The sequence below is a fragment of the Molossus molossus genome, unplaced genomic scaffold, assembly GCF_014108415.1.
Source record: "Molossus molossus isolate mMolMol1 unplaced genomic scaffold, mMolMol1.p scaffold_m16_p_12, whole genome shotgun sequence".
In the NCBI taxonomy this organism is placed as follows: Eukaryota; Metazoa; Chordata; class Mammalia; order Chiroptera; family Molossidae; genus Molossus; species Molossus molossus.
The window spans coordinates 64,599,499-64,671,587 of record NW_023425347.1 but is presented as its reverse complement, the minus strand read 5'-3'; the positions used below and the strand labels follow the sequence as shown (position 1 = coordinate 64,671,587).

At 45.3% G+C, this 72,089-nt stretch overlaps 1 protein-coding gene and 1 pseudogene across 1 annotated transcript; one reads left to right on the top strand and one right to left on the bottom strand.

Moving 5' to 3' along the window:
* Positions 1-44,818: 44,818 nt before the first annotated feature.
* LOC118626771 lies at positions 44,819-45,794 on the bottom strand (annotated as a pseudogene).
* Positions 45,795-60,069: 14,275 nt separating this feature from the next.
* Positions 60,070-68,380, top strand: DMRTB1 (DMRT like family B with proline rich C-terminal 1). The gene is made up of 4 exons (XM_036257216.1): positions 60,070-60,583; positions 62,509-62,711; positions 65,978-66,179; positions 67,525-68,380. The coding sequence occupies exons 1-4, from the start codon at positions 60,073-60,075 to the stop codon at positions 67,587-67,589; spliced, it is 981 nt and encodes a 326-aa protein (XP_036113109.1). The 5' UTR covers positions 60,070-60,072; the 3' UTR covers positions 67,590-68,380.
* Positions 68,381-72,089: the final 3,709 nt, after the last annotated feature.

The following is a 72,089-nucleotide window of genomic DNA, read 5'->3' as shown; positions in this document are numbered from 1 at the left end:
GTGCATAACTTGGAGACTAGTACTCAGTAGGTGCCTCATAAGTGGTGGGCAAATAAACTGAATGAACATTCCCAGTTTTCAAGGACAAGTCATCCACTCATGACCAACATTCACGAGGCCTACTGTGCGCCAGGCATTGGGCTCGCTGTTCTAAACCCCTCCCGCCAGAGGTCGGGGTGCTGTTGCAGGCTGCCAGATGTAGGATAGAAAGCATGAATGCTGAGGCTGCTGTTACACGTGCCATTATTGTTTTAACCAGTCTTTTCCATGGTTATTTGTTCTTCACAGACAACTGACTGCATTATCTGATGGTGACCAGGCCTCATTCCACTTTGGGCACTGCAGAAGGAGAAGAAGGTCTCATTTGCTCCAAATATGGCTCACTGACAGCCTGGCACACACCCTGATAAAATATTTAGGGCCTCAGGTGTCCTGTCTGCAATATTAATGTGGAGGCCAAAGGCCTTGGCTGCAGCCATGCTGAGGGCTGGGACTTCAATAATGAACGAGGGTCTCACCTGGAGAAACGTGAGCTGCTCTGGCCCATGAGTAGGACACAGACACCACAGGAAAGCACCTGAGATGAGCCCCGATGTGCAACGCACACACTCAGAACCAGTCCACGCAGACGTTAGCGTGGCATTTGGTAACAGGCATCTAGAGACTTTTTAAAGTCTGTGCAACTTTACCCCTGGGTTTTCCTTGAAGTCTAGATGAAGGGAATAATAAAACATGTGGGAAAAGCTTTATGCTTAAGAATATTCATTTATTATTTATAATAATAATAATTTAGAAATATCTGAAATACTAAACAATAGGAATTAGTTAGGAAAGTAATAGTATAACCTCTGGGGAGAATATTCTGTAGCCATTTAAAATTATGTTTACAAGTAGTTTTAATGACGAGGACATGATCATGATATAGTTAAGTGAACAGGGAAGTATAAAAAAATGCTATATCCAGTTAACACACGTATTAAGATGATTGATTAAACTTGGGCAAATTTCTTCATCCCTGTGGACCTCTGTTTCCTCACATGAAAAACAGGTATAATACTTACCACATGGCTTGTTGTGAAAAAGAATAAGATGATATTTGAAAATGGCCTAGGACAGCATCTGTAGTGGAAAAACAATTCATGGTTCTTGCTATAAACATTTTAACAAAAGGGATTAGAAGACACTCTCCCAAAGCATTAATGATGAATTGTGTTTAAGTGGTAAAACCATGAGCAATTTAAATTTTCATCTTTTCTTTCTTCCATATTTTTTTATAACACAGTAGACTGCATATACAGTGAGAACATTTCTAATAACCTAAAATTCACTCAACAAATATTTATTTGAGTGCCTACAATGTGCCAAGCACTGTTCTAGGCTTTGAGATGCATGGTGAATAAGACAGACAAGCATCTCTGCCTCTACCTTGCCTAAGCAGGGGAATAAGGAGCACTAGCCACAGTCAATAAGGAATTATGTAGCTGCGAGAAGGTCCTAAGGGTGGTTGGGGGAAAAGGAGAGGAAGTGAAGGAGACTGAGTCTGCTTCATTAAGGGAGGCAGGTTGCAGGACTGAAGAGGGTGGTGGGATTCCAGGCAGAGGGAGTAGCCAGGGCAAAGACCCTGAGGTGGGAATGTGCCTGGAGGGCACCAGGAACAGACAGGAGGCCAATGGGGGGAGAACAAAGTGAGTGAGGGCACAGAGAAAGGACAAGACCTGGTCAGGTGGGGCCTGAGGGCCCCAGGGAAGACTGGTGAGCTGGGGGCCATGCAGGGTTCTGAGCCCAGCAGGGCTGTAATCTGACTGGATTTGATCAGGCTCATTATCAACACTGAGCTGAGAAGAGACTCCAGGGGCATAGGAAGAAGCAGGGAGACCAATGGGCAGCCACTGTGAGTATCCAGGCCTAGGTGGGGTGCTCAGGCCAGGGTGGGAGTGTGGAAGATACTGGAACCTGAAGCAGGAGCCCCCAGATCTGACGGACTGCATGTGGGTGGGAGAGGCGGAGGGTCTCCCAGGATGATCCCAAGGTTTCTGGCCTGGGCAACTGGAAGGAAAAGCTGTCCCTGCAGATGGAATAGGAGATGAAGAAGAAATGAGCCTATTCAAGAATAAAACAGAGCAGAGAGAGGGAGGTGATGGTGTGCACGGCGCCTGGGGTGCAAGGAGTGGGGCGAGCGGCCCTGAGTGCGTGTGGAATGGGGGAGTACCCAGGGCCTGGTGAATAATGGAGGAGGCTGAGCCTCCAATGAGAAGCTGCTGGCAGCTGGGGTGGAAACAGTTTTGTGCGGGGCCACTCCAGGACTCCCAGGGGACCTTCCCCCATAGTGGGCTTTCTCTGTTCCAGTAGGAGTAACATTGTTACTATTCTAGGAGCCCCGAGCCTCTCTGATCCACTTCCACCCAGACACGACTTTCCACTACAGCCTTTCTGCGGGACCATTTTCAGGTGTAGGCAAGGAAGTCAGTCTCCTCTACTGTTCTTGTCCCAACACTTATTCCTCCCTGGGGGCCCACCCAGCTTCCTGGAGACTGCACCCAAGCAAAGGCCTCTCCTGCCCCCCACTGGGAGCCCCCCCCCGGGGGGGCAGATTGGAGAAGTCCAGGAGAACACTGAGCTGGAGGGGTGAAGCCTGACTCACTTGTGCCTTAACCTGCACCCTCCCAATTCCTCCCCTTCACCGTCCACCATCTTTCCATTCCTCCTCACATCTGTCTATCCACACAGCCAAGACCCATCCAATTGCCCTCTCTTCTCCCATCCACCCACTCCCACCCCCCACCTCAGACAGAGCAGATCTGAATACTTGGCCTGGCCACCTGCTGGCTTTGTGACTGGGACATACTCCCTGCCCTCTCTGGTCTGTTTCCCCCTGTAAAATGGGGGTATTAATACCTACCTACCCAGCAATAGTTGTTGGGAGCATCACATAACAGGCTGTGAAACACCCAGCACACATCTGGGAACAGCCAGCACACAAGGGTGACATTTCCCTTCCATCCTCTCCAGGGAAGATGCTTCCTCTGTGGCATCCCAGACCCCCTGCCCTGGCCCAGCCACTGCCCACACAGGGAGGCCCCCAGCATGTTCCTGCTCCTCCCTAAACCTGCCCACTCCAAGATGGAAGGAGGCCAGCAGGGATAGAGGAGGCTGCTCGAACTGGGGGACAGGCCGCTGCTGCGTCTGCTCCCGAACATTTTGCTCTGGGAAGGCACAGTGGGGGGAGCCATAAAGTCTTAGGACAAAGGAACTTCAGGCAGCAGTTCACAGGTGAGGGGAGATGTTTACTGAATCATATTCCCGGCGAGGAAAGGGCCTTTGCTAACTGAGGAATGCTGCCAGCGTTGTTATGATTGTAATCACTTCTGTTTGTTTGATCCTCAGAATAATACAGTGAGGTGGGAGCAGCCATGGCACTCATTTTAAAGCAGAGGAAGCCAAAGCTCGGAACTAGCAGCGGGCAGCTGGCACGGGTCCCTTCCGGGTGCCTCGCCCACCTCCACCTGTGTCTGCCCCCGTGGAGCCCCACTGGCTGAAGCACTTGGCCCTCTGCTGCTGTGGCCTCCCCATGCCAGGCAGCCTCAGTCCTGCCTGCACAAAATGAAGACTGCACCTTATGAATGTCACTTGTCATGAGGCAGTGGCTCCCCCTGGACTGCCTCCTGACTGAGTTCATAAAAAGCAATTTACGATGTGTCAAGCAATGGCAGGAGATACGAGGAGGCACCATCCTGCACCGCCTTGGGCATCTGGCTGAGATGGTAAGCTTCCAAGCAGGGACTCTGCGCTTTTGATTAAAGCTGGGAAGGAATGGTGCCCACGGGCCCAGCTGAGCGGAGAGTCGGAGGCCTTGAAGAGCGCTGCAGACTTTGAAAGCGCCCACCCCAGTCACATCTGCCAGCAGGGCATCCTCCCCAAGATGTCTGAGCTCTAACTGCTGAGCCCAGAACAGGACCCAGCACCTCCCAGAGCCATCCTTGCCCGGCAAGGAGCCTCCCGCTCAGGGTGTGAGCAGACAGACCTGATCGTAGTGGTCTAAGTTAAATGCTAAGGATTTTGGATGTAATGAGGCAAAAGGTGAAGGTGCAATCATGTAGTCCTACTGAGGATCTGGATAGGTTTGGGGAGAGTTCAGGGAAATTCTCTAATAATGGACCAGTGATGGGTTTACTGAGGGAAGCAGAAAAAGTCACTTTTGAGATTGACATCAAGGAGGCCAAACTTGGGCCCTCTTAAACCCGTTTTAATGTTCTCTGTGCCAGAAATAGAACCTATTCAGACATCCTTTCATCATCCATCCATCCATCCATCCATCCATCCATCCATCCATCCATCCAATACAGAAAGACTCTTGGCATATTGTAGCATGATGGGGTTCTTTAAGCAGCTGGATTTAGTGTTTCCCGGGTTGGAGACGGGCAGCCAGGCACATTGAAAATTACAGTGAGGAGTGTAAATGACCCAGGAACAGCTGCTTAGGTTTCTGCACTTTGTATATAATTCTTGCTCTGTTCCGGTATGATCAGAAATGAAATACGCCCAAGCTTCCTGTTATGTGTGGGCCTGGCGTCTTCCAGCTTATTCTTCCTAATCCACTTGGCAGTTGACGGGCCCACCAAAAAGCCTCCCTGCCACTTCACCTGCTAGAGTTTTTCAGCTGAGGGTCATTTCTCCTCCCTGCCTGCCCCGGGAGTTTGAGCCTTCTGTGGACAATTCCCTCTGTGACTAAGAAGAGCAAGGAGTCAGATTAACTTGTTAAATGACCTTCAGCACCTCTGAGCCTGTCTCCATTTCCCTATCTGGGATTGGACGTGATCATACACCTGCCAGTCCAGTTGCCTGGTTGGCTCCCTGGAATGGAGAGTGGACATGGACTCAAAGGTGCCTGGTTCTTGGAGAAGGGTGCCTATTGGATCAGCAGTGTCTGACATGGCCACAGGCTGGGAGGAGTGTGCTGCACACGCCGTGTACACTCATCCCTAACAGGTGCCTCTGTGAGCCTTCCAGGTCCGACACCAGGCCTCTGTCATGCTTCTCTGTATAGTGTAGGTAACCGTATTTCTCTTTTTGTAAACTTGAAGGTCAGACCAGGAAAATCAGTTTTCCTCTGTGTTCCTGTCATATTTTGTATATACCACTGTTAGCTGATGCGTGCCACACGTTAGACTAGGGGTACTTTGAGGGCTGCCTTCTGATTTATTTCTGGGTCCTTGGCATCTAGCACAGAGCTTGGTACAAAGCGGGCACCAGTAAATGTTTAATAAGTGAACGGATAGATGAGTGAATATATGGAAAACTGAATGAGTAACTTCCAACCTCACAGGGTGTTAGTGGAGATTAATGCCACATTGCTGAGGGTCATGGGAACGGGGAAGGGCAATGGAATGTGAAAGATAAGATGTGCAGAGTATTCAGAGCGGTAAGGGGGAGGGACAAGGACATGAGACCAGGATGCAGAGGGAGTGTGCGTGGGCCCGTGCCCTGTCTGGGAGATAAGCAGTCCTAGACTCCAGTGGAGGGCCAGCTAGCAGGTGGGGGCTGCCTGCATCACAGGGCACTGGGACAGGACACAGGCGCTGGTGATTTGGGTTTTGTTTAGCAAAATATGATTGCCCTTGTTGCTTTCTCTGATAATCTACGTAATAGGTTCTCCTGGTAAACCATTTATTCAGAACAGAGAAAGTACACAGAAAAAAAAAACAAAACACCCAAATCGCTCCGAATCCCACTACAGTGAGGTAGCCACTGGTATGATTTAGGTGAAGCTTTTGCAGACATCTCTTCATGCACCTAAATGCATAAGCACATGCATAGATATTAACTATGAATACAAAGCTGCAAAAATGAGACACTACTCTACATACTGTGCTGTAACCTGATTTTGTCACTCAGCACGTTAAACCTATTCATCTGTGTCATCATTTTAAAGGTGAAGAAATTTCAGCTCAGAGATGTGAGGCCATTTGACTTGCCCACCCCTTGGGTTCCCTCCCTCCCTCCCTCCCTCCCTCCCTCCCTCCCTCCCTCCCTCCCTCCCTCCCTCCTTCCTTCCTTCCTTCCTTCCTTCCTTCCTTCCTTCCTTCCTTCCTTCCTTCCTTCCTTCCTTCCTTTCTTCCTTCCTTCATTTTCTCCACAACCCCCCTTCTTTTCTTCTTACAAGAGTGGATTCCTGACAGCATGTATAAAAGTCTTGTCATAGAGTATGTTAATGGATGGTTTTTAAGTGCTGTATTTCACTCCATACCCAAAAGCTGTCTGAGGGGATGTGCCCTGCGGCTGTGCTCACATACACAGGTCTCTCTTTTCTCTCCTTCTGAAGAGTCCAAAGCCTTAAATGAAATAGCAGCACTGGCCCAGCTGGTGTGGCTCCGTGGTTGAGCGTTGACCCATGCACCAAGCAGGTCGCTGGTTCGATTCCCGGTCAGGGCACATGCCCAGATTGTGGGCCAAATCCCCAGTGGGGGGCATGCAGGAGGAGGCCAATTGATGCTCTCTCTCATTGAGGTTTCTATCTCTCTCTAAAAAATAAAGAATAATAATAAAAAAGAGATAGCACTGCATCCTCATGACTTGGGAGCTGGCAGATGTGATGCAAGCAGGAGCTGGAAACGCGCTTTGGAGTGGGGCCCACAGCCCCTGCCGTGGACAGGAAGAGAGCGTGTCCGGCTGGCCTGCTGGCCCGGGATGAGGAGATATATGTGGCTCAGCCACTCCAGCCAACCCACGAACTGTGAGTGAGAAGTAAGTGCTTATTGTTTTGCTCCGCTGAGATTTTGAGGTTGCTTGTTCTGCAGCAGTGGTTGACCAATACATAAGGGATGCGCTGCTGAGTTCCTTAAGCTCTCTGAGTCTCCATTCCTTCATCTGGAAAATAGAGTAAGGACCTCCCTGAGCGGTTGTGGCATGAGTACAATGGGCTCCTACCTGCATGGTTGATAGTGAGAGCTTAGGCAATATTAGCTATTATTAATGACGTTAATAGCATGACGTTAGAGTGAAATATTTCAGATCACACAACCCACTCATGGGCCATGGAATCAACTTAGTGTGTCACCACTGGCATTTTCTTTTGATAGACTGAAATAGAAAGCTATCGTAATATTTTGCAATTCAAAAGGATAAGTATTGTTTTGTGGGACTGTTGTTGCCAAGTGTGTGTATAAAACAAATTTCTCTCTGTGGTCACAGTGAAAAAGATTTAAGAGGCTCCGCCTGCGCACGGCCAGGCTGTTTGCTTCCCTTGTGGCTGGCTCTCGGTGATGAGGCAGGAGTGGAGGAAGGGCACACTGAGGGCACTGATGCACTCCCCGTGCCTCCTCCCGGCTGGCCCTCTTGTCACTGAGCAGCAGGCAGAGGAAGCCCTGGACATGGATGGCCAGCCTCTTATCCTCTTTTTCGGCACCCTGGAGGGGTTCCCTGGGCAGATTAACCAGGACATACCCTCCTCCAGATTCCCTAGCTGCCCTCTCCCTGCCGCCCTCCCCCAGCACTTAGGTCAAATCCTGAAGGGCAGTATTTGAGTCAGATTTGGGCACAGAGCCTGGCTCTACCCATTGCTAACAGAGGAAACTTGGTTCGTTCTCCCCTCGATAGAATGAAGCCATGTGGTTCTTACCTCAGAGGGGTGTGGGGAGATTGGCTGAAACACACATTACTGCCTTCATTTTTCAACAAATGTTTCTTGAGCTTCTCTCAAATGGTGGTAGTGGGCTCACGTCTGGCACACAGCAAGCCCGTAAGAAGTGGCAGCCATCATTATCATCATCATTATTGTGTTGTTTCTAGTGTTTTTCTAGTTCTCACTTCACTCATTCATTGATTCATTCGCCTATTCAACATTTATTGAGTGCATAGTGCTGGTTACATAAAGATGACCCAGGCGTGGCCTCTGCCTCTATCCAAAGGTAGTTTCTTTGTTGACTGACCTACGTCATAGTGAGGGGTTATGAGCTTGGAGTCTGGAACCCGATGACCTGAGTCTGAACCCCAACTCCTCTACTTTCCAGCTGTATAACCTTGGCCCAGTTACTTATCCAGTCATGCCTCCTCCATAGAACGGGGCAATGAATTAGCAACAGGTCGTCGAATGGATTCAATAAGTATTCCCGTGGGCTGAGCACTCAGACCGCTTCTGACGCACGGAAAGCACATAGCAAGGGTCTGTGGGTTGTTACTAAGACTCACAAAGTTCAAGTGCATGACCTGGAAGGGATCTAGGAGACTTTCTAGCCCAGGAGTGGCAACATGCTTCAGGTCCAGTGCCAGTCACCTAAAGTGCTGTGTTGAGAAGGATTCTGAGACTGAACCTGGGCTCAGCAAAGAAAGCCTTGGGTCATTAGAGATGTCAGCTAGGGAGGGGAGAGTGGGGGTGCAAGTTTCACATACTTGCCATCCCTGATCCAGCCTGACTTCTGATCTTACAGAAAGGAAACTAAGCCCCAGAGAGGTGAAGGGACATGCCCCAGGTTCAAGCTGGTATTTGGGCCTGGACTTTTTACTCAGTCCAGGACTCCTGCTGACTGTCCTGCCCTCGGGGGAACCAAAGAAGTCAGGGATTTTCCAGGGTGCCATGGCAGCATCCCCCTCCATGCCTGTTTTTATGGGGTTCAGTAGCTTGCACCAGGCATAATTGGGCTTGAGAACATTTGAGGTGAAATACAGGCCCGTGGAGAGCATTCGCTTAAATGGCACTTTCTGTGATGATAAATGTGCTTGTTTGGGTTTGAATGGGATGGAATCAGCAGATGTGGTATTGCGCTGGAAACCATAGGGGTGGAGAACTCTCCTTTTTTCTCTTGAAAAAGCATGATTTTTCATATTGCAATTAAACAGCCCTTTGGACTGATTTTGCTTCTCTGTTGCTAACATTGAAAAATGCCAAACACAGATAGCAGTTCTGCTCTCCTTGAGATGTGACTCCAGGGATGGGGAGGCTGCCGCCGCCGCCTCTCAGGAAACCAGGGTGAGCGATGCTGACACCATCCTGGGAGAACGTGGCTTCCGGCCTGTATGGAAACAGCCCCTGGGCATCTGGGGGGCCCAGCCCAGCTGTCCCCAGGAAGGACCATCAGTCCATGCCACAAGTTACCGATCCTATCCTGGAATCCAGGACCGAACCTATTTGCTAAGGATCCCAAAATCTGTATACCTAGATTCCTATCTGTGGGTTTTGAGGGCTAGACATGGCAGACAGCTCTCATTGGAGTCATGTCAGGCCCGTAGGGACCACTGACATGTGAGGGTTACCCAGCATCTAGATCCCCTTCCACATGTGGGGAAATCTCAGGATGGTTGAGATGCAGGGCCATAACTCCCACTTTGGAAATGAGGCAGAAAAGATGGTCTCCTCACCCTGAAAGCTGAGGTGTGAGCTTCGCTCAGAACTATGCTAGGGCCTTGGATCCTGAAGGATGGACAGGAAGCAGAAAGGATCATCAGAGATGGTAGCACCATGGTGCTTAAGAATGTGGGTTCCAGAACAAGCCAGCCAGATGGAATCCTGGCTCTTCCATTTACTGGCTATTAATCTTGGGCAACTTGCTTCACCTTTCTGTGCCTCAGTTTCCTCATCTATAAAATGAGTTTGTGCAGGTAAAGCATTTGGCATGTGCCCGGACCTGGGAGGGCTCAGAGTCCTGCTGATGGGGGTGTAGGTCTTCCGTGGGACTCCCGATGGTAGTGCAGGGACACCAGGTGGCATGGTTGTAGCTAGGTCCTCAGTGGCCTGACCACCGTTGGCTCAAATCAATATCTTTTCAACAAGCCCTTTTCTGCTCAAGTTGCTTAAGTCCATTTTTGTTGTCCTTAACCAAGGGCCCTGACGAGTACACACCATAATTAATCCACAGAATGGTTTAGAGGGAGCTTTCAGAATCAATTTGTGTGGTCAGGGCTGCCTTGGATTAAGAGTGTAATATCCGTTATCTGCCTGATCCTCCACTCGCCCCCTGGGAGAGACAGAGTGCCTTCTGTTTTCCACTTGCTCAATAAGTACTTATAGATTCACAAATTAGATAAGGGACATGAGGGCTCTTGACAATGGAAGGATGTCACCACCGGTAGGTCATGTTTCAGCATAGTATGACAGGATCCTTAGCAGATCTCACTTCAAATCATATTTCCTTCACTTTCTTTAGACAAATCACCCCTCAGACTTGGTTTCCTCATCAGTCAAGTTGGAATAATAATACCCAGAGAATTCCAAAGGAGAATACTGGAACACCCCACACTGGGAGCGCTGGGTGGCAGATAGTGATGGACTTCACTAAAGAATTTTCTGTTCTTTCATAGCTCGGGCAGGAAAAGGACACTTGGACTTGAGGACAGAGTATAGGCATGGGGCAGGAGAGACCTGCACTGGGCAGAGAGCCTACCCTGCTCCTTCCAGTACAGAAGCACGGCTGCTGTGTGGCATGGCTGCCCTGTGGCTCTTTGTTTTAGGTGTGTTTGGGCCACTTCGTGATCAGTTCCCAGGAAACAGTATTCTTTGGGGCTCAGCACTTCTCAGACTCTCCTATCCGCCCAAGCTCCTCTGTGCTTTTTATGGAGAGAAGGGTGGATGGGAATTAGGGGGAGGGGGCTTCTATTAGCTAAACAAATTATAGTGGTTAAAAGAAATGTTTTTGGAGTTAGAGTGTCCAAGTTAGAATCCCAGTAACACCACCAAACTCACTGTGTGACCTTGAGCAAGTTAATTCACCTCTCTGAGCTAATTTCCCAGTCTGTCCCTCACAGGGTTTTCATGAGGACTAAGCACTTAGCACTGAGTCTTAATAAATGGTAGTAATTAGTATTACGTTACTGCTGAGTTTATCTTGTTAATCCCTTTGCAACATGCTCTGTTTTATCTCTTCTCCGGTCTCTGCCAGCACCAGAGAAAAGGAAGCTTGGTTAGAGCGGGAGTTCAGCTAACAACAGAACTTGGCCTGCTTTGGGGTCCCAGGAGAGGCCTTCTTGGGGTTCACCAGTATCTGGAGCAAACCATAGACTGGGTCTGGTGCCCAAGAGGGTGCCTGGTACACACACAGCAAAGGCTCCCCAAGTGGGAGCTATAGTTATTATTTTGGCACATGGCTTCATTCAGAAAGTGGATGAATTTAATTACAGAAAAATTGTGAGTAATGTGATTCTTTCATTCCTGTGACTGTAACTTCCAGGCACCTGCTCCATTCAGAAAAAAAAAAAAAAAAAAAAAGGTTTAAATTGAAAAGCGCTTCTTCTGCAGCCCTTAATCACCACCTCATTGAAGTCTGCGGGCAAAACATCTTCCTCTGAGGAAGCGCATCAGTGATGGGTACAGTCTGAGCGGGGAAGCAGAGCTCCTAACGTGGGAGGGGCCGTACCCCTTTTCCGTGGCTGGGATAGGGGTTGTCCAGACTGAAGGGCAAGGGCAACACCCTTGACTGGATATTTTGAATCCCTCACAATGACATCTGTGGGAAGTTTACAGTCCCGTTAAAACACTTATGTTAAAATGTTGAGTGAGAAAAACAGATGATCCCAATTACCTCAACACTGACTAAATTTCTCACATTAAAAAAAGCAAAAACTAGAACTTCACTTCCATCTAAGATGGAGTAACAGGGATCAGATTCACCCACCCTCCCACTTGAAACAACTAAAACAATAGACAAATATATGAAACCATGGATTTCAGACATTGTACAACAGGCAGCACAGAACAGTGACCCCCGAGAGAGGAGACACCCCCGAGGAAGGAGCCTTTTATTGCCCCTGTTCCTTCTGGGAGAGTTTTTCAGGCTGCTGCACAGGGAGGGGCCCCTGGTGGAGCCTGTCTCCTGAGATGAGGAGACGGAGTGCAAGTCCATGGAGCCAGGAGTTTGCAGGCAGAGTACCAGAGAAGAGGGAGCTGCCCAGAGGGAAAGCTGTGGAGATGGATCTGCCTCCCTCTGCTTCAGTTGAGAACTGATCAGGCCATGTGGTGAGGAGATGAGAGACTGGGGGAAAGGGCCATCCCAAAGGAGCAGGAACAATCCCAAAGGAGCAGGGACACAATGTCCAGAGCTCTCACAAGACAGGAAGTCATTTGTGTTCCCCATTAGATGTACCTATAAAATTAATACAATTTTCCCAAACAGAATTCAACAATATAAAAATGATAAAATATCATGACTAAGTAGAGCTTATCCTAGGAATGTAAGGTTATTTTAATATTAAAAAAACAATCAATGTAATTCACCATATTAACAGAGTAAAGAAATAATATATAATTATCTTAATAAAAGAAAAAAGTTTTGACAAAATGTAGTCTCCATTCATGACAAAAATTGCTCTCAAAAAACGAAGGATAGAAGGGAATTTTCTCAACCTGATAAAAGGAATCTACAAAAAATTCCCTTTAGCTACATTACTTAATGGTTAAAGACTAAATGCCTTCTTTTTTTTCTTTCTTATAAAAAAGGACATTCTCAATCAAGAGGCAAGAAAACCATTAATAAATCCCTTCCAAAACATTCTTCCCTTTATCTCTAAATGCCTTCTAAGATCAAGTACAAGGGAAAGATATTTGCTCTATCATTTCTATTCAACATATGCTGGAGGCTGTAGCCAGTGCAATAAGGTAAGAAAAAAAAATAAAATGCTTACAGATTGGAAAGAGGGGAAAAAAAAATTTCTTTATTCAAAGATGACAGGATCATTTATGTAGAAAATCTTACACCTCCTGCAACAGAGCTACTAGAAATAATAAGGGAGTTAAACAAGACTTCAGAATGCATGGTCAATATACAAGAGTCAATTATATTTCTATATACTATAAATAGTTGGAAATTGACATTTAAAACATAATATCACATACCATAGCATCAAAAATATGAAATACTTAAGGATAAATTTGTCAAAATATGTTCAAGATTCAAACATTGAAAATTATAAAACAGCCCTGGCCGGTTTGGCTCAGCGGTTGGAGCGTCGGCCTGTGGTACAGAGAGATCAGGGTTCGGTTCCCGCTAAGGGCACGTACCTTGGTTGCAGTTTGTCCCCGGCCCTGGTTGGTCGTGTGGGTGGCAGCCACTTGATGTGTCCCTTCGCATCGATGTTTCTCTCTCTCTCTCTCCCTCCCTCCCGCTCTATCTGAACAAAAAATGGAAAAATGTCCTCGGGTGAGGATAAAAAAAAATAATAATAATAAAAAAAAGAAAATTATAAAACATTGTTGAGAGAAATTAAGACCAAAATAAAAGGAGAAATAGACCATGTTCATGAATCATGAGACTCTATATCATTAAGATGTCAGTTCCTCCCAAACTGATCTATAGATTCAGTGCAATCCCAATAAAAACTCAGCAGGTTTTTTTTTTTACAAGTATGTGGGGATTGACAAATTGAGTCCAAAGTTTGCATGTAAATGCAAAGGACTTGTCATAGCCAAAACAAATTTGAAAGAGAACAAACTTTTGAGAATGTATACTGCCTGGCTTCAAGACAAAATGTAAGGATACAGTAATCAAAACAGCATGGTATTGATATAAAAATAGACAAATCAATTAAACAGAATAGAGTCCACAAAAAGACCAATACACATATGGTCAATTGATTTTAAACAAAGGTGAAAGGATGTTCTTTCCCATTAATGGTGCTGGAACAATTATATGACCAAAATGACAAAAAAAAAGAGAAAGAAAGAATGTTGGTTTTTACTTCACATCATATACAAAAATTAACCTGAACAAGATCGTGAATATAAAAATAAGAGCTAAAGCTATAAATCATCTAGAAGAAAATACAGAAGAAAAATCTTTATGATTATGGGGTTTGTTCACAAAGATTTCTTAAATATAACACAAAACTACAAATTAAAAAATATATTGGACTTTATCAAAATGATAAAGGTTTGCTCTTCAAAAGAATATGTTAATAAAATGAAAAAACAAACCAGACCCTGGGAGAAAATATTTGCAAATGTATATCCAACATAATGATCAACACACAACTTTGTGAATAGACTAAAAGCCACTGAACTATACTTTTTTTTTTTTATCCTCACCCGAGGATATTTTTCCATTTTTTGTACAGATAGAGAGGGAGGGAGAGAGAGAAAGGGAGAGAGAGAGAGAAACATCGACGTGAAGGGACACATCGAGTGGCTGCCACCCGCACGACCAACCAGGGCTGGGGACAAACTGCAACCGAAGTACGTGCCCTTAGCGGGAACCGAACCCGGGTCTCTCCGGACCGCAGGCCGACGCTCTAACCGCTGAGCCAAACCGGCCAGGGCTGAACTATACATTTTAAATTGGTGGACTTTATGGTATGTGAATTATATCTCAATAAAGCTACAATCAGTCACAATACATATCCAATAAAGGGCTTGTATCTAGAATACACAAAGAGCTCTTGTAACTTAAGATGTAAAAAACTCAATTTAAAAAATTGAGCAAAAGATTTGAACAGACACTTCACCCAAGAAGACATATGAAGGGCAAATGAGTGCATGCTAAGGTGCTTAAGATCATCAGTCACTAGGGACACACAAATTAAAACCACAAGGAAATACCATACTCGCTAGGATGGTCTCAGTTTGAGTTTCCTTATGTCGGCTCCCAGGGAGTACGGTCAATTTGGCTCAACAGCTCCTGGCCGTTTGAAAGAGCCTGTCTGCCCCTCTTCTCCACCTATGGCTTCCATCCTGGCACCGCAAATACCCATTTGCCATTTACAGGAGTTCACTTAACTTGTTTGAACAGGAGTGTCTGGAACCCAGGCAGAGGTGGCAAATGAGATGAATTAACAAAGGTGACTTTGGTGAATGACAGTAGCAGACACTGCTGTCCAGGGAGTCCAGGAACTAGGGTGGGATTGGGAGTGAGGCTCCTTCCCACCTCCCACCTGCAGTGTCATCGGGGGAGCTTGGGGACCAGAAGAGGAAGGGTAAAGAGTGAGCACGAACCAGCCAGATTCAAGGGCCTGTACCCAGACAGGGACTGAGGAAGATTGAAGTGGACAGATCTGAGAACTTAAAAGGTATCATCAAAGGGACTGGGTGAGAAATTGAATTTAGGGTGTAAAGTGGGGCAGAAAGGGGAATGAAAATGAGCCAGGGGGCCAGGGTCATGCCAGGAAGAATACAAGGAGGAGCAGGTATGTGGAAAGACACTTTGCAGCTGTGTGGTTTGGGTACCCATGGGCATTGGGGCACTTGTCCTTTGGACTGCTAGCCATGTGGGTCTGAGCGGGCACCACAGTGGTCAGCAGAGGAGAGCATCTGGTAGCCTTGAGAATGGAGACATTGCCTGGGGAGAGGGAGAGAAGCTCAGAGGAGCTGGGGCCCGGCGTTGAGGGGCACCTATGTTAAGGGAGAACCAAGATTTTGGGGAAAAAAATAAAAACAAGTGGCCTGTTTCCCTGCCAACTCCTTCCTGGCTGTGACTTGAGATGGCATAAGGGAGGGAGGGGAGTGAGGAGGACTCTGGCCCTGCGGTTGGAGGAGACAGTCCTTCTCAGAGGTGTCAGACAAAATTGCCCACCCCAAGGAACAAACCAACCTGGTGTCCTAATGTCCCAATCTTATTTTTTTTATAAGGAGTTGGACCAAATTCATATGTGTAGTCCACCGGCCCTGCTGCTTTTTCCTTTTTCATCCACTCATTCATCCAGCAAACAGTTATGAGCTCCCATCATATGCAGGGTGTAGGCTGGTGCTGAGGGAATGACTCAGACACAGTCCCTGCCCTTAGATGGGCTGGGGCAGCCAGGTCAGTGTGGGGACTGGCAATGGCTCTGGTGGGGCTCTCTGGAGCTGTCACCTCCAAATTCTCTTCTTCCTTTTCCAAACTCTCATCCTCCCTTAATGTAGGTGCCCTTTGGCACTTGGCCCTGGCTCCTCTGTCCTCCTCTCCTCTCTGGAGAAGAATTCTCCAGAACTCCCCAGCTCTCAGACCCACACAGCCAGCAGCCCAGCAGACAAGTGCCTGGATGCCCACAGGTGCTCAAACCACACACCTGCAAAGTGGAAGCTGGTGGTGGTGGCATGTACCTCTCTGTTTTGTACTCTCTGCCTTAGTGAATAGCAGGACCCTATCCCCTGGCTCATCCTCACTTCTCTCTCTCCATCTCTCAACAAATCCAGTCACTCAAAGAGTCTCATTGATGCCTGCTAAGTTCTTCTTTGCTCTGTCAATTTCTCTTTCTCCCTACTACCTGTTCCTGTTCAGGCCCTCATATCTGACTGGTTCCCTCTCACTCCCCATCTATTTTTATTTGGCCTTAATCTTCCCTAATATGCAGCAGACAGGAGATTTTTAGTTGCAAGTGACATAAACCAAACTCAAATTGGTTTAAGCAAAAAAAATTGAATGTATTGGCTCACATAACTAAAAAGTTCAGATGTGGCTTCAGGAATAGCTGAATCCAGGAGACTAACAATGTCAATAGGACCTGGTCTCTCTACTTTGTGTTTTCTCCTTAATCAGTGTAACTTGAACTGGCCTCACCTTCCCCACATCAAGGCCAACAGAGAGAAATTTCTTTCTTCCCTACAGATCTAACCAGAGTCCTAGAGCTGAGTTTCATTAATGGTGACTAGGTTGTATGCCTATCCCTAGCTAGTCACTGGGGCACAGGTGTGTACAGTGTTCCAATTAGGCATGTCTGAGATTGGTCATGGGGCCAGCACCATGTAAACCATTTGGAAGATTCTTCCAAGAAAATTGATGTCTCTCTCAGAGTGGGTAGGATGGACATGAAACTGGTGTCAGGAGAAACCATCCACCCTGCCTTAGGAGAGCCCTAGCAGAGGACAGGAAGCTGTAAAAAGGTTGACTGAGCAAAGCAGTGTTAATTATAGTCATTCACACAACGAATTTTCTATTTCTGCCCAACTACTATACTGCACAAACACCATCACATGTGTCTTTAAGTAGGTGTGGGATTAACTTTGTTGCATGTAGTATTTAATTACAGTGTTAAACTCTGCTCATAGGACGCTCCTCTGCACAGCTCTTTGCACAGTCTTGAGCAAGGCTGTGGGCTCTCACCCTAATTTAACTAGGGAAGACCTCCCTCCCCTCTGCCACCCCACGGCAGTTCTGGAACTATCATGGGTGTAGGGCCCCAAGATTCTGACATCCCTCCAGGCAGGCAGACTCCAGAGAGTGAGGGGCTTAATGAAGGGACAGGCTGAATAAGCGCCAAGATCTGACTCTGGCGAATACTAACAGGGCCTCCTGGGAACCTCTTTCAATCAGCATTTCCCCAGCCTCTCCCTAAGATGATCTGCTCCCCTTCCTTGGTAAGTGGGACTGAATAATTACGTTGAAAAAAGCTGCTGGTGAGGGCTTTTCAAGGACCTCTTGCTTCAAAGGGCTGGGCCTGGTCAAGGGTATTAGGTGCAGAAGGCCTAAACATGACTTATTGAAGATATCTGACCATTTGGGCTTGGGGAAGACAAGGAAGAGCAAGGACACTGTTTTAAGTGTATGAAGGACAGGATTCCTGGGTGATCCTTGCAGCAGAGCCCAAAGAAGTCGTCTATCCTGTGGCGCCCCCTGCTGGCCACAGGTAAAATGGCGTCCTACCAAGCTCAGGCCTCTGCGCCTAGACAAAGGATCAGAGCGTGGGTGCTGACATGCTCTGCTCTTCAGTCCTGGGGCGTTCCAGGCAGGCTGGGCAGCCCTCATGGGCATGTGCAGGCGGCACCCCGGAGACGAAGGCACCCAACTATGGAACACAGAAGTGTGTGAATGACGTTTTCTCCTCTGCCTCTTTAGTAGGCAGGTTGGAGAGGGACAGGCCAGGCTCCGGCCTTGACCCACCACAAAATGACTGGGACTCTGGGCGAATCTTTCTATTGTCTGCCCAGCAGCAAGACCAGGCTCAAACATCGCCAACTTCACAGGGTTGTCTGAGGTAGGTCATCCTAGTTTCACATAATTCACCAAGTGCTTCTGTGTTTGCTCCTTGAGGCACTGCCCACCAGGTGCCCCGTGAGACCTGTGCACACCCAGATGTGCTGGCTGTGGCTTACCTGAACGCTCAGCCATGGTGTTTTCTACAAGGAAAATCTGGTGCTGCTGCTCTCCAAGCGCCTCACTTGGGACAGTCCAGAGTCCAAGAGGCTCCCAATCCTTCAAGACCAAAGAGGGCCCCGACTCTCGCCTTGTATGTCATTCTCCAGTAAGAACCCCACACTCTCCCCTGCCAACCTCTCTCCCTAAGAGCCAAACTGCCTCCTGCCTGCCCTTGTTTATGATGTTTCCCTGGCCTCTTATTGGCTGATGCCTCCTCACCCCTGTCCCAGCTTAGCCTAAATGTCACCTCTGCCAGGAAGGCTCTGACCCCTATCAGAGTCCATTCCTCCTCAGGGTTCCACTGTCGGTGAATTCCCTCTGTCCCACCTGCATAATTGTCTGCAGCCTCCAGGAAAGGGCCCTGTCCGCAGCACCTGCACAGGGCCTGGCTGGGGGTGAAGGAAGCAGGCAGTCCTCGGGAACCCAGCCAGGACAGTGTCTGCCAGCAGTCTGCTGGGCGGGGGCCAGGGAGCCATTGTCCACTTTATCTGTGGGAGCTGTGGTTGGAAGAGCCCCTCCTGGTGGAGCTGTCTGCATTAATTCATTCACATATAAGTGTGAGTAGATGCCCTTCCTTCCTTCCTTCCTTCCTTCCTTCCTTCCTTCCTTCCTTCCTTCCTTCCTTCCTTCCGTGCTCTTCAACCAGCTCTATTGAAGTACAATTCACAAAAATAAAATTTACCTATTTAACACAGTTTGAGGTTTTTTGTTTTTTGTTTTTTTATCCTCACCCGAGGACATTTTTGTATTTATCTTCAGATAGAACGGGAGGGAGAGAGGGAAGGAGAGAGAGAGAAACATCGAGTGGTTGCCACCCACACGACCCCGGTTCCCAACTGGGGCCGGGGACAAACTGCAACTGAGTGGTACGTGCCCTTAGCGGGAACTGAACCCGGGTCTCTCTGGTCCACAGGCCGATGCTCTAACCGCTGAGCCAAACAGGCCAGGGCCAGTTTGAGTATTTGACAAAGCATAACCACCACCCCTACAAAACATAGAGGATATCCATCATCCCCCAAAGTTCCCTGGGGACCCTTTGCAGTTAATGCCCATTCCAATCCCAGCCCTGGCCACACTGGTCCCTCTAACTCTATCACCATAGTTTTTGCATTTTCCAGAATATCATAGAAGTGGAATCATACGGTATGTATCCTTCTGAGACTGGCTTCTTTTACTTAGTAGACTGATTTTGAGATTCGTTGGTGGTGTTGTGTCAGTAGTTCACTCTTTTTTATTGCTGAGTAGTATTCCACAGTAAGGATGTACCACAGCTAGTTTAATCCAGTCCCCAGCTGAGGGACCACCCCCACTTCCTAAGGAGGAAAAAAAGAATCAAAGATTTTAAAGGACCGTAGGGAATAGTTTGGTTATGAGAAAAAAGGGGTGGAAGGGACCCTTCCAGGAGGACAATCAGGACAGGCCCCTCCCAAGGCTTCTCTAACTGGGGCATTGTCTCCATTCCCAGCGGGGCTGTGGAAATGATTTTTTTCTGGCTGTATTCCCAGATCTGATCAAGAGCTTTCCCAACCGAAGTCTTTTGAGCAGCACATTCATTTAATTTTATCTGTGTGGATGTTCTTTTTTTCAATGGGCAGGTATGGAAGGTTATTTAAAAGCCACATCCACTTTCCTGGGTTATGCCTGTCCCTCTGAGCCAGGCAGAGAAAGCAGAGCATCAGCCAGCACCTGAGGACTCCTGCTTGTCCAAATAGGAGGTGCCTTCGAGGCTCTGTCTTTATCTAGGGGGGCAGCTGTGGTGACAAGCCCTTCATCCACAGTCATGATGCTGGCCCTGTGGGAGTCGGGTCCATGTGGATGCAACAAAGGAAAAGGACCGGAGAAACCGAGAGACATGGAGCTCTGGCTCTGTCTCTAGTTCTGGCCATCTGTATGCTCAACAAGAGTCTTCACCTCTTGGGAGCTTCAGTTCTTGGGGCCTGAGTAGGAGGGGATTCTCACAGTTCTTAGTTGTGGGCAAAGCTAGCACACGGGAGACCTGAGTTCAAGTCCCAGCTTGTCCTCGCTGTGGGGACCTGGCCAAATAGTTTAGCTCCTCTTGACTCATTTTCTTTATCTATAAAGTGTGAAATCACTCAGATGTTCTGTGAGCAGAAAAACTGGGGAGTCACTTCATGCCCCCTATTTGGTCTGGGAGTCGTGGGCCCCGCCCCTTACTTCTCTTTTCTGAACATCATTACAATGGCCATGATGTGCACCTCACATACACACACTGGCTGAGTGTTCCCAGGCCTGTATTCTTCTAGAGATTAGGGAGTCCCTCCCCTTAAAATCAAAATTTTAGATTAATGGTCCATTAACAACAATACCTCTCTATTGATCCTCTTGACAGCGTCTCAACTCTCTTCCCCCTCTCAACCAGGTATGTATGACTTCACACAAGCTACTTAACCCCTAATGCCTCAGTTTTTTCATCTGTATAATAGGGATCATATTATAAGCCTCATAAATAGTACTAACCCTCATAGGGCTGTTGTGAGGATTAAACAAGATATACATGAGAGATGAAAAGTATTTCAAACGTCACCTAGCACAAGGTAAGTACTCAGTAGAAGCTTGCTGCTATGATGATGATGGTGGTAGTGATGATGGGTTTGTCTTTCAGCAGTCTGACCAGACCTGGGTTACCAGGAGAGACTGCAGGACTTGCCACCAGCCATCATGCAACTATACCTATGCCTGTTGGAAGCCCACCCACCGTCACCCACTACCTGGTGCAGCCCCTCAGAGCACCTTCTCACACCACATTGCCAATCTCTGCATCTCTGCTCCACTGGGAAGGGGAGGTACTGGTTAGGAAATCAGACCCTCCAAAATCAAGAGAACTTGGGTATGTATTCTAAACATTAAAAACTCAACAAAACATGTCCTTAAAGTTGTATTCCCTCAATGTCATGCTCTCCCTTGTTCTGGGTCACTACTATGACTTCCTCTCTTTAAATGAATATCTGAATTTCCTTTCCAATATATATTTATTGTACTTTGTTTATTGTTCGTCCCTGCCTTCAAAATGTATATTCAAAATGCTTTTCAAACAGTTAAAGTTTTCTTGTGAGAAAAAGCCTCCCTCCCCTGGGAGGTCCCAAAACAGTTTCTGGGAAGGGGATGAGGATGGATCTTGGGCTGGACTCATGGATAAGAGACCTGAACAGTCAATGTGCTGAGCTCTGAGGAGGGCCAGTCCTCGCACCCAGCGCATGGCTCGTTTTTCCCGGCACACGAGACCTGAGAACAGCACACTTGCAGGAACCATTTCTTTTCCTCTCAGGATCCGGCTGCTAAGTAATACCTGGCATGCAGAAGGTTCTCGGAAAAGGTGTGAGGAGTCATCCTTTCCTCATTGTTACTATCAGTGGGGCTCTGCTTTGCCGCGAACACCTCACACTTACTACCTCTCGCCCTCACAACAGCAGCTGTGGGTGTTACTATCCTCATTTCACAGTCATTATCCTCATTTTTCAGAAAACAGGCTCAAAGTCCAAACACAAGCCACCAGTTGCAACCGCAGACAGACAGGGTGAGAACGCGGTGGGATTTTGGATTCCAGAATCCGCCGTCATTGAATGAGTCTGTGTGGGAGTGAGTGATGGGCCATCACCGATCTCCCCAGCTGCCACGTGCCTTTCCATTTTATGTCTTGACCCCTTGTACCAAGTCTTGTACACTCGACTGCATTAATAGATTTCTTAGATGTGGAATCTTTTGTGATCTTTTTGTGTGTACTTTGATGTTTAGCATATGCATACCCTCTGTGAAACCATCCCCACCATCAAGAGAGAACATATCTATCATCCCCAGAAGTTTCCTCCTGCTCCTTTGAAATCAATTCCTCCTGGCCCTTCCCAGCATCCCCTCCCCCCCTCCAGGCAACCACCAGTGTGCTTTCTGTCACTATTGATTAGTTTGCACTTTCTAGAGTTTTATATGTATTCTTGTTTCATATGGCTTCTTTAACTCAGATTTATCTGTGGTTCATTTCTTGGAATCTTTCTTGTTGTCTGTGATAAACCCTAGTTGGCCATTGCCTATGAGTCTTTTAATACTCTGTTAGATTAGGTTTGCTAAATGATTACCTAGGACTTAAGCATCTATCTTCCTTAGTGAGGGCAATGAACCAAGATTTGGACCCAGAACAGACCAACCAGATTGCAAAGAGCAGCCTAGAAAAGACCTGGCGGAGGCTTTAGGCACTGGAAATGGAACTTTAGGAAATGGTGCAACTGTGTTCCCTGTACAGACCTCACATGTGGCCCGTGGCAGGCTTCTGTTAGCCAGGGACCAAAAATCGTCTCCTCCACTGGGCATGGAGTGGACTCAAGCTACATTGACTAACCCATTTCGGTTTGGGGCTTCCTTAGGAGGAGGAAAAACCACACTTTTTTTTTTTTTTTTTTAAACACTATTAAATCCAGAGAGAATTTAGAAGGGTAAAAAAAACACCCAAATTATTATTATGAAATGCTTGAAAAAGCAGACCAAATCCATGACAAGCTGGGAAAGAAAGCTGCTGTGTGGCCACTGGAGGAAAGCAGGGACTCACGATTTTTCTAGTTCTTCCCGGTCGTCACATGTGAGAAAAAATGGTGTCCTCTGGGCAGCTGCCTAGGCAAGAAAGACAAGGCAGGAAGGGGGCTGGGGGGAGGGGAGTGGGGAAAGAAGGGAGTAAGAGGCAGAGCAGAGAGACAAAAACAAGAGAGGTCCAGGGAGAAAGGGGAGTAAAGAAGAGAAAAGACAGAGGGGGAGAAAGGGAACAGGAAACAGAAAGATGTTAGTCATTTAAAAAAGCATTGAGCAAGGAAAGCCAGTTAGCACCCTTTCTGAACCTTTAAGCAAAATAATGATACCTGAACAGCTCAGAGGGCAAGGGGGTACGGAGAAGGGGTCTGTTGGGGGTTGAAGTGTGTCTCCCAAAAAAGATATGTTCAAGTCCTAAATCCCATGACCTGTGAATGTGACTTTATTTGGACATAGGATCTTTGCAGATGTAATCAAGTTAAGTGAGGCCATATTGAATGACGGTGGGTCTTATAAGAGGGAGTTTATGCACAGAGACACACGGAGGCACACAGAGAGGAGAATGCCATGTGGAGATGGAGGCTGGAACGATGCATCTATAGGCCAAGGAATGCCAAGCACTGCCAGAAAACACTGGCAGCTGGGAGAGGCAAAGAAGGAACCTCCCAAGAGCCTTTGGATAGATAGTATGGCTCTGCCAACCCCTTGGTTTTGGACTTTTAGCCTCCAGAACAGTGGACCAAATCTATTTTGGTTATTTATTATTTTTTTTTAATCTTCACCCGAGGATATTTTTACATTTATCTTCAGAGTGGAAGGGAGAGAGAGAAACATCGATGTGAGAGAAACACATTGACTGACTGCCACTCGCACAACCCCAGCTGGGGCTGGGGATGAACCGCAACGGAGATACGTGCTCTTGGCTGGAATCGAATCCGGGACTCTTTGGTCTGCGGGCTGAAGCTCTAACTGCTGAGTAAAATGGCCAGGGCCCAAATTTGTTTTGACTTTTTGAAGCTACCCAGCCTCTGGTCATTTGTTATGGCAGCCCTAGGACACAAATACAGGGTACCCATCAAAATAAAGCATCAGCAGGTCCCTGTTATAGACTCAATTGCGCCTCCCCAAAATTCATATGTTGAAGTGCTAATCCCTAGGACCTCAGAATACAACTGTATTTGGAGATAGGGCCTTTAAAGAAATGTTCCAATTAAAATGAGGTCATTAGGTTGAGCCCTAATCCACCTTTTAAGGGGAGGATATTTGGACACAGACAGACAGATGGAAGACCATGTGAAAACAAAAGGCAGCCATCTGCAAGCCAAGGAAAGAGGCCACAGAAGAAACCGGACCTGCTGACTAACACCTTGATCTTGGACTTCTAGCCTCCATAGCTGTGAGAAAATAAATTTCTGTTGTTTAAGCCACCCAGTTTGCGGTACCTTGTTATGGCAGCCCTAGAAAATTAATATACCCTCCACCCGTCAACATTCTCCAGCCCTGCTGGGTAAAAGGGCAGCTGGAGCCTTGTCTGCTTCTCAGGATGAGCCTAAATGGCTCCCACCAGCTTACTCAAGTTGGGGGGGGCGGAGTCAGTGTGCCGGGCTGTGGACTCCACCTGGCACCTGCCCAGCCCTTTCAGGAGCATAGAGTCCTTATCCAGAGCCCAGGAAATCAGTCCACAGCACTGCTTCCCCAGGCCACTCCCTGTGTGGGCCTGGGCCCTTCCTCCTGTGACCTGGAGCTTCCCACACATGGCTTGGGACAGCCCTTGGCCACCAACATGATGTGAAGGCCAGAGCTGGTGAACCACAAGGGCAGAGTAATAACGGTGACAAAATGGGGCTTCTACGCCTGGGTAAATGGTTTTCATGTTTCAGTTCTGTCCTTAACCCTTCATTTTCTGCCAGGTCTGGGCAGTCATCTTTCAGAGGGTCTGGCTGTTGAGTGAAGCCATATTCCTGAGAAGAATGTCAGCGCAGAAAGATTCAGCCTTCTTATATTTGTGTTTTGTAAACATGTGAGGCCATTAAGGCCCAGAGGAGGGAAGTGACTTGCTCCAGTTCACACAGTTATTTGGGGTCTAATCGAGTACAGAACACCAGGCTCCTGCAGCCAGACAAGCCCTCAGATGCTTAAGATAAGTACCTCATGAGTTCTCAGACAATCCAATTAGGTCACTGTTTTTTTCTGCCTAACAATATTAATATTTGGGATGGACTGCAAAGTTTTTTGCCCCCAATTTTAAAAGCACTTCAACATCTTATTTATTACAGGAAAATATCCAGTTCATGCCACTGTTAATAAAACTGTGATTTAACAAAGAGACTTTATTACAAAAATAAATTTCAATAATAACTGCTCAACCAGACACTTTGCAATTAAAAATAAAACTGCGCAGTAAAGAGAATGCAGTTCACAATAAACAAAGTTATTCCCTCTCTCGCCCTTCACCGCCTGGGTTCACAATATTGCTTCTCAATTTCAAACCATTTGTCAGCATTAGACTGTTTAGTACCACTCTGTTCTCCAAATAATTGGAAGATTTCATATTTTTAGCTCGGAACTGATTCCCTAATGCAGTCACATGTCCTTTCTGTCCAGAACAGCCAGCTCTACCAAGAAAATAGGGAGACGATGACGCCAGGCCTCAGCAGCTGGTCCAAGACAGTGTTCCCACTGCCAAACGGCCACTTCAATGTGTGTCTTTGCTTAATGTAACCCCAAATTCTGATGTCATCACTGTCTAAGATGAAAGCTCAGGGTGTGAGAACCCCACTGTGTTCGTCTGCGCAGGCTGCCATAGCAAAATACCATAGACTGGGGCCTTAAGCAGCAGACACAGCTCGGGGGGCGGGCAGTCTGAGAGCAGGTGGCCAGCATGGTCATGTCTGGTAAGCGCTCTCTTCCTCGCATGCAGACGGCTGCCTTCTCACTGCGTCCTCACAGCAGAGGAGTGGAAGCAAGTTCTCTGGTCTCTTCTTACAAGGATACTAATTCCATCACAAAGACTCCACCCTCATGATCTCATATAAATCTAACTACTTTCCAAAGGACCCATCTCCAAAAACCATCATGTTGAGGGGTAGGGCTTTAACATGTGAATTTGGGAAGGAACACAATCCGGTCCACACCATCCATCTACTAAAATTCTGACTGGTTATTGGATCGTTTTTCCTCTTGCCTGTCTCCCACGCAAAACTCTTTTTCCTCCAAGCTATTTTCCCGGGGGTTTGCTGGTGAGGACACTTGAAAAGGAATGAACGCTATTTGAATCCCATTAGTTAAAAGCAGACAGAAGACTTAATTGCCATTTGCAGCTCTGGAACTGCTCTTTTAGCTACAGAGACTCTGAACTACTCCCAGTAGGAGACTCCAAGGACCTCTGATAATTTCCCCCTGGTTATTGCTGTATTAATCTCCCACTCCTCTAACCTTGCCATAGTTTATGGGTGAAATAGCTCTTAAAGAAGTGAAGAATTAGGCAAATGCTTTTGATCATAAGTGCAGATAATACACATCCCACAGACTTTCTTTTGTGAATTTTTTTAATACATATTGACACAGCTAATCTTTGCTTCTGCAGCACGTACATAAATGTTATCCAAGATGACTGGCATATGGTACTGCTATGTGTCTTTTAAGAAAATCCCCAACCAAATCCAATATTTCCCATGTGGCACCTGAAACACTGTGGGCGTGGGATATTTATAGAACAGTAATAATGATATTTGAAAACACTATATTTTCTAAGGGCTCTGTTTCCCTGAAAATTTCATGTAGAAGGCTGCGTTTTGCAGACATAAGTTTCTATCAGCCATTCACAGGGATTGCTGAAATGCTGAGCATTGTCAGGATTCACAAAACGGTCATTTTGAGCATTGTTGCCTCTGAATCCTTCGGAAGAAAAGTCACCTTCTCACATGGGTGAAATATTTGCAAATAAGGACTTGCAGCCTGCCATGGCCTTCCAATACTGGTCTTTTGACCTTTAATAAAATTAAGTTTTGGATGCAAACCAAACACCCTAGTAGAGCCTCAGGCTACATATAGTAGTTCATAAAATTGCTGAGTCAAAGACTCTTAGGATCTGGTGATCTGTGAGCTGGGAATTTAGTGAAACCAAACCTTCCCCTCCTAAACCAATGAGGACATTGGTTTTGTTTCAATCCGGGTGTGCATTCCACTACCCCCTCTGTCCCTGCAGCTAATGTAGCAGTGTACCTTATCACACTCAGTCCTGTCCTGGTTCATGTAATGCATGTTTACTAAAAAGCCCACTGGAATAATAGCTCCTACTTTGAAGTGTCTGCTATGGGCAGACCCACCAGGTCCTTATTTGAATCATCTCATTTAATTTTTATTAGAACTGTATGAGGGCCCTGGCCAGTTTGGCTCAGCGGTTAGAGCGTCGGCCTGTGGTCTGGAGAGACCCGGGTTCGGTTCCCGCTAAGGGCACGTACTTCGGTTGCAGTTTGTCCCCGGCCCTGGTTGGTCGTGTGGGTGGCAGCCACTCAATGTGTCCCTTCACGTCGATGTTTCTGTCTGTCTCTCCCTTCCTCTCTCTCCCTCTCTCACTCTATCTGTACAAAAAATGGAAAAATATCCTCGGGTGAGAATAAAAAAAATAAAAATAAAAATAAAATAGAACTGTATGAGGGAGGCATTATCATCTCCATTTCACATGCAGGAAAACTAAGGCTCAGAGAGGTTAGTGTCGTGTCCAAAGTACCCAAATCTATTAAGTCATCAAGTCAGTCTTTGAAGCTGAAACTGTCTGACCCTGGAGCCCTGCTCTGGCATCAGATTTGAAGAGGAATAGATGAATTTGGGGTAAGGTCCTTCCACATGAGCAGAAAACGTTATTCTTTCTGGCCAGCCCAGAGGTCTGGGCATTGGATATTCCCATTCCAGCCTGAGCTCCATCACAAGTTAGCTACTGAATGCCCACCATGTGCCCCTGCCTTGGACGAACATCCCAGCTATGTGGGAGACAGATGTGTAAACAGATGACAATAGCACCTTGTGATCCAGGCTGGACAGAGAGACAATCAAGGGCTGTAACCTTACCCCTAGAGGTCGTGATGGCTCTGGGAGGTGGAAATGCAGGAGCTGGGTCTGGAAGGATGGCAAGGAGTCAGCCAGTTGAGGAGGGGCCTGGGAAGGGAGGGAGGCCTGCCAGGCAGGCAAAATGCATGGAGATGGCTCCAGGTGGTGAGGGGTAGAGGGGGAGGACAAGAGTGATTGGCAGTGATCAGATCACAGCAGGCTGAAGTCAGGCGTAAAGTCCACCCAGGAGGACAGGGGCACCCTGAGGATCATGGATGGGGAAGGACATCTGACTTGGACAAATAACCCATTCAGAGTAGGGGGGAGGATGGGCGAGGGAATCAGGCTGGGGGCAGGGTGCCCATGGAGGCTATTGGAGGAACCAGGACCAAAAAACAAGGGTGATACTGACCATGGGAACCAAGAGAAGGTAGCCTGTCAAGACCTGTTTAAAAAAGAGAATGCACAGAGGTTGGATTTCCCAGGCAGAGCCGGAACCTGGGGACAGGCGAGTGGGCAGGGTTCAGGAGAGGAGTGAGGGGTTGAGCTAGACTTTGGGTGGAACAGGGAATGTCAGTTCTGAACAGCCCACTAGTGCTGAGAAGCTAGCAGTGCTCAGAAGCCTGGTAGCATGGAGGAGGGGAGATGGTTGGACTGGCCTTGTGTGGGGTTTGCCAGGTGGGTGAGGGGAAGGACTGGGCACAGGTGTCTGGGCCTGGTGAAGAGAGGAGCAGGGCCAGGATGTGCTCATAGGCTATAAATTTTGCAGGATCTGAAGAAAGCCAGAGATGATGCTCATGCCATGTAAATGTCCAGACAGTAACTGTGGTGCCAGGACAACTTGTGTTCAACCTTCTAGAGGGCTCCCCAGTCAACAGAAGCCAGACCCTCCAAAACAGCTGCTTTAAGCTCAGTGTTTGCTGCCCACTTTTCTTCCCGCACAGAGCTGGCAGTGTTGCTGGGGCAGCGAGGGCAGCACATCTGAACATTGTTCCCTGGGACAACCACACCTCAGGACACACATGACCAGGGCAGCGTGGAGAACAGGAGCACTGGACCAGGAGTCCAGGGATATCACACAGAGCTCTGCCATGGCCCTCATTACCCCATCTGGGGCCCAGATGATCTGTATGCTTCCTTCTGGTGTTTTGACGCTGTTATTGCCAACTATGAAAGGTGCATGCACAAAAGGAGAAGGGTTTTAAGAGAAGTCATTGGGTAGATTGCAAGAAGCTAAGTACACCCACAGGGGAGTTTATACCCACGTGCTAGGACCTGGTTGGGAGTTTCTCCCTGCGCACTAGGGAGTCAGGGGGGCCTCTCTCCCTGATGGCCATCTGTTTCTGATTTTAGTACAGTGTCTTAAATACCACACAGGTAACCTTCCTAAAGAACTTGACAGTAGAGTCCAGTACATAGGATACCCAGAGTGTGCCAGGTGCCATGCTAGGTGCTATCTGTGTGCATGCACATCTGAGCCTCACAACCACCTTTGGAGGAAAAGAGTATTATCTCCATTTTTCCTAGGAGGGAACCAAGGCTCAGAGAATTTAGGGAACTTGTCTGGGTGGCTGTGCTGGAATCTGAACCCACTGCTGTCTGACCCCAGATCTGTTTGTCCCACAGGGAAGCCCAGGGACCTCAGGAGACTCTCATCAACCGGTCCAGGCAGAAGAAAGACCACAGCTGCTGTTGTGCCACAGAGGTTCCAGTGGATGTGCCAAATGCTGACCTCACCCCAACGGGCCAGCCAGCTACCCTCAGGGAACTTGCAGTGTGAGAAGCAACCTTAGAGACATTTTAGGGAAACTGCTTTTATGGGGTTTACACCCCTGGGAGAGCTGAGCTCTCTAAACACCCAGCATCAGGGCCAGCCTCACAGCTGCCGATAGACTGTCACCCTCTGCAGAAACTCGCCCCAGCAGCCACCCCACTGTGGCAGCAACTCAGCCATCTGTCCACATACACATCTGCCTGCTCGCTCAGCCGCCACAGTGGGTATGACAGTGTCTAGGGGACTTTGGCCTGGGGTTGGGGTGGGGGACTCCTCCTGTCCTCCCACAGCCCCAAGCGCTGGAGTACTGGACTCCCACCAGTGCAGCATCCCTCGTTCCTAACGCAGCCTGGCAGGCGCTCTGGCTGAGGGGAAGGAGGATTAGGGTCTGGAAGTGGCCCTGACTCATTTTTGTGGCAGGAGATTGATGAGATGTTTGAGGGTGACTGGATGCACCACCTTCAGGAAAGGATCAAGCTGGTGGAAGCTAATTAAATCATTCTGATTCAGGAAAAGGTGTTTTGAGGCCTTTCCCTTCCTTTTTGCATCACTCCTGGAGTCTTAAATCCTAAATTGTTATTCAAAACAAATTAGTTTCTGAAGTGTTGGCCCAATGTCATTTTAGAAACATTACTCAGAGTTGAGTTTAAGGAGCTCAGGTGCCTTCTAAACACACGTGGGGCTGCAGACGACACAGTGCACTGCTCCAGTTTGTTCTTAGAAGGATGGGTTTAATGTTCAGACTATCTGACTGTCGTACCCAATTATGGATAATTATTATGTCTTGCTGAGAAGTCACAGTGGGGTATGGGCTTTGCAGAAGAAGACAGACAGACACACATGTTCTCGCCTGGTACTTCAGAATGTAAATAGTCGTGTTTAGATTTCAGTAATGGTGTGGAACAGGAAGAAGGCTCATGCTGTGTGTGTGTGTGTGGGGGGGTGTCACTAAAATTACTTCTAAAGTTAAAAAGCCCATTCCCAACAGTGCTAGTGGAGGTAACCAGTAATTTAAAAGGAGGTAAGAAATGAGGAAATTAATAAAGGGCTGAAAAATTAGGACATTTTAAAGCTGAAATGGGGTTTTGTTTGTAACATGCTTACAAAAAAGCATGTCAGACTTTCAAGAAAGGCTGCAATTACCAGAATGACAAGGCCTCTGGTTCTCATTCCTTAATGCAACAAATATTGATCAAGTGCCACGTACCAGATTTCAAGCATGCCTATTCTTTTAATAGAAATTTCTTAATGTCAAATTCTATTGCTACCATGTTACTATCACTGATTGATAAGACACATTTTTAAATTAGGTACATTAGATTTACAAAGGTTAATATGCTTTTTTACTTAGTGATTCAGATCCTGGAACAGATTCTCCTAAGGACAGTTTTTTAAATACAATGGAGGAATTTATCACGTAGAATCAATCCTGGCATTTGGCATTGTGGTGCATTTCTGATTTGGACCATACACTCTTGTAAACCAGAGTTAATTAAGAGAGGGGCCTTGCACAGACAGAGGGGGTGAGAAGGTCGGGGCAAGAGCCTGGATGGATTTGGTGGGCCTGGAAGCAAAGCAAAACAGGACGCATAGGAAGAAGAGGAGGTTAGAGGTGAGAACTGGACTGAGCCAGCTAATATGAGAGAGGTGGAGTTTACATGTAGCTTTCAGACCCTTTATGCACAATGTCTGACCTCTGTCCAAACCCCCACAGTGAAGCTTGACTCACAGTTCTGTAGCTTTCTAGCTGTGTGACCATGAACATCTTACTCAGTTTCTTGTGCCTCAGTTCTCATCTGTAAAATGAAGCCCTTTCTTATAGGCCTGTTGTAAGGACTCAGTGAATTCATTCATTTAAAGTGCTTAGCACTGTGCTCAGTAAATGTTAGCTATTATTATTCAGAGGGGCAAAGTGGATATTTTTCCATTTTTGACCACCCAACATCCAAATCTCTTCCTCTTGCATGGCTCCTGGTGGGAGGCAAGGTTTATCTTGTACAAAGGAAGAGGAGGGTGGGCTGGGGGGCAGCCAAATACATGCCACCTCCTGGGATTTTACTCCTGAGGGAGTGAGGCAAAGGGGTCGGGCCATGCTAAGAGATGATTTGCAGAACTGGTGGCTGTGAGGAAGGGGTGACTGGGCTGCTGTGATGAGGTAGCCAGACTCCCTGTGGTAACCTGGTTAACCCCAGCTGCCTAATCTCCCTGGCTCTTACTCTCTGCTTTGGCACTTAATTTTTTTTCTGCTGAGTTAGCTAGAGGCAGTCCTGTGGGTTGCAACCAAGAACTTGAAGAGAAGCTGTGTTCAATGGTGGTGTTGAATGCCACTGCCCCCTAGAGAGCAGGAGGAAGGGAGCACAGCCCTTTGGAATCCCCTCCAACTAGGAAGAGAAGACAGCCCTTAAATTCACCACTGAATCCAAAACCACCTCAGAGCCTCCCAGCAAGACCCCAGCACAGAAATCCTGCACAGGATCTTGGCCGACTGCCCAGAATGCCAGAAGCAACGTGACCTTGGCCATGGAGGACAAGACTGGGGGAAACCGCACACTATACCTCTGAACTTGGAGACGGCAGGTGGCTGGGAGGCCATGGAGTAGGGGAGATGGGCAAACATTTACCCAGGACCTACCCCGCAGTGTTTTGGTCTCTAATCCTCTAGTACTATTTTCTGTCAGCAGCTTCCTTGCAAGGAGCCTGAGCTTTCTCTGCAAACGGGCAAGGGTGTGTTTATCAGCTTGTTGCAAATTACATGGTAAATACTGGATCCCCCTGTTTGAGGCAGTTACTGAGTCTCGTTGTTAGATTAATAAAATTACAACAATCTGGGCAGACATTCAAGTGTTTATTTTCAAAACTAGTAACATAGTACCAGGCCTGACTGGATTTGGGGGGTTTGGATAGAGGGCATTTCTGTTCTAAGCGTGTATTTATTCACATATGGGGGGGGGTCAGTACCCTACAGTTCATTTTGTGATCAATGGTTAATTTTTAATACCTGCAGGTCCCACAGACCCTAAAGGGCTTTGAAAGGGATCACCGTTACAGGGGAGCATTACCTGTACTTTAAAGCTTGTTGGCAGACTGTCCTTCAATTTGTAACTACTACGTGCATTTCAGCAAAATGTGCTCAAAGCGAAATTCTGTAACATAAGCACTAGTTTCCTCTTATTACATTATGGATATTGCAGCTCCTTGGCAAAAACACACGGTCTCCACTCAGTGCTGCCAGGGAGGGTTCAGGGGACAGGCACAGCCACGGTGCAGGCTGGCGGCTCTCCTTGCTGCACTCTAGAACTTCCCATCAGGATCTGCTCTCCAGACTCACTGTGTAGCCATGTGCCCTGCATGCTGCAAGGATTTGGGGGAATAAGAGAGGACTGGAAACCTTCTCTACCTTCAAGGAACTTTCAGCCCAGCTGGGGCCACAGAACACATCACACCTCCCACGCACGTGGCACTGAGAACCTTCACCCCAAGGCCCAGTCTGTCAATTCAACCTGTTGTCCCGCTGCAATCTCTCCAGGTCTGCCCCTCCTCACCCCCACTACCCTTCCCTCTAGCCCACAGCCTCAGACGCTCAGGTCCTTGTTCCAACACTTCCATTCACCCACACACTAAGCAGCCTCACGCCCCCTGGTCCATGTTAACCCAGGTCCCTCAACCCACCATCTATGTTCCCACCTGGTCACATCCTTCCAGAATCAAGCACAGGACTCTTCTTCCCAAACTCATCTCTAAGCTCACAGCCTTTCCTTATTCCACAGCACCCAAAGTGGTTCTAGGGTTCCCCACGTGACTTTGGACTTGACTGCCTTCCTGTTCAATTCTCCCTTAGACCTGTGCTCTTTGGGGGCATTTCAAATTCATCTTTATATCCTCCATGCTGAGGTTAGGGTTAAGTGTTAAATGAGTAAATAGATGAATGAATATTACTAGAGATACAAATAATAATTAGCTTTATCTAAAGGGCTTTTTGATGTACAAGAATTACATACTCCTCAGTAATATAATTTTCATGGTAAGTTAGAAAGGTAGTTACTATGCCTGAATTTCACGAAGAGGTTAAACTATAACAATAATAATAGCTTTAATGTCTGAGGACTGGCTGTGTGTCAGGCACTTAATACACCTGCTCTGTTAATCCCAGAACAACTGTGCGAGGTAGGTAGTCATCTTCTATAGTTGGGGAAACTGAGTCTCAGAAACTTGTCTAAAGCCAGAGTTAGGATTAGAACCCACATCTTGGGACTCCAAAACCTTTCTTTAGTCCCTGACACCATGTTGACAGACAGGAGGATGGAACCAATTCTAGCCAGACAAAGGGTACCCTAGCTAAGGTGCAAAGGACTGAGTGAAGGTCAGTGAGGGCTGGACAGCCTGGTCAGTGGGACTGACATGGGCAAAGGACAGGGGATGGAAGCAAGTAGGCCAGGCTTGTGGCCTGGTACCTGAGGGACAGTGTGAGGTGTGGGCAGTGGAGCAAGAAATGATCAATGCCAGTGGCCAGGAGGGATTGAGTCAAAGAGTCCTCAGATACTATGGGGTAAGATGCTTGGGCCTTATTTTGTCCACAGTGGTTCTGATGTCAGTGGGGGATGAATTCTGCAGGGGACTTCGAAGTATCCTTCTATGTTAGTTGGGGAAGAGGCTAGAGCCAACAAGACCAGTTACAGGCTATGGCAGTAATTTAAGAAACCATGAGGAGATCTACCCTGGATAGTGGAATAGCAATACAAAAGGGGAAACAGATAAATGAGATGTTGAGACTATTTCCCATACTTGTTCCCTTCTCTATTCTCAGGCCAAAAAATTTCCCCATTGAAAAACATCCCCCTCCTTTGCTGGTTCAGGTCTCTATGCTTCTGTACTTATGTGCTTCATGTGTCTTGCCTCCCCTACACCCCCACATAGCTGGAGAACACCCATGCATCTTTCAGAACCTTGCTTAGATGTAATTCCTCCGAAAAGTCTTTCCTCACTACAAGTATGATAGAGTTAATGATCCTACCTTTGTACCACCTTTATACCTGTGCACACTTCTGTCAGGATGTCAGTGTCAGTGTAGCTTGTTTACACATCTGCCTCCCCTGGTAGAGAGGTAACTCCTCAATGGTTGAGACTATTTTCACCTTTGTGTTGTTGTGCCAAGGGCAATGCCTGACACATACTAAGCAGGATGTTGAGTGAATGAATGCATGAAAGAGGTGATGATTGAAGACATCAGTCTCTTCACTCTTTTTTAGCTATTTGTAATAGCCAATAGAAGTAAGTGTCACTTGTCATTCTCTCTCGGATGAGGTACTTTGTTTTGAAAAATACCTAAAAATACCTTCAATTTAAGCTTTGTTTCTGTAAAATCAATGAGTATCTCATTTGGCAAGTTTGAAACACCCAAAGCAAGCAAAAAATGCTTGGGCAGAAGGGACAGGAAAGAAGAGGGAGGGAAAGAAGAGGAGAGAGGGGAAGCATGACGGGGCCACTGGCTGACAGGTTCTATTTTTTCCTGAGCATGATCAGGAAAAATGAAACACCCAGGGCTGGGATCCTCTCTTATAAGTGACCTCAGACAAAGTTTTCACTTCACCTCCTTCCATTAACTCACAAAAGAAGCCAATAGGAAAATATTTTGAAAATGTAAGGAACACCATGAAAGGGACATATTATTAATTCTTCCCCGATGGTAAAGTATGGTCTTGTGAATTAAATGTTAGCTTCCCATGCTCACCCAAAGAAAAGGATGATTTTAATATCAAACATATTCCTTTACTTACTAAGACATACTGTAATTAGGGAGACAACATTTTAAAAAATATAAACTTCAATCACAAATCACAAATAATAATCACAAATCTTCACAGAAAAGTAGGAAGTATATGGAGGCTAGCAGCCCAACCTTAGCCGGGAAGCCATCTGTGATTCAAACAGGCATTTTTACTAACTGGAGGTGGCACACTGTTGTGAAATGTGAAATTAAATAGCACTAAACATTATTATGGTTTCAAAAGTAGTTATAAGCTTCAATAAGCACACTTTTATCATAAGAACACACAGTCTAAAGCCAAAATAGTACAGTTTAATGTGCCAAAAATATGCTCACCCCATACATTGTTAGGGAAAAAAATCTAAAATTTGCTGCAAATTCATTTGATGGCAGCCAACATCTCCTATCTTCCTTGGCAAGAGGGCCATTTTTTTATGCTGTATTTTGCACACAGAAATCTGCATAGAGTGATTTGCATACCAAAAACACATTTGTAAAAGAAACTGTTTGCATAGAAGCCAGGGAGAGAAGGGGTTGCCACTGTTGGCTTCTATACACACAACACCCCCAGGCTCCTCGCTTTTCATTCCCCACAAAGGATTATGTACTTTATAATGCATTAACAATTAAAGCAGATGTATCTTGTATATATCCAAGGACAACCAGAATAACAATATCAACGCAGACTAAATCGTTTTATGTTAACAGCCTTCAACTTTTTACTAAGGGGCTGGCAATGTGTTACAACATATTGAGCTTTCATTTTATGTGTTAATTATTGCTAATTCTCATAATCAGTCTTCAAAGTGGGTGCTATGGTTTCCCATTTTACACATGAGGAAACTGAGGCTTGGGGAGGTAAGGTAACTTGCCAAAGCCATGCAAGCCAGCAGTGGTAAAGGCCGGTTTGGAAGCCAGGTCTGATTGCTCAGCCCTTTTTTGCACCTGTCCCACTACCCCTTCTCCACCTCTGCCTCTCCTTTCCCCGTTTTTCCAAATACCATTGTTTCATATCCAAGGGCCAAGTCTACCAGTCTGAGGGTGGTGGGGAGTCATGCTGGGAGAGGTGTACCACTTGGTTTCCTGGCATTTTTTTCCTAACCAGAGCTTGGAAGCAGCCAGTCTCAAGGCTCAGTGAAGGAGCCCAATAAACTAGCTCAGTGACAGACATGGGGTGAATGGGCAATGGCCTGTGATTCAGAGGGTGTCAGCTGGGAGAGATAGATTGGTCACTGCACAAAGAAGGTACATGGTAGTTGAGATGCAACGGAACCCTCCCACTTGGTGCCCATGCGCTATCACCAATTCAGTGCCAGCCCAGCTGTATTCTTGGAAACACAGAATGGTTTTGTGTGTGCTTAATTATAATGCTACTTACAGAGAATTTATCAGCAGCAAATCAGATGCTTGATGCATTTCTTCAGAGAAAAAATCAGTAGTGGCTCTTTGAAATTTGTTCATCTGATGAATCCTTTGGATTATTCCAGTATATTGCATTTGAAAGAAATCAGCCATTTCTGGAAAGGCAATGGGGAGAAAAGTACACAATGAAAAAACTGAGGAAGACTGCAAAACAGGGATTAGAAACATTTGCTTTCTTTTAAGATGTTTGTGTTTTGTTTTGTTTTCTGTTTTTTCTCACCTAGTTTCTCTTTTTTCAGGGCATGACAGCAAAATTTGTATCTAATCATATCTCATTATCCATATATCATCATTGTCCAGAGATTCCTGGCTTTGATACTTTATTCTGTATTAGTCTCTGTTAGCAATTTTTCCGACACTTTTAGTAATAAATCCTTTTTGATATGATCTATAGCAGCTCTGCCTCATAGGAAATTCCAGGCTAACACAAGTAATGTGACAGCTAACTGCTTTGGAGGCAGGCAGGTCTCGTATGAATTCTGGTTTTGTCACTACAGTTTTATTTTACTTAATCTCTCTACCCTCAGTTTCCTCATCTGTAAAATAAGAATATAAGAGCAGACCCTGATTGCCTACCCACAGCCATTTTCCTTTTCTTCCTTGCTAACAGCAAAAACAACAAATCCTGATTTTGTTCAGGTCCAGATGTGCTTAATCCCAGCAAATGCACTACATTGATTTAAATCCTCCATACCTGTTGTCAGTGATTGGTTTACAGGGTCTACAGGAAAGTATGTGACCTAATTCTGGCCAATGAGGTTGAAGGGGAAATCTCCCAGAAGCTTCTGAGAAAGATTTTCCTCTCTGATAAGACAGAGAAAGTCCATCTGCTTTGCCCCCATGCTCCCTGATCTGGACGCTGTTGTTAAGACATCATGTTTGGTGTGATGGCACCCATCTCTTGAACACAAGAGGAATCAACTCACAAAAGATGGCAGAGTAGAAGGACTGAAAGAGCCAGGTTCTTGGGCATAACGCTGATCTATTAATAACTTGGTCCACCTATTTCCAGATTTCTTGCTAACAATAAATGTTTTTGTGGTTTAACCTGTTGTGTATTGAGTTTTGTGTTGTTTGCAGCCAAAAAAAAAAAAAAATCCTAACTTATACAAATACAACCTTACAAGATGGTTGTAAATATATGATACATTTTATGTAAAATACTCAATACAATAAATGGCACAGTAGATGGTTTTTAGAACTACTAGTAACATTTATCAGACATAGGTAATGATTTAAAAGATTAAAAAGTTTCAAAATACAACAGATAAATAAGATGAATGGTATTGATGCAACATGACAAAAAAGCTTTATATTCTTGGTAAGGATTGGGGGGGACACTGAGGTAGAAGACAAATCCTCATATCTGGGAGTAAGAGTTACTACAGCCAGAATACAAACGCTACTGGGAGATGAAAGGACTGTGGTTCTTTGCCAGGTTTCCATCCACCCTCTTACAAACAGACAATCACCCTGTCAGCAGTTTCAATTCATGTCTGAAGACTAACAATTATGTGTATGTGAATTACCAGCTTTGCAAAGGGGCAGAGTTCTTTCAACCTACAGAATATCTTTCTACTAGCGTTTTCTAAAAACATGGGTTATTTCTTTATGGCAGAAAAGATAGATATACTGATATATAGTAAAAATATACTAATTTAGAAATATCATTTTCTTAGATAAAGCCTACCATTTTGGAGCACTGTGGTAAACTCACAGGACTACATATAGTTGACAGATGAAATCACCAAATTTTTTAAACAACCTACTATGACACAAAGTAGGAATACAATGAGGTAACATGAGAAAGTACCCAGCATAACAGAGGTAATGTCATACAGTAGATACTTAATAAATAATCTTAAAGTAAACCAGGTTTTGCCCAGCTGGTGTGGGTTAGTGGTTGAGCGTCAACCCATGCACCAAGAGGTTGCCGGTTTGATTCCCAGTCGGGCACATGCCCAGGTTGTGGGCCAAGGGCCCGATGGGGGGCATGCAGGAGGCAGTCAATTGATGTTCTCTCTCATTGATGTTTCTATCTCTCACTCCCTCTCCTTTCCTCTCTCTCTCTAAAATCAATAAAGAAAAAATAAGTAAACTAGATTTTTTTTTTTTTTGGTTTATGTTTTAGCAAAGATGCAAATGACAAGATTTCTAACTAATACTAAAGATTAAACACATACATACTCACATCCATATCCACTAGGGTCAATGTACACCCATCCAAAAGCCCTGTACCTTCTATGGCTATGGTACTATACAACAAGCATTGGTTTTCATAACTGCTAGCCATGTGGCTTTATAAATCCCCAAATTATTAATCATATTATAACAGACAAGTAATCAGACAAAAATTAATCAAGATTGAAAAAAAAAAGGGGGGGGGGATTTCTGGTTACCTTGCAATTAATTAAATAAAACCACCACTTCCTGAACATTTTGGTTAACTGAGATTTTTCTTGAATGCTATACATACCACACACCTGCTTTTCTCAAAATCTATCTGGTTCCCTTTTCTTTACAATAAAGGGCAAAATTGTTGATAGCTCAACTCCTCACATTGTGAAATGATTCTCCCAAATTTATGGATCTCTGCATCTCTAAAGACTAAGACAGCTTTCATTCCTTAGAGGCAATTTCCAGACTTCACAATCTGGTAGATTTTTCCTTTCTCACTTGAGTGAAATTTAACATGACAATGTCACAACCAGAAGTTTACTTTTGCAGTAGTCTTAACTTGAACTAAATGAGCTACAAAGCCTGGAGTGACCCTCTTCCTGTTTACCTTTCATACTCCATTTCATACCACCCTCTCTGCAGCTGAATGGCTCCAACCAAAGGGAACTTCTCTCAGTTCCATGAAACCATCAGGCTCTCTCTTTTTTCAGGGCAGGTGCACACACTGTGCCCATTGCCACGTATATTCTCTAGGTCAGTCTAACTCCTGCTTATCCTCCAGGTCGCATCTCAGACATCACTTGGATGTACAATCTTAAACATCCTGTACTTCTTTGCAGCACTTTGCATAACTATAATTTATTTTTCCTACTGGTCTGTAAGCTCCACAAGGGCAGAGCCAGGTACAGTTGTCTCCTGATCAACATGGATTTGAACTATGTGGGTCCACTCATATGTGGGTTTTTTTTTCCCAATAAATACTGTAAACATATTTTTTCTTCCTTATGATTTTCTTAATAACATTTTCTTCTCTCTAGCTTGCTTTATTATAAGAATACAGTATGTAATAACATAACATACAAAATGTGTGTTAACAGTTTAGGTTATCAATAAGGCTTCCAGTCAACAGTAGGCTATTAGTAGTTAAGTATTGGGGGAGTCAAAAGTTAGTTATACATGGATTTTTGACTGCGTGGGGGGGCATACCTAACCCCCATGTTGTTCGAGGGTCAACTGTATTATGCTCACCACAAAAACCTTTCTGTCTAGCATAATGCTTGGTACATGGTAGAGGGTGATCTATAGTATTATAGACAGGTATGGGCAGAACTACCAAATTGCCTTTAAAATTTTAAATACTTTTATCACTGAAGGTCTCAAAATATGGTAACCAAAATAGACACACACATACACACAAACCTTAGTTATAATTACACTGTTAGTACCCTCCCTACTTATCCACCCACCCAAATAGTAGCATTCAGGAAAACACTACAAAGCCTTCCAAATAATACTGAAATTTGAGCGAAGGAGATGTGACAACAGAGCAGAAGCTGAAGTGATGCAGGGCCAGGAACTACGGAATACAGGCAGCCTTCAGAAGCTGGACAAGGCAAGGAAATGGATTCTCCCCCTGAGCCTCTGGAAAGAACACAGCTCTGTGCACCCACTTTAGGCTTCTGACCTCCAGAACTGTAAGATAATAAATATGGATAGTTTCAAGCCACTACTTTTGTAGTAATTTGTTTCAGTAGCTGTAACTAATACAGTCCCCAATACCTCCCATTTACTTCCTTCTTTTTGTTTCTTCTTGGCATTCATCACTGCATAAGTCCCTATAATTTTATATATTTTTCTTTCTTATTTTTATCTCCCCCAATAGCATATAAACTTCACAAGGAAAGTAGTTGTTGTTTGTCTTGTTCACTGTTGGATCCTCAGTAGAACAGTGCCTGGCACACATCAGGAACTCAATAAGCCTTTGTTGAATGAATGGACACAAGAATGGGAATGAAGGAACCTTTGCTCTCCTGTCAAAAATAGAAACTCTTGGTTGGCTGAGGTTGCTGGAAGGTCATTACATCCAAAGGGCCACTCTAGATAGAAGACAGTCTTAGAGAAGATATCAGGCACTGGAGGGAGATGAGTCTGATATTCTAGGGAACTCCCAGTTTGCCCCATCTTCCATACTTCAACAGGGTGCATGACACACCTCTGCACTCAAGGGGCAAACAATATAATGTAGTGGTCACAAAAGCCTGAGTTCCAGACTCAGAATTCCTGGGTTAATATTCTAGTTCAGTGCTGTCCAATAAAATTAAATTGAAAACCAGTTACGTCATTTAAAATTTTTGTTTAAAAACGTTTTAAGCCCTGGCCAGTTTGGCTCAGCAGTTAGAGTGTCAGTCCACGGACCAGAGAGTCCCCGGTTCAGTTCCCACTAACGGCACATGCCTCTGTTGCGGTTTGTCCCCGGCCCAGTTGGGGTTGTGTGGATGGCAACCACTTGATGTGTCTCTCTCATGTGGATGTTTCTCTCTCTCTTTCTCCCTCTCTCCCTCCCACTCTAACTGAAGATAAATGCAAAGATGTCCTCAGGTGAAGGTTAAAAAAAAAGGTTTTAAAAATGTCGTTAAAATAAAATACATAGTAAAAACATAGGCACTAAACTTATGGACCTTGGCCTCAGAGGGGTCTTTGTGAACTTGGCCCCAAAGGCAAGGGAAGTAAAGGCAAAATAAATGAATGGGACTACATCAAACTAAAAAGCTTCTGCACAGCACAAGAAATCATCAACAAAATGAAAAGGCAACCACCCAAATGGGAGAAGATATTTGCAAATAATACCTCCAATAAAGTCCAAAATATATAAAGAACTCATACAACTCAACTCAACAACAACAAAACAATTTGATTAAAAAATAGACAGAGGCCCTGACCGGTTTGGCTCAGTGGTTATAGCGGCAACCTGCGGTCCAGAGAGACCCGGGTTTGGTTCCCGCTAAGGGCGCATACCTGGGTTGCAGCTTGTCCCCGGCCCTGGCTGGTCGTGCGGGTGGCAGCCACTTGTCCCTTTCACGTCGATGTCTCTCTCTCTCTCTCTCTCTCTCTCTCTCTCTCTCTCTCTCTCTCTCTTCCTCTCTCCCCCTCCCACTCTATCTGAACAAAAAGGGCAAAAATGTCCTCCAGTGAGGATAAAAAAAAAAAAATTAACAGAGAACCTGAAAAGACAATTTTCCAAGACAGACATACAAATGCCCAACAGATATATGAAAAATGCTCAACATCACTAGTTATAAGGGAAATGCAAATCAAACTACAATTAGATATCACCACAACCTGTTAAAATGGCTACTATCAACAAGACAAAAATAACAAGTGTTGGAGAAGATGTGGAGAAAAGGGAACCCTGATGCACTGTTGGTGGGAATGTAAGTTGGTACAGCCACTATGGAAAACAATATGTAGGTTCCTGTTTCTCAAAACATTAAGAATAGAGCTATCAGATGACCCAGGAATCCCTCTCCTGGGTATCTATGTGAGAAACTTGAAAACATTTATTCATAAAGATATATGTACCCCTAAGTTCACTGCAGCGTTACTCATGGTAGCCAAGACATGGAAACAACCCAAGTGTCCTTCAACAGATGACCAGATAAAGAAGATGTGGTATGTATATACCATGGAACACTACTCGGCCATAATAAAGATGAAATAAATATTGCCATCTGTGACAACATGGATAGATTTTGAGAATGTTATGCTATGTGAAATAAGTCAGACAAAAAAAGGATAAGAACCATATCATTTTACTCATTTTACTCAAACAAAAAAACAAAGTAAACAAAAAGCAAACTCTTAGACACAGACAACAGACTGGTGGTTACCAGAGGAGAAAGGAAGTGGGGAGAGGAAAATAAATAATATTAAAATTGAAATTTCCTTTCAAACAGTTCTTTGCTCATGATTTAAAAAATAATTGATCTTTAAGACCACATAAAACAAGCACACTATAATTGAATGCCTGTCTATCAAAATGTGATCATATGATTTCTGTGATTATTCTTGCCTTTGAAAGGCTCAAAAGAAATACTTTCTCAAGACACGCTTGTATAGCAAGAAAAAATACTTATAACATTAATACCTTGTTTTCAATCTTATCAGTGTGGTAAATATGACCTTTGTTTTTCAAGATTTTACCTATTCTCTTTATTTGCTTCTCTAAGGACAGATCAATGGATGAGATTATAGTACTCTATTATAAAATTAATTTCATATACATGAGAAAGCTACTTTAATCACCACATGGGGGAATAAGTAATAGCCTAAGCCAGCATTTTTAGCTGTAGGAACTACATGTACCACAGCTTTTTAATCCACTCATCTACTGATGGACACTTGGGTTGTTTCCAGATCTTAGCTATTGTAAATAATGCTGCTATAAACATAGGGGTACATACATTCTTTCTGATTGGTGTTTCAGGTTTCTTAGGGTATATTCCTAGAAGTGGGATCACTGAGTCAAATGGCAGTTTAATTTTTAACTTTTTGAAGTAACACCATAGTGTTTTCCACAGTGGCTGAACCCGTCTGCATTCCCACCAGCAGTGTACTAGAGTCCCCTTTTCTCCACACCCTCGCCAGCACTTGTTGTTCGATAATTTGTTGATGGCGGCCATTCTGACAGGTGTGAGGTGATGCCTCATAGTTGTTTTAATTTGCATCTCTCTGATGATTAGTGATGTTGAGCGTTTCTTCGTATGTCTCTTGGCCATTTGTATGAAATCTAGACACTTTTTAACTTCTGTTAACCACTAAACAATTTATCACATAATTAAAACACTTACATATTTTAAATTTGTAGTGTTTAACACTACAAATTTAAGGCAATCATGTAACATATTGGTAAATTATATTAAATATTACATTTATTTCTTATTCGCATTTACAAACATCTCTAATTCACAGAATTTCACTAATTTTATAATTTCCCCAATCAAAGATGTAAAGGCCACTGAAAACTGAAAATGTGCCTTATAACTTCAAAAGATTTTATGAACCTCAATCACTGTAAAGATCACCGAAATATCCACCAAATTAAATGAATGGCATTTGTTACATTAAAAGTGAGATTTTCCTTCTAAAGTCACCAAAACCATTCTTTAATATTCAACAAAAAACTGTTGGGATTTGTAGGGTTGTGTGTGTGTGTGTGTTAATGTTAGGATGGTATGATCTTCTTTGGATGTACGGCTGTTGGACGTTGAGTTATACAGAAGAAATAATAGAGAACAGAGGCTTTTCTTTAACATATTTATTCTCAAAGCCTGCCCTTCATCTCATTTTGGTTTTCCATTTTGGTTGATCCAATTGTAGCACTTCCTGGAGAGAGCTATGTCCTTACTAGCAAAATCAGGAAGGGCACTGGACAAAGCAAAATGAGAAAATGCTGATCTTCTCATGTCATGTCTCTTTGAAAACAATGAATACATTCTAAGCTATCAAGCACTGTAAGTCATAATTTAACCTTTAATAATTTTTACCTGTAATGAACACGAACAGGAAATATCCAATGAGTCCTTCATCTATCTATTCAACAGGCGCACGATTTCTATTGAGATGAATACCATGTAGCAGGATTTTACTTTGTTCCCTCTCCCGCATAGTTGTGCTGACCTTAAAACCTCATTAGTAGGCTATTCAGTAGTGATGCTTGGATAATCTCTACTGAATGGCGAATCAAAGGAGATACAATGCAGAGACATGAAATTATCTAACATTAATTTCTGTTAAGAGATTTCCCCCCCTATAATTGTTGAAAAACTACTGAGTTAAATCAACCATGCCAACTCCCCAAAGATAATGGTTCAAATCCCCAAATCAAACTGTTGCAAACCCCTTGGATTGCCAAAAAGGAACCAGTCACTTCAAGAGAACTCGGACTGCATATTAAATCACCTCTCCAAAAAAAAAAAGCTAACATTTTACATACTAATAATGTCTGAATGCAATCCCCCACTGGATCGAAATATGGGCCAATGGTGGTAACTACCACACTTGACAAAGCCATGCCTACTTCTTCTTGAGGGATTCTGGGGCTTGAGCAACCGGAGGGCGAGGCAGCTTGAAATAGACATTGACAGAGTCATAGATGAACCACTGCAGCGCTGTCAGGGTGTCAATCATGATGATCTGGGTGAACAAGCCCTTCCACATGTCCCCAAACCCCAGTTTTCTGAGAACTTTGAAGGCCATGCTGCCTTTCTCCTTGTTTAAAATGGAAACTACGGAATCTGCCAGGTGGGACACGCCTGCGCAGAAGATGCCAGCAATGTAGCCAGCCATGAAGGTCACCGCGAGCTGGTCGCTTTGGTGCACCAGCTCTGGGGCTTGGGCACGATGTACTTGTAGAGGGCTTCCACGGTGCGCTCGAAGCAGGTGAACTTCATCATGGTATAGGGGATCTGCCTCATCGCCTCATCCAGAGCGGCGCCACGCCTTTGTAGAAGGCCCACAGGCCCTCCTTGCTGTACATCCTGGGGGCCACGGCCCGCAGCGTGCTGCCATAGCCTGGCTGCATCTGGATGCGGACCTTCACCGCCTCCAGGGGCGCCAGGGCCAGGTCGGCGAAGAACTCAGCGCTGGCCGAGGCGGCCAAGTACAGGCTGGTTCTCCACTCGTAGGCCTTCTCCTGGCCCAGGGGCTCCGTGTAGCAGATCCTGAAGACCTCATAGAGGAGGCCCTGCATGGAGTAGCCAAGGAAGGTCGGGGCCCAGCCCCGGGCCAGGCCGCGCAGACCGTTGTCTCGCAGCGTTACACCGAAGCCGCTCAGGATGCCCTTATACTTGCCGGGGTCCACCTGCACGCGACACTTGATCAGGTCCAGGGGCACAATGGCCGAGTGCGTCAGCCCACAGCTCAGCATCCCATCCAGGCCGCACAGCAGCAGGTATCTCGTAGCCTTGTACCTCCGCGGCCGCCGCCACCCACAGCCTGCCCTAGCTTCCACCTGTGCTTCTTGCCTGCAGGACTCGGAAACCGCCAGCATCACACATGGCCAGTCTCCGTCTAGTCACACAACTGAGGGACAGGCACATGTGAGTAGGGAGGCCTCCAAACCAATGGTTCAGGCGAGCCGGCTGCCCAGCCTGCGCCCACAGGGTTTCTGCCACCACTCCAACCGCGTCTGCACAGCTCCTCTGGCTAGGTTGGTGTGAGGTCTAAAGCCCATTCACTAGAGTTTAAGAAGGAGAATTGCCCTGCCCCTCACCCCCAGGACTGCACTGCGCCCCTCTCTCACACCATCGGGCGATGGGGCTTCTGGTAAGAGCAGGAACCCCGCCCCTCAGCCCTTCTCAGCCAATGGCCCATGGTCCCTAGGTCTTACCTTGGGTGGTCGGTAAGGCTTTCTGTGGCCAGGTGGCAGCTCTGCTTGCTACCTAGTCCTCTACAAAGATGCTAAAAAAATAAATCAGCAAGTACAAGCATGAGTAAACACAGGAATAGGCGAGTAAATAGATGAGAAGGTGGGAGAGAGGGGGAAGAGTCGCCATGCACCGTTGCCTTCCTAAGAGGCCTTTCTGGAGTCCTCGCCCAACTGCACCCACTTAAAGTAATGGTTATCGCCATGGCAACAAGGTGGTCTATGGAGGGAATTGGCAGAGAGAACTAAGAACCTGGAGTTGGAGGCCCAGTCTTGAGGCTTCCAGACTTTTCCCTCCAAGAGTTGTAGGGAGGGCTTAAGAAGCATGGAGGTAAATTGAGGGAGTGGAGCTGATTATTTTCATTCATTAGGTATTTTTTCATTGACGATTGAATCCCTGCCATGATTTTTGATATTATGAAAATAATTCAGAAATCGTCTCTTCCCCAAAGGGAGCTTGCAGTCTCATTGGCCTGGAAAATAACTAAGTGACTCCATGTGTAACTCAGTAGCATACATGCATTCATTCACCCACTGTGTGCTGATCCTGTGCAGGGTTGAGGGTTTAGGAAAGAGCTCCACATATTCCTACTTATTTCTAAACAAGAAGATTTTTAAAATCAGTATTGTGTGATCAGTATTATAACAGGAGTTTGAATAAGGTTCTGGATAAACAATGAGGGGGCAACTGATTCTGCCTGATAAGGTTAAGACCTCCCAGAGGAGATGACGATGTAGCTAGGTCTTGAAGGATGCCATGTAAATAATAGAAAGGTAATTCCAGATAAGGATAAACATGAGTGCATGACTTGAGGAGGGGTGAGTAACTGGACATGATGTGAAACTAGCAAGGGTTGAATCTGGAAAAAAAAAAAGAATTGGGTCAAATGAGGAAGAGCCTTAATGCCTTATTCAGGACTTTGACTTTTATCCTGTAGGGAGGCCACCGTTTTTCAGAAGTGTGATCCATAGACAACCTGCATCAGAATCACCTGGGATGCTTTATTTAAAATCCTATATTATATCCCAAACCCCCAAATGAGAATCTCTGAGGGTAGAGATATATAATTTTAATAAGCTCCCTTAGGTGTATTCTTCATTAAACTTCACTAAAGTTTGAAAATCATGGTATGTGGATGACAGGAGATCAAGGATTTATTTTAAGTTTCTCTGATCAAGAATTCAATAGTTGCCCTGGTCAGTTTGGCTCAGCAGTTAGAGTATCGGCAGCAGACTGAAGTGTCTTGGGTTCGATTCCCCATCAAGGGCACATACCTGGGTTGCAGGTTTGATCCCTGGCCCCAGTAGGGGTTGCTCTGGAGGCAACCAATTGATGTGTCTCTCTCACATTCAATATTTCTCCCTCCCTTCTCTCGCTTTCTCCCTCCTTCCCTCCCACTCTATCTAAAAATCAATGGAAAAATATCCTCGGGTGAGGATTAACCAAAAAAAAAAAGGAAAGAAAGAAAGAAATTGAAACCTAAGTACAACCAACTAAAGCAACCACCTACAAATAGCCAAATAGGCTTCCTCAAATAAGGCAACCACTTAAGCTACAGCCAATCGAATAATTTCCTTAAACATCTTCTCTAGAAACGTCTTTCCTCAGCTCCTGTCAGTGGAACACTTGTATTTCTCATTTGGTGCTGCTTGATTGGAACAATTTGAGTCATAAGGGAACAATTAGGGGGCAAAAAATATCTTAGTACAATAGTTTGTTGTCCTACAAAGCTCAACTCTACCCAACAAAATCTTATTCCTTAGTATTTAATTTGGGGCAAGGAGAGGGAAAGGGGGACAGGAAGGGGTGATTAGAAAAAGTCTAAAAAGGCTCCTGGGGAAGGAAGGCCAATAATGAAGAAAAAGGTTGAGAAACACTGCACTACAGTTTCCTCTTGGAGATTCACAGGGCACATGAACATATTAAAGAGAAGTTCCATAGTAAAGAATTTTAACTTTGTTACCTTAGGGTTTCCCAATTTTACTGGATCTCAAACCTCCTTTTTTATATGATACCTATTCACATTTTACAGACATAGTCTTCCATGGAGCATATTTTGGGAAACACTGGACTCTGTCAAAAATAGAGTTTAGAGAAAATAAGGAATAGACGGCTAGAGTAATAATAGCAGCTACCATTTACTTAGGCCTCTATTTCCTAAAGATATGACTTGGATGTTTTGCTAGCATGTAACACAGATCACTGTTTATTTTAAGAAAACAGAGATTAAATCGACTTATCTCATTTGTATGAGATACTTGTTCTGTGCCATTAAAATATTGTGAAATAAAATGTACAAGTTGAAGAAAACAATCTAGGAAATCTTCAGGGCCAAAATTTTCTTGGACAATTCTTAGTTCAATAACTTGACTGCAGCATAGCTAAAAGGTCTATAAAGACTGAAAGTAGCCTGGAAGAATATTTTGCCATTATAGAGCACACATCCACCACTATGAAGTTTATCTTCTTGGTACTTATGTAATATAGGGCAACATTTCTATTTTGAAATCATTTCACTTTTGCTGTGTTCTTCCTACTGGCTTGAGTTGAAAAGTAGACCTTTCCACAGGGCCATATGTAAACTTTTATGTTCTCTTATTTATTATACTTAGAGAGCATTGAAATGTATTCATTCATTCTTTCAATGAATTTTTATTAAGTTCTTATTATGTGCCAGGCACATTTTTAATTAATATATCAAAACAGAGCTAATAATATCCCACATTGTCCCCAAACAGAATTTTCATAAGCTCTAAAACAGAATCATAGAGTGCTCAGTTAAAACAATAGCAAATACGCCCTGGCCAGTTTGTCTCAGTAGTTAGGGTGTCGGCCCATGAACTGAAGGGTTTCAGGTTTGATTCCCCATCAAGGGCACATACCTGGGTTGCAGGTTCAAACCCCAGTCCCGGCTGGGGTTGTGTGGGAGGCAACCAATCAATGTATTTCTCTCTGTCCCTCCCTCCCTTCCACTCTATCTAAAAATCAATGGGAAAATATCCTCCAGTGAGGATTAACAGCAACAACAAAATGCAAATACTTCTTGAGTACCTACTCTTTGCCAGGTGATCTAAATATCTCTGATCCATACAACAACCATACAAGATAGATATTCTCATTTTATTGATATGGAATGGCAGACACTGTTGTTGTCTACCCAAAAGCCAATTTCCTATTCCTCTTTACTAACAGAACCTCTGCCTGTTCAAGTATCTGGCAGATATTTCTGATCTCTATATCATATTTGTTCACTTCCTTCTCATCACATTTCAATTTGCATGTTGGGTATTTTATTAATGGATTATAAATACTTAGGTCCATTAATGGTGTCTCCACTCCCATTACACAAATACATGTATGCAAGATGTCCTTAGCCCTGTCCATGTTTTTGTGTATGTCCTGCCACTTTCCTCTGTCAGTTCAAGTTGTCTTACAGAATCAGGGGCAAAGTATGTATGCCAGAAAACTTCCCTTTATTAACCCACCTCTCGTGTTTTTCTGATGATTACAGTATTTAAGTAGTGTGCCAGACATTCATTTGTATTTAATCTAGACTGGTAAATTGCCATTAAAAAATGGTATAGGAAAATACTTCAGAGAGCCTGTTAAAAACATTGTTTACTTTGTTTATGTTGCATCTCATTGTTCAGTGTTCTGTCTAGTCTCTGTAAATATTGGCCAATTCATCAGCAAGAGTGAATTGGAGTAGTTACTTGAGTCATTCTCTCAGCTTTAAAATAAACGGTGAACTTAAGCAAGTAACTTCATCTCCTGTCATGCATCTGTATATCCATCATAAGATTTTGGAGAATATAGTTTATGGTATGCTATTTTATTTTTAAAAGCAAATGAAGGACATTAAAATTATTAAATATAAATTCTTAGAAACTCAGTGGGAAAGGAAACTCAATATTTATTAAGCACTACTATGTGTCAGACAATATGATATAGTGGAAAAAGTCACAACTTTGGACAGAAATAAATTCTGAGTTCACCTTTTTTTCTAACTGTGTGACCTTAAACAAATTATTTAGCTCTTTCTGAGCTTATTTATTTCATTTAAAAATCTGTAATTAGGGTTAATTATAACCTTTTAGAGATGTTAGGAGATAATGTGCACAACATACCTAGCCCAGTGCCCTGTATACATAATGAACATTCTATAAATGTCAGTTACTCACCCCCCTTTTCTGGCCCTCCTTAATCCTCACAGAAATCATGTTTCTGTGATGCCACAGTGTCTGTTCTTTCCCCTCTACTTGATGATTTAAGACAGGAACTGAAGAAGTCACAACTGTCAGAAATGTAAACTTCTTTGACAATGCCCCAGATATGTCATGGCATAAAACACGTCAGACAGAGATTGCTCACCTGTGGCACAGAGAGGAACTGGACAATCTTCTTTCCCTCCATAAAATAATCCTTCCAGCTTGGTTCCTTATTCAGTTGAAGTCTAGCTAGGATAATCAACTCAACCAGGTTTGCCCTGGACTCTCCCAGTTGTAACACTGGAAGTCCAGTGTCCCTGAACCCTCTCAGTCTCATGCAAGTCAGAATGATTGGTTACCATACTTTTAGGAGTCTGAACTGTGCCACAGACTTCAGTCACTGCCAGTGTACCACGGTATAAGAATCACTGACTTTGGAGCTAGGCACACCTGGGTCTAAATCCTCGCTCATCCCACATCTAGCTATGACTCTTGTAAAGATTATTTAGCTTTCTTGAACCTCAGTTTCTTTATCTATAAACTTCATCCTAGTCTTTCCTGAATTTGTAATGAAATTCATATTACTACTATTAAATTATAGCACAGTGCTCGCAATGTTGTAGGTCCTCAATGAATGTTAGTTCTTTCCTTCCTGACTCCGTTATACATAATGGTTTCATTATCCCCTAGGGCACCATGTCCCTAGAAAATCTCTGAAATTTAAGGGAGGTGTCCAGTAGGCAGCAGGGGGCACCATTGCCACTATACCTTTCTTTTTCCCAGTTCTCTATGCTCCCCTATCCACACACCAAAGCAATAAAGCTTTAGTAAACCAATGATCAAAGATGGCTAAACTCTAAACCCACACTTGGTTTTAACTTATCTGAATGTGTCCCACATGCCTGCATAATGCTTAGGGTGTATCAGGACCATTTTAAATCTTGTACATTTAATTTATAATCCTTCTCACTCCAGGAGGTTTATGATGTGCCAGGGGGTCAAATGTTTATTCTTAGAATTATTTAACCCCAATCAACTAATTATTCTGATGAATTGTATACTTTTTTCTTTTTGCTTGACCAGATTGGAAACAATGACAGGCATTCAACTGGGATTTATTTGTAAAACTCTGACAGATTGGGAATTACGGAGTTCCTTAGACGGTCTCTTAAAATAAATATTCCTTGCAAGTTAAAGGGGAAAAAGCAACAATCTCCAAACTCATTAAACTAAGTAAGTCTAACTGAGTTTAAAGAAAATGTTGTGGGAGGTAATGATCCTACATGCTTAGATAAAAACTGTTCATAAGAAATCTTCATGCCTTTTTTTTGTTTGTTAAAGGAATTATTTGTGCAAAGCAACATTAGTGCTCCCAGTGGTTATTGTTTACCTGGCGTGGGTTTGGGAGGAGAAAGGCATAAATCAAATAAAATTTTATTAACTTTTCAGAGTTCTTAAAATACTAAATGTCCAAAGGACTACATTTATCAAGCAGCATGTAAATTATCACTCTATGCCCTCTGGTTGCGCTCTTAGGAGAATCTGATGGTTTATGTATCACAGGAATGGTGTAACCTTAGTATATAATGGCATCTTTCTTTTTTTTCTAATTTATATAGCATTTTACTGTTAATTTACTAATAAGATAAATATGAAAATATTCCTATAAAAATAACATTAATGCATTTGAAGGTTCAAAATGCAAAATTAGTGTTATTAGGCTAGAAAGCTAACATAATCTAGTAGTCAGATAAATATTTCCATTTCTAAAGCATGAGACAGTGTTTTGATTCCATTAGAAAGGCCTTAAATTGCAGAGTACATTCAAGTTAGTGAAGGTAATATAACGTGAGGAAAGGACCTGGAACGTGGTGTATTTCCCACGGCAATGGTATAACAGCTCAAATTTGAGCTGCTGTTGAAAACCTGGTCTTTGGAAGTGGAAGGAGGACTGAGAAGACAGGTCTCTAGTTCAGTGCTGTCCAATAGAAATACAATGTAAAACATGTATGGAACTTAAAATTTGGTAGCGACATTAGAAAGTTAAAAAACCACATTTAAAATAATATTATTTAACTCAATATGTCCAAAATATCATTACTTCAATATGTAATCTACATAAAATTTTTAGTGAGATATTTTACATTCTTTTTTCCCATACTATGTCTTTGAAATCTGGTGTAGTTTATACTTTCAGCACATCTTAATTTGAATTAGCCTCACTTCAAGTGGTCAGTAGCCACATGGGTGTAATAGCTATGGTATTGGACAGTTTAGGATTTAATGTATGCTTGGAGAGCCTGACTCGCCCCAAAGAAGTTGTTCAGCTTAATCAAATCTTCTGGCCTTGCATAAGTCAGAGATACTACTTCTTTCTCTTTATTTCCCATTCCCTTTCCCCTTCCTCCTCCTTCATGCCATGAAATGCATGCCAACCAAGTGCCAGATACTGGACACTACTGGGCATTCTAATGCATTATCTCATTAATCCTGCAAGAATCAGAGATCTTACTTTATAGTTAAAGTAAATGAAATAACCAAATTATGGCAATATAGAATAGTGGGTAAGAATACAGACTTAGAGGCTATTCATACTTGTGTCTGTCACTTCCTGTACACCTTTGCTAAGACATTTCTTAACTTCGCTAAGCTTCAGTTTTACCATTTGTCAAGTGGACACAACAAAAGTACCCCCTTTATAAATGTTGTTCTGTGGTTAAATGAGACCATACCTGCAAAGCTTTAAGCATTCATGAAATATTAATATTATATTTAATATAATATAAATGTGGGACCCCAGAATTTGCCGTACCTTGCACAGATATTTTTACTACTGCTACTACTACCAAGACCCAAAGAAGTTAAGTGATTTAGCCAAGGGAGCACAGCTAGTAAGTACTGATCAGGTCTCAACTCAGTTTGCCTGTCTCTAGAGCAGTTTTACTTACCATCTGTTTACAGTTACAACATGGTCTAAATTTTTACTGATTGTGACATAAAATGAAAAGGTCTCTTGAAAGATAAATTCCTGATATTTGCTTGCCATTTTCATAAAAACAGAATTCAGGGGGAAATTTTGGGCACTTTCACTCTCTTTTAATAAATAGGAATTTAGTGTTCTGAGAAATGAGACAGAAACATACCGAGAGATAGAGAGATTAAATTTAATTTTCTTTGGTCCTTTGTTCTTTTTTACTCTAATTTTACTAATATAAACTACCCTGCATATATTGGCATTAAGTTTATACATGTTGTGTTAAATGGAATTTTCACTTTAACAAAGGACAGAGATAATGAAGTTAGTATTCTTGTTTAATAACGTATTTATAGGGATGTGTGCTTCATATCTTTTAAGACAAAAATTCTTGATATTTACAGAAATTCGATAGTACTATCAAAAGTATATGTATTCTGACATATATATTGTGAAAGTTCCTCTGTGTGTAAAAAAATTATTTTTCATCAAATTAGCAAGTGAAAACAAAATCAAACAAATGTCAGTGCTAGTGGGTCTGACTCAGTTAACAATGCCACTTTGAGCATGTCTTCCCTGCCCCGGTGGTGTACTTTTTATCTGCTCCACAGAATTGTTTGTACCAGTCTTTACCTATACAGGGTGTCCCCAAAAATGTATACAGGGTATCTGTAGATTCTATTCCATTTTGAAAATAAAATGTATTTTAATAAATACTGGCTTTATAATTATTCAAAGTTGTATATATAATCTCTTCAGCAGCTTTCTGTTTGATTTCATCTTACTCTTTTTTTCTCTCTCTCCTTTGTCTTCCATCACTGCTCTTTGTGTCTAGCCTGTTTATGATTCCTAGGAGATTCATATGAATTAGTCAGCAGGGCTCCAGGGTTAGGAGGAACAACCCTGCCCAGCATCGTACTAGTTCAGGGTCATGATTAACCTTGATTGTGTGCCCCAACTTGACTACCCACCCCTCAAAACTCACTAAACTCCATTTTAATATTGCAATACCTATGAAAGTCCTAGTTACTTATTGTTCCACTTTCTGAAAGAAGAACCAAGGGCAGGGACCAGACATCTGGATATGTGGATTCTAGTTTGGCATGGCTCTTGCCATGTCATTTTTCTCTCCTTAGTCTTAGATAGCAACTCCCATCATTTCCCCCAGGGATTCCCTTTAAGACTTGGCTACTGCTTAACCTCTATATCTCATCTCTCTCCAGTTTCCTGACCTCACTGTATTACAGTCACACTGCAGGCCTTCAAGTATGCTATTCCCTCTGTTGGAAACACACCTTTCCTGCTCCTGTACCTGGCTAATTCCCACTCACCCTTTAGACCTCAGCTTAGAAATCAGCTCTTCAAGGAAGTCTTCCTTGATTTCTTGATCTAGGTTAGGACCCTCATATGGGTTCCCATAGTATCCTGTTCCCTCTTCCACCCCTGCCATTCCCCTTTCATTTGGAATTGTTTACTGTATGGTTTGCCAGCTAGAATGTATGCTTACAGGTAAAGATCCTGCCTTTTTATTTACTTCTGTGTCCCTTATAGTTAGCGCACAGTAGGTACTCAATAAATACTGGCTGTGGGTAGAAGAAAACTACTAAGCAGGTTGTTCTAGGAAGTTTCCCCAGGTTGCTACCACCTTCACCCTCTTTTGCCCCAACTGTAACAGGGTATATAATAAGAAACATTTCTATTCATCCCCAAAGTTTTATTGAGGAGAGAACTGTGTTTGTTTAAAAGAAATATTGAGTTAGTAGATGTATGGTTGAGAACATGGACTTTGAGGATAGATCTCCTGGTTTAAATCATGGCTCTGCCATTTAATGGCTGTGAAACTTTGGGCATGTTACTTAACTTCTCTAGGCCTTAGTTTCTTCGTGTATAAAAGGAAGGTGAAAATAATAGCACTAACCTAGAGGGTTGTTGTGAGGATTAGATGAATTCATACACATAAAGGACTTAAGAATTACTGGCACATATAGATACTTAATGCTAGCTGTTACTATTACTATTATTAAACCATTAGGGATATGGGTGCATTAAAGGAACCAAAGTTAATCCCCAAATTCTACTTGTCAGAAGAGTGGTCCTATTCACTCTGGGCTGTCTGTATTGTATAATGTTTGGGGAAAATGGCTGAAGCCAAGTTGATTTACTGTGCCAATTATAACTTTGACATTAGCAGGAGAGGTAGGCAAGATTCATTTATATATTCAACAAATATTGCCCTGGCCAGTTTGGCTCAGTAGTTAGAGCGTGGGCCTGCAGTCCCGAGAGACCCGGGTTTGGTTCCCGCTAACGGCACGTACCTTGGTTGCAGTTTGTCCCCGGCCCTGGTTGGGTTGTGCTGGAGGCAGCCACTTGATGTGTCCCTTTCACGTCGATGTTTCTCTCTCTCTGTCTCTTCCTCTGTCTCCCTTCCACTCTATCTGAACAAAAAAAATGCAAAAATGTTCTCGGGTGAGGATAAAAAAACAAAAACCATTTACTGAATGTCTATTTTGTGCTAGACATAAAGGAAAATAAGATAGTCACAGCTGTTACAGAGCTCTCAAAACTTTAGAAAAGAGAAGCTAGAGAGGCTGGGTTCTGGTGAGGAGAAGAGGGAGGACAGACCAGTTTTTCTCCTGTGAGTGTGGCCCAGCAGAAGAGGATCTTGAGAGAACAGAAATGCTGAGACAGGATTTTAAAGCATCTGCTATAGTATGTGTCATGTAAATCCTCCCCTCCATTCCCTACAAAATCTTCAGTAAACTTTTCATTGCTCACTCCAGAGAGATTGAAGAAGGGGAAGATAGATATCTGGGTTATAGCTGCTGGGGGAAAGGTGCTATTGGACAAAAAGGTCTTCCTTTTTTTTTTTGTTCAGATAGAGCGGGAGAGGAAGAGAGAGAGAGAGAAACGTCGATGTGAAGGGACACATTGAGTGGCTGCCACCCGCACAACCAACCAGGGCCGGGGACAAACTGCAACCGAGGTACGTGCCCTTAGCGGGAACCGAACCCGGGTCTCTCAGGACCGCAGGCCGACGCTCCGACCGCTGAGCCAAACCGGCCAGTAAGGAAACATTACAGTGCACACAATATTTAATGGTTATAAATGATATCCCATGTATTGCATAATCAGGGCTCTTTAAAATGAATGTGAATTGCCCTGGCTGGTTTGGCTCAGTGGTTAGAGTGTCGGCCCACAGACCAATGAGTTGCAGGTTCCATTCTAGTCAAGGGCGCGTACCTCAGTTGTGGTTTGTCCCCATCCCTGATCGGGGTCATGTTGGTGGCAGCCAGTCCATGTGTCTCTTTCACATAGATTTTTTTTCTCTCTCTCTCTCTCCCTCCCTCCTTCCCTCTCACTCTATCGGAAGATCAATAGAAAAATATCCTCAGGTAAGGATTAAAAAAATAAATAAATAAAATGAATGTGAATTAAATAGTACCAATAGCAACCACATTAACCAAACAGAAGAGACATTATTCGATACAGGAAACTTGAAACTCTGAAGGAAAAGGGGCCATTATGAAGCTAGGAGTCAGATATGACCACCAACCAGCCCCTTTATTGTTAATTAGTCAAACTGTTGATTTCTCAGCAACTATTACTTGTTATTTTATAAACCATTGCTTTTGATGGTGCAGACTTTCTTAAACTTAAATTTCCTAAGGTTTAGGTGTGGGGAAGGCAGGGGAATGTTGTGTACTTATTGCTCCCATCCTTTTGACTTCCAGTTTTTCACTTTTATGTTGTTACCACGTTACCATCTTTTTAAGGAACAATTTAAAGAAATGTATATAGCCCTGGCCGGTTTGGCTCAGTGGTTAGAGCGTCGGCCTGCGGTCCTGAGAGACTTGGGTTCGGTTCCCGCTAAGGGCGCGTACCTTGGTTGCAGTTTGTCCCCAGCCCTGGTCCGTTGTGTGGGTGGCAACCACTCGATGGGTCCCTTTCTCGTCGATGTTTCTCTCTCTCTCTCTGTTCCTCTCTCTCCCTCCCACTCTACCTGAACAAAAAAATGGAAAAATGTCCTCGGGTGAGGATAAAAAAAAAAAAAAAAAAAAAAAAAAAAAAGAAATGTATATATTAGAAAAGCAGCAGCCTAAGAAGTAATCAGTCCTCAAGGTAAATAAAACAAGACTATCAATTTGCCTGAATTTCCAAGAGTGAAATAAATAAAGCTCGGTTGGAATTTACCTACACAAACAGAAACTTTGGCGAGGAAGAGAAATAAACTTGTCTTTCTTGTTTTCTTAGATTTATTCACTGCATAAACCCTGGGGTTTCTACATCTTACAATTTGACTACTGATTAAAAAGATATATGGTTGTTTATTAATGTTCTCAAAGCACTATGCAAATTCACATCACCTTGGGTGTATTTTGCCCCTAAAACTATGAAGTAAATATGGAAGCATTTTGTAGTTAACAGGCTAAAATATGTTAATTAAAATGGTTGGCTTTGAACAGGATTTCACTTTAGATCATTAATAGGAAAACAAAAAGAGCTTGTGTGGTCAAGCATGAAATATAAATGAGAGTGGTTTTCCTTTTTAGGCCTTATCATCTGATGTCACCTGATGTTAAAAATATAAATTTGATAATGTGGAAAGTGACCTTACAATTTGCAATATCATGAATGAAGCTTATGCCCCAGATTTTTTGACAGTAGTACTGAAACTATGATTTTTAAGTACCATTTTCAAATGACAGAGTCAGTTAAAAAATTAGATTATTTTGAATTGGGTAGAGTCAGGAAAGAGCTTGCCTGCTCTTTTATCTATGGGACCATGTTTTTTTTTTTTTTTTTTTTTAATCCTCACCCAAGGACATTTTTCCATTTTTTATTCAGATAGAGTGGGAGGGAGAGAGAGAGAGAGAAACATCCATGTGAAAGGGACACATCGAGTGGCTGCCACCCACATGACCAACCAGGGCCGGGGACAAACTGCAACTGAGGTACGCACCCCTAGTGGGAACTGAATGCAGGTCTCTCTGGACCACAGGCCGAAGCTCTAACCACTGAGGCAAACCAGCCAGGGCTATGGGACTGTGTTTTTTACATAAAAAGTCAAGATAGAGGATGTTAGAACAAAGCTGAGACAAACCTAGATTTCTTTAAATGGATGTAAAATTACCAGTGAAATTCTTGAAGGGACAAATAATACAGAAGGATATGCTCTTGCCCTCTTAATAAGAGAGGAATATATTTCTTTCTTTCTTTTTTTTTTTTTTATCCTCACCCGAGGATATTTTTCCATTTTTTGTACAGATAGAGTGGGAGGGAGAGAGAGAGGGAAACATCGATGTGAAAGGGACACATCGAGTGGCTGCCACTCGCATGACCAACCAGGGCCGGGGACAAACTGCAACCGAGGTACGTGCCCTTGGCGGGAACCGAACCCGGGTCTCTCCGGACCGCAGGCCGACGCTCTAACCGCTGGGCCAAACTGGCCAGGGCAGGAATATATTTCTTTAAAGCAGAAAAAAAGGCTTTATGAACCCCCTTTCAGCCTTCCAGTATCTAATCAGCCCCAGAATGGCAAACATTTCTTATTCTCAGACGGTTGGTGAGATATGCACAGTTCAGCTGCAATCAGAGGCACAGGAAAATCAAGGTAGACACGTGGTCTTTGCTTCTACCATTCTGCTACCAGGGGAAGTTTTAGAGAAAGGGCAATTTCAAGTGCATATGTTGTAGTCAGGTGTTAACCATAACCACCTCCTTAATCACAATATGACTATAAGCTTTCAACTAAGGTGTGAGTGGCCCATCTTCCCCCTCCCCTTTTGGGACCTAAATGGAAAAAAAAGAAAAAGACCCCAGGGTATCACAAATTTCTATCAAACAAGAAAATGAAGTGATTTGGTAGCTTTGGGAAACTATGAAATTCATGCCAGCTTTTCAGGCCTCCCAAAATTAGGTTTGCTTTACAGGTAGAACTAAATTTATGATGGCAAAGTTAAGCAATGATTCAAACCCATGCTAAAATACCCTGTCTGTTTTACTTTAAAGCATTCTTAGTAGGCTTTACTTCGGAAGGCATCCAGAGAGCAACAAGCCATCGTCCAGACACGAATTCCTATCCAACAAGACTCTCAAAAGGGAACTACTATCGGGACACACCCACGAGCAACCATCACCTTGCACTGGGCCCTCGAGAATATTCTAGAAGCATCACTGTAACCGGCCGCTTCTCTGCAGGGGAGAGAAACGGAGTTTGGCCGAAGCAGCAGCTTTTGGAAGGAGAAACACGGCCTGCAGCTTAGAATGCTTCCCCACGGGAATGGGTTTACCGAGAGCTGCGTTCCTCTGGAGCTTTAAATCCGCGGACCATTACATGTCACTGCCGATTCTGAAGTTTCCCCCTTGTCGGGGGGAGGGGGTTGTAACAAGGATAGAAACTTCAGAACATTACATGCCTAAAACTTCAGAAAACCCAGATGACATCCGTTCACTAGTACTCCAGGTGGAATTTATCCCAATCTCTTCTTGCATCGAATTAATCAAGGCACAGAAACTTCAACTTTGCACCCCGCCCCCCTCCCGAGTTGGGAAGATGCAAGGGTCTCGCTGCCCTGCCGGGAACCACTTTGCTACAAGTGTATCCAGTGTCCCCGGCACCAGGGACTTCTGGGGCCCTGCTCTGCCCGCTTCACTTGCTCTGCAGCTCCCCGAGGTGGCGGCTGCCTTATGAAGGCGGACCCTGCCCGGGCAGCCGACAAGATGCTGCGCACCCCCAACTGCTCGCGGTGCCGGAACCATGGGTTCCTGGTGGCCGTCAAGGGCCACGCGGGCAAGTGTCGCTGGAAGCAGTGCAGTTGCGAGAAGTGCTACCTCATCACCGAACGCCAGAAGATCATGGCCGCGCAAAAGATGCTCAAGAAGCAGGCCTCCGAAGAGGACCAGGAGCTGGCCTCCCGGGCCGCGGCCATCGCCCCGGCCTCCAGCCTCCGCCCGCTGCCTCCGCTGGCCGCCCCGGGGGACCTGGAGCCCGAGGGCCGCGCGGCCGCCTACCTGCTGGAGAGACCACCGCGCGGCCCGAGCCCGGGCCCCAGCGCCTTCCAGCCGGTTCTGGCCGGCCGCGGCCACGTGGGTGCGAGCGAAGGCGCCGCCGCGGCCATGCCCGGTTTTGTGCGGCCCCAGCTGAGGGCGGAGGCCGCAGGCAGGGGCGGCCCTGGCCACCCGGAGATGCGCAGGCCGCTGCGGCCCGTTCCCAGCCCGCCGTTCGCCTTCGGTAAGATTCCCGGCCGCGCGGCCTCCCCGCCGGCTTCCTCTCCGGGCTGCAGCCTCCCCGCACCCCACTGGCGGGACACGGGGTGGGGGTGGGGGATTCTTTCTGAGGTAAACTTGCTTTGCGAAACCTTTTTCTTAATATGGATTTGGGTTAAGTGCTTTTTTTAATTTATTTTTTTAACCTTCACCCGAGGACATTTTTTTTGATATTTGTTCAGATAGAGCGGGAGGGAGAGAGAGAGAGAAACATCGACGTGAAAGGGACACACCGAGTGGCTGCCACCCGCACGACCCAACCAGGGCCGGGGACAAACTGCAACCGAGATACGTGCCCTTAGCGGAACCGAACCGGGGTCTCTCGGGACCGCAGGCCTACGCTCCAACCGCTGAGCCAAACCGGCCAGGGCTGGGTTAAGTGCTTTTTTGCAAAAAGGTAAAAGAGATGGAAAAGAGTGGGTGGTGCAGATGGCTTTTAATATTTAGCTACAATTTTCGCCTTTCTTGCAAAGAAAAAATGGCCTCCAGTCTGCCTAGCTGGCGCTCCTTGTGGAGACATTGGCCCTACTGCACTTGCGCGCCTCTTCCCGCCCTTTTCTTGGGCTGGAGGCACCTCCCCCCAGAACGTCTCTGTGGGTGGGCCTGCGCAATGATGGCTGCACTTGCGCGCTTTCGCCCACTTACCACGGGGCTGGAGGCCCCCCACAGGACCGCCCTTCAACTGTGCCTTATTCCAATCCGCTTGCGCGCCCTTTCCCGCTCTTTTTCTTGGCGCGGGAGGCTCCCCTCACAGGACTTCCTGCGGATGGGCTTTCCGGACTATGACTGCGGAGTGCGCCTGCGCACCACCTTTCTCTCCCTTTCTGCCTTCTGGAGGCCCCACCCCTCACCTGAGCTCTAGCCCAATGCGCTTGCGCACCTCATTTTGTACCCTTTCTGTGCGTGGGGGTGGGAATGGGGTAGCTTTTATGCTCCATGGGATATTCTCTATGTTTTTCTCCCGCCCACCATGTACATAAATTATATTGTTCCTCATGTAACAGTGTAAACTATGCTTTCACTATTAAAGTACAACTGCAAGTCACATGTAGATCTGAAGCTTTGACAAAACAGCTGTTTTTGAGTGCAGACCCCTGTGGGTTTTCCCAATGGCGTGTCTGAGTCAGGACACGGGGGCGCTCACTCTGTCACCTTAGGCAAGCTCTTCCTTCTGTGTCAGTCTCTCCCCTCTGGATGCTAAGGAGATTGGCCTGGATGCTCCCTGAAGGTCATTTCTGTCTTCTGGGATGTTCTGGGAAAATCTGGCCGTCAGGGAACTAGATGAGGAACAGACCTGAAATAGTAATCCTATAGAAGAGGACGGGATTCCTTTCCACCAACACGTGCCTTCCTTTGTCCATCTGTCCACGGACAGGGACTGAGCACTCGGCTATGTGCCAGACACCAGTGATGGAAAGGAGAGGGGGCAGCCGATTTCTAGCCCTCAAGGATCTTATCCTTGCGAGAGGATCGCACAGATCAGTGAACAGAGCAGTGATAGCTAGCAGAGAAAGGGTGGAAGCTGAGCACCGAGGACTGGGGAGGCAAAGTGGGTTTAGGAGAGAAAGCCTTCCAAGACTAGGGAACAGCATCTGCAAAGGCTTTGAGGTGGATGAGAAGAAACCACTAGGTTACAGACCTGGATGAGGCTGGAGCAGGGGCAGGAATCAGGCGCGTGAGGCTCCGTGACTGTGCGGAGGACTTTCTAAGAACAGTGGGACATGGTTGAACACTTTAAAAAGCAGGGAGGGTCAAAAACATAATGGATGTGGGAGTTCTTTGTAAATGGATCTGAGTGTTTACCATACTGCTGTCTTTGGACAGTAATGGGATGCTTTTTTTATTACCTCTTTGTGTTTTTAATACTTCCCTCATTGCCTGCCTTTTCAGGGCTCTCTCTGAGCATCAACTCGGATTCTGTAGTGGGGTCTGAGTACCTGGAGCGAGATCCTTCCAAGCTGTATTCCAGCTGCTCCAGTATGTACTATCGCCCGTTCCCGATGGGCTACCAGGATCCTTCCCCGGGCCTGGGGATCCCTCTGCAGCAGGGCTTCCGGCATGTGTCCTTCAGCCACTACCACGGAGGAGGCTCGGTGAGTCCCATCCTCACTCCTTTCTGGGTTCCTCCTTATCCCATCTGCTCTGCTGCTCTTACATACGCTGAATCCCAGGAAGCCTGTTGGTGTGTCCACTCTATGCCAGGCCCCTTGGCCTTGCACACTGTACACCTCTGGGAGTGCACACAGGTGGATAAGTCCAAACGTGTAGACAGGTCAGCCTGGGCTGTGGCATTTGCTTTTCAGAGCTTTAGGCAAAAAGGCTCTGGGAGCTCAGGCAAGAAGGAATACAGACACATCTCAGATAAACCTGGGGACACTGACTGAGTGACCACCAGCCCGTTCTCCTGGAATGCTGGTGCTAGAAGGGCCCTTCATTTTGCTGGGTACCAGAAAGGAAATACCACTCTCCTGGAGCTGTACAGTTTAGGGCAGAGCCAGGAGCAGACATAAGTCCCCTGTCCTAGGGTATGGCCCACTTGAGACTACAGAGGGTTTTCAAAAGGAAGTGGCATTTAAGCTTAGTTATGAAAAATATGGAAACCTCTCCCAAACACCTGTCACCTTAGGAGATATGTGTTGAAAGAGATTGAAATTTAATCCTTTACTAGTTACTAACTGGTATGCTCTGTAAGCCTGAAGTTCTGAAAACTGGATGTGTAAGTGAGGCCATCCCTGTTGTAGGAGATACAAGCCAGGGTGACCAGGTTTTGTGGCTTTGGTTCCTTCCAGACCAGGACAGTTTAAAGCCCTTTCCCTCTGGGCAACCCCTGCGGGCCATCAGGACTACAGGATAGTGAAAGGCCTGCGTGACCTGTCCTGACTTTAGGCCTATAAGGCTGGATCTAATCTGTGGGGGTGTTGACTCAAATGCAGCTCAAGTGCATGGAAATGTAGGCCACCCTTACCTTTACTCCCTCCCTTAGAGCTAAAAGCCTAATCCTGGGTGTTACAGAGATGTTTTCCTTGGGTAGAGGGTGAAGAAGAATGGAGAGAGAGCAGGCTTCTTTGGTTTAATGCAGAGAGTGATAAAGAGAGAGATGAAAGCTTGAGAGGTACATAATGAGAGTCATTAGCTGCAGAGTGTGTAGCCAGTAAATGGGGTTCTAGCTCTGTCTAGGCAGGTCTAGCACACAGGTACTGGAACCCCACTCCTGCTTCAGCCTCAGCAGCATCTCTTCTGTTTTAGATATTGTAAAGTTTTATTTATAAATCATTTTCCATTGATACAGGGGGGGGGGGGAGTCTGAAAACAACTGATCTTGATCATTTCTACGGTGCCTACTGACCCTTATTTGAGCCTTCAAGGCACATGTCGTTATTCCATTGTAGAATAGAGGAAGAAGGCTCAGAGAAGTTATGCATTTGTCTAAGGTCACGGAACTGGTGAGTGAGGGACTGGAGTCAAAATTACACAGTAGGTCGGTGACATAAATAGGCCATATACATGAGTTGTCCTAACCCTGGAACCCAGGTACTTTCTGCTACCTTAAGCCTCATACAGAGGTAGAATAAACAAGACTCTCACCACCACCCTGCCCCACCTGAAATCTGTGGGTGCTGGCCACCCACTTTCAGCCCAGGGACAGCATGATGTCTCTAGCCTCCACACAAAGAGAAGGGTTCTGGCCAAGTGGAGCACGCCTCCACCGTCTGCTCACGCAAAAGCCTGGAGTCTGGCGTCCAGAGCAGGGCTCTGATTGACAGGCCTGCCAGACGGCCATTGTTAAGAGTGTGATCTCAGCTGGTTTATCTGGGCCTGAGCTGCCACCACAGGCCCCAGGCAGGAGCTGTGATCTAGGGAGAAACTTGGCCAAGTAGCATGGAATTAAAACACTAATAATCCCCCTCCTAACTCCCTTCATGTCTGGTAGAGGATCCAGCATTTATTTGTAAAGCTGTTTCAAACCCAAGAGCCTATGAATTGCTTTCATCTGTGTCTTGCTCCCCCTGCCCAGGCTCTGAGATACTCCCAAGAGACATCTTCCACCTTTTCCTGTCTCTGTCCCACCTGCTGCTGCTTTGCTTCCTTTGTTTTTTCCCCACAAAAGATCACAGGCCTGGAGTTGAACAGACATGTGGTCCAATTCTATTTCTTTTTACTAGCTATATGGCTTGGGAAAGTCACTTGCCTCTGAGGACCTCACTCAGGTTCTTCATCTGTGCAACGAGGGGAAGAGTACCTATCTCATAGGCCCACTGATAGAGTAACTAAGGTGTAATGCATGTAGAGTAAGTGCCTGGCATAGGGTCTGGCATATAGTTGATATTTAAAAGTGGGCTTTCATTTCTTCTTTGTGGTCAAATTAAGTTAGGAAATGCTGGGTTAATCTAAGATTTTTGCAGACTGCCTCGAGGCTTTAATATGCTCAAGTGTGACTCACCATTGTGGAGGGAATATGTGAGGTTTCTCAAACTCCTTTGACAAAGAACACTTTCAAGAGCACCTAAAAATATCTATAGGACACCAGGGTTCTCTGGAACAGAGCTTGTGAAATGCTGCGCTGAAGTATCTTGATGGAGAAGTAAATAGGAGCTACATCTGAAATTCATTACTATTTTTTATTACATTTATGTCTTTCTCAGTTAAACTTTGAGCTGTGTAGTCATCACCCCTCCAGATCCCTTCCTTTCAGCCTCAGGGTCCTATGGCATGGGGTTAGCTTCCATCACCTGAAGAAGTAACGGAAGCACAGAATGGTTGATGGCTGAAGCTACATTCCTGAGGTCACTCAGCTGCCCTGACTCAGTCACAGCTGCACTACATCCAGGTGAAGGCCCCCTGACTATTGAGTCTGTCGTTACATGTGCCAGAAAACGGGACCACAAGTGGTTGGGCATGCCTGCAGACCCTCGCTCAGTGCAGAGCAGTAGGGTCAGACACACTTGGAATCCAGTTTTCTGCCTCAGCCATGCACCAGCTCTGTGGCCCTGGGACTGTAGCTTCATTCCACCAGCCTTGTTTTTCATCATTGCAGTAAGGATGGTAAAAGAACTGCCCTCCTCCCGGTCATGAGGATGAAATGAGGCAGTGGATCTAAGCGTAGACAGAGGGCTCAGTCATTGTGACTGTATGGCTGTTCCCCAGGCTAATCTGAGATGTGCCTGTGTTTCCTGCCTTCAATCATTTGGTGGGTGTTTACTGAATACCTCGTTTCAAGTGCCTTGTGTCCAGGTGTCTCGGCCGCACAGGTGAATCTAGCCCATGGGAGCCCCCCATTGAGGAGAATGGGACATGTTTGATCAGCCCATCTGGCTAACCCTCTCCCCTATCTGGCTTCTCTGCTGAGTGTACCATGCAGATGTCGGAGCCAGTGGAAGACTTCCAGCCAAGCTATCCCCCACCACCTCCGCCACCACTGCTGCCGCCACCACCGCTATCACCGCAGCCCCAGTTCCTCCCGCCAGGCTTCCTCTCTGGGATCCACTTCCTTCCGCCACTGCCGCCACCTCCACCACCAGCATCTTTCTCACTGACTGTTTTGTCTGACCAGGAGACCCCTGGTAAGTGAGCACCAGTCTTCTAGTCTGTGGGGGAGCCAGGAAAACTTTCTGGGGGAAGGAGGGCTAATACGAAGTAGATGTGGAGAGACGGGAAATTGAGAACAGAATTAAAATGTGCTGGATGTGGGATAAGTTTCCTTAGACCTCTGCCCAAATTCCACATGCCAGCATCAGGTAGGTGGGCCCCCATTCTCAGGTGAGGACATCAATAGAACCCTGAGGGGTTCTTGTAGATGTAAATAGCAGAGCTCAGATTTCAACAGAATCCTGTCTGGCTCTAATGTCCTGTCCAGAAATGGCTCTGTCAGTGCCCATGACAAAGATGTGGAGAAAGGTGTGTATGTGGTGTGCTCAGAACAGAGGTGCCAGGCCTCTCTGGCTGGGGAAGCAGCAAATGCTGAGCCTGGAGTAGCAGCAGAAGCCAGTCTGGGTCTGGTAGGGATGATTCCTCTCCTTAGGCCACTGTGGAGAGAGAACCTGACCAGCCACTGATGCACTGGGTATTCTTGGTCACTCGCACACCCTTCTCTAGGCCTCAATCTTCTCCTCTGTAAAATGAGCCCTTTCACGGGGTTACTGTGAAGGTCGATTGACATTTCAGATGTGAAAATGCTTTGGGTTTTCTTTTGAGGCCTTTTTGCAGAATGAATTTAAGCATCTTTGGATTGTGTTGCTTTTACATTCAAGAAATTTTTTCCCCCTTTCAATCCTCTCCTGAGGTTAGTCTGGTGATATCATTCTCATTTTACTGAAGAGGAAACATGCCTGTTGCACACCTGCCGTGTGAGATGCCTAGATCTGTTAGCTGGAGAGATGGTGTAGTGTGGCTTGAAGCATGCTGGCCCTGGTGCACAGGTCCTGGCTCCAGCACTTACCAGCTGTGTGACCTTGGGCAAGTTAGTTCACTCATTGGTGCCTCAGTTTCAGTATCTGTGGAAATGGACTAATAATGTTCCCTACCTCATGAGGTTATTCTGAGGAATAAACAACCTAAAGTGATTAAGACATTAGTGAAAGTTAGTTCCCACTGTTTCACCGGATCCCCATGCTGACCTGATGTTGCAAGGTAGGTATTATTTCATTCTACAGAAGGAAGGATTGTGGTTCAGAGCTTCAGGGTAGCTTGATTCATGCCACCCAGCCTGTGACAGGCAGAACTGGAATTTGAACTTGAGCCGGTAATCATGTGAGGACTAGAATTCCAGCCTCCTGACACCCAGAAAATTAAAGGCAAATTAATTCTTCTTAGGGCCTGGGAATGATGAGAATGCCTTGTAGAAAATGTATGCCTGATAATAGGTAACTTTCTGTTTCTAAATATAGTCCCTCTTTTTTGTTCTTGCAGATGGCCAGGATGCGGAGGTTCCTCGTGAGCCCAGCCAGCCATCATCTCAGGAGCAGTCTGACTAGGCCCAGGCCCTCGGGCCAGCAAAACGGGGCATGGGGGGTGTGACAGCAATGATTTTCTTGTCTGTGTTCAGTGATGTGTAGGGAAGGAAGATAGTGATAGACATAACATAGAGTTAATTCCCATTTCAAGACAGGAGGAAAGAGGGTGGTTTCTAAGGTTCTCTCAATCCTGAGATGTGGGCTTGAACAGGAGGACGGAGGATGAAGTTACTAGGGGAGGGCCAGGACTCTGAGGAGTGGGGGGCTGGTGGAAACTCACGTTTAGGAATGAATTTAACCATCTCTGGGCTGTGCTACCTTTTATGAGACTCGCCCTCAGACCCCGCTCCAGGACAGGAGGCACCATGTATTTCAGCCTTCTGCCTCTGCTATGTCCCCAGCAGGGGGCAGCACAAACATCTAGCTTCCAGCACATCGAATGGCTAGTGCAAGCAGCCAGGACCAGGGCACTGACAGCAGGTTCTGGAGTGTCCTTCTTTGCTGCCCTGTCTCCCATGGCCTAACTGGCCACTGCCCCTTGCCCCTTCTCCACGGGGCTTTACTAGTAAGCATAGTGACCACTGGGGCTGCTTTACCTCTCCTTCACAAAGTTTAAGCCATTTATAGACATCATTTCTAGTTTTTAAAAAATCTATTAACGTTTTATTATTTGGTGTTTTTATAGTGATTGCCAGCTTTAAAAAGTAGGCAATTTGTAAGCACTGATGCAGTTCTCAGAATAGAATCGTGCTTCCAAAGTACCTATGATGTCAGCAATTTCTTCTTTGCGGACAATTGACTGTTGAAATAAAATGAGCAATGGAAATCCTTGTTGAAGGTTTATTCTCTCTTTAAATCCTGTGGAAGGCAGTGTTGGGTAGAGGAGTCCAGAACCCGGATTTGTGGCCTGTTGGCCTACTTCTACTGTGTGCTTGCTTAGGCAAGTCCTTCCCTGCTCCCCTCCCTTCCCCTTACTTCAGTTATCAAGTGAGAAACTTAGGCCAGATTTACTTCAGTTATTGTGTATATTGTCATTTTAAGAAATGGAGACCTCTTACGGAAGTCTGATGCAGACCATAAAATATAAAGATATCTGTCTTTTTGGCCCTGGGCAGTTTTGCTCAGTGGTTAGAGTGTGGGCCTGCAGTCCAGAGAGACCCGGGTTCGGTTCCCGCTAAGGGCATGAACCTCGGTTGCAGTTTGTCCCCAGCCCTGGTTGGGTCATGCGGGAAGCAGCCACTCAATGTGTCCTTTTCACGTCAATGTTTCTCTCTCTTCCTCTTTCCCTCCCATTCTGTCTGAACAAAAAATGGAACAATGTCCTCAGGTAAGGATAAAAAAAAATTTTTGTTTCCCTTTCTTAGCTCCTTTCATGGTCCCTGCAGAGGGACATGGTTTCAAAATACTGTACTTGGTCTCTTTCTGCTGTTTTAGGATCTTGGGGCTCTTCCCCTGGTTTCACTTGCCCCTTCATCTAAAAATCATCCAGTATCTCTACCAGATTCAGAGTCTGGCAGTCACCAGCTCTGCCCATGAGGAGCGTGGAATCTAGTAGGAGGAACAGATACTGTCCAATGGCATTGGGACTGGGACAGAGGGAGAGGGGCTGTGGGGATGGTCAGAAAAAGCCCAGAGAAGTCAGGGCCTCAACAGCCTTTTAAAGGGCAAGAATGAGTAAGGTGAAAATAGGCACTCCTGTAAGGGGGCAGAAGGGTAGGGGACCTGGAGTGAAGGATTTCAAGGTGAGCAGCATCCTGTTCTCTGTCCAGAGGAAAACTGGCACCCCAGGAGAACAGGCTGACTTGCTTTTTTTTTTTTTTTTTTATCCTCACCCGAGGACATTTTTCCATTTTTTGTACAGACAGAGTGGGAGGGAGAGAGAGGAAGAGAGAGAGTGAGAAACATCGATGTGAAAGGGACACATCGAGTGGCTGCCACCCGCACGACCAACCAGGGCCGGGGACAAACTGCAACCAAGGTACATGCCCTTAGCGGGAACCGAACCCGGGTCTCTCCGGACCGCAGGCGGGCGCTCTAACCGCTGAGCCAAACCGGCCAGGGCTGACTTGCTTTTTGTCTTGCTTGTTGGCACAGGTGCTAAAGAATCCTCCCAGGATAAGTAGGAGAAAGATCATTGAGAAGTAATACTCTGTTCTCCTCATCAGTGTGGTGCCAGGGGGTCTAGGGCTTGGCCTGCTCTGTTGAAAGGCATTGGGGCAGGCACAGTAGAAAATTTTCAGTTACTGCATTACAGACACAAAGTTTTAGGATGGCAGAACCAGGCATTGGCTTCAGTCTGGGCCTGATGGTGCAGTGATTTTGCGCTAGCCTGGCTTAGAGGCTGAAGCTGTCAGCCACCCCAATGCTGGTCCTGCCCCCAAGGCCACAATGATACAGAAGCCCTGAGAGTGTAAGAGAAGACCTGACTTCTGGTTCCACTTAGGCTCACTCACCCTATGCTCACTGGTCCCCTGACCTGTCAGGATGGCCAGGTGGGGCTGATGATCAGATCAGCCTCTACTTTTTTTTCTAATATAGTAGTTGATAGGAGTGAAATCAAGTCAAGTTTCTAAAGGTTCTTTTAAAAAATTTATTCAATTTATTTTGTTAATCCTCACTTGATATTTTTCCATCGATTCCCAGACAGAGTGAAAAGAAGAGAGAGAGAAACATCGATGAGAGAGACACATCAATTGGTTGCCTCTAGCATGACCCCAACCAGAACTGGGTATTAAACCTGCAACCCAGGTATGTGCCCTTGACTGGGAATCGAACCCACAACCCCTCTGTCCTCAGGCCAACGTGCTAACTGCTGAGCTAAATCGGCCAGTGCATCTACTTTTTAAAAAACCACTTTGTTTTATCCTAGACTATGTTTTGAAAGATTGTTTTCAACCAAGGTGCATTACTCAATAGAGCTGTTTTTCCGTTTCTGATCACGGCACATAGGTACGAGACATCCTCTGCCCATTCAGACCAATGCAAGAAAGCAGGATGTTTAGTTGGCATATAGGGTTTGAGATGGGAAGCTCTGGCCTGATGAGAAGGATAATGTCCTGTTGCCCTATTGTAGGAGCCATGTCCACAGGGCTTCAGGAAGGGGAAGATTGCTGAATTCTCCAATAGGCCTATGATCTGATGAATCTCCAAAGAATGCTCCACATCTTTCCTGGAGCCTCGGAGATGCCTGCTGGGGTGAAAAGACCAAAGTGTGGGGCAGGGTGGAAGGCCTACCTTCCTTCTCCCTGGTGTGAACCCCAAGTTCTGTTCCTTTCTGTGGTCTCTCATGGTTATTTACCCTGGTGGGATCAATGGACCCCTGCTCCTTATAACCTTTCCAGTTAATCCAGCCCATGCTCCTGAATGCCCTCTTCCAGGAGGTTCTCCAGCAGCAGAACTAGCATTGGAAGAACATACCTGCTCATATTACTTCCCTGCTTACATGCCTTTCATGGCTCCCTACTGCTCTCAGAGTAAAGACCAGCCCTTTCGACCCAACCTGCCCACCCACCTTTCCAGGCTCCTCTCCCTTACCGGCTGGCCCAGGCTAGGTTCAGCAGGGGTGGAGTCAGGAAAGGATGGGCAGCGAAGAGACCAGTGACCAGGGGCAACAGTACTTATACCAAACGGCTAAGGCTTGGCTGTGAGCCAGGAGGATGATCTGGAAGGCAGCAGGCCAGCTTGCCCTTACACCCATGCTGCCCTTGCATGGCGCCACCAGGAGAGGGCGTGCGAGCAGCAGCTGTGGGCAAGGCCCAAGGAGGCGAGCCCACCGTAGGGGCGGAGACTTGCCTAGCGACCCACCTCCAAGAAGAAGCTGCTGGCCCACCGGCCTGGAACAGGTTTCTGCAGCACTGGCTTTGACGAGACCCTTGAAGACCTGTGATCTTCCTGGGAAATCAAAATAATAGGCCTGTAAGCTAAGAGGGATTTTTCAACCTTTTTCATCAGGGCACACATAAATACTAAAATTCTGCAGCACACCAAAAAAAAAAAAAGTATAATTTTGATTCATTCATACCGGACAGCTTTGTGTTGACTGTTGTCATTTTTTTATTTGACAGTCTCAGGGACAAGAGGTCAGTGTCCCTGACTAGTCAGGTACTGCATGTTTTAACAATTCTTGCAGCACACTGGTTGAAAATCATTGGGCTAGGCTGTGGAATCATGTCTCAGCATTCGTCTTTGTGCTGCCCTGCTTCCCATCTTTGACCTCTGACACCAGCCCCAGCCCCAATCCTGGTGTCCCATGACGTATTCCCTCCTTTCTCTCCTTTCTGCACTTTTGCACATGCAGAGTCTTCTGCCTGGACTCTTTCTACCTTCACCAACTCATCTACTTATCCTTTCAGACTAAGTCCAGGCGCCCCCTCCTCCAGGCCCCCTCTGCCTGGATTAGGAGGCTCTGTGGGGCCTGCCAGGCCCTTAGCTGCCCTGTTACACTGATCCCACTGAGTAGATGTCCCTGCCACACATTGGTGGGCTTCCTGGTGGCAGTGACAAGGTCTCATTTGTCTCTGT

Coding starts and splice junctions, on each gene's coding strand:
- DMRTB1 (XM_036257216.1), top strand. CDS start 60,073: ATGCTGCGCACCCCCAACTGCTCGCGGTGCCGGAACCATGGGTTCCTG. Junction 60,584..62,508: donor CAGCCCGCCGTTCGCCTTCG/GTAAGATTCCCG, acceptor CTGCCTTTTCAG/GGCTCTCTCTGAGCATCAAC. Junction 62,712..65,977: donor ACTACCACGGAGGAGGCTCG/GTGAGTCCCATC, acceptor TGTACCATGCAG/ATGTCGGAGCCAGTGGAAGA.